This window comes from Stylophora pistillata, chromosome 7 (assembly GCF_964205215.1).
Source record: "Stylophora pistillata chromosome 7, jaStyPist1.2, whole genome shotgun sequence".
Lineage (NCBI taxonomy): Eukaryota > Metazoa > Cnidaria > Anthozoa > Scleractinia > Pocilloporidae > Stylophora > Stylophora pistillata.
Window position 1 is genome coordinate 13,678,510 of NC_142525.1, and position 71,141 is coordinate 13,749,650.

General features: G+C 38.5%; 5 protein-coding genes and 1 pseudogene across 18 annotated transcripts in view; all 6 read left to right on the forward strand.

Annotated features, from left to right (window-relative positions):
- LOC111341462 (tyrosine-protein kinase receptor Tie-1) overlaps positions 1-1,618 on the forward strand; it is a 16,949-nt gene extending 15,331 nt beyond the window's left edge. The window contains exons 15-18 of one of the 2 annotated variants that reach the window (XM_022948435.2): positions 185-225; positions 551-647; positions 838-937; positions 1,227-1,618. In XM_022948435.2, coding sequence (XP_022804170.2) covers positions 185-225; positions 551-647; positions 838-937; positions 1,227-1,292 — 304 coding nt within the window. In that variant the 3' untranslated portion in view covers positions 1,293-1,618. The remainder of the gene's footprint in view (positions 1-184; positions 226-550; positions 648-837; positions 938-1,226) is intronic. The other variant, XR_015989580.1, reaches the window with a different exon arrangement.
- Positions 1,619-8,382: 6,764 nt separating this feature from the next.
- LOC111341466 (fibroblast growth factor receptor 3) lies at positions 8,383-24,888 on the forward strand. Of its 3 annotated transcripts, none has more exons than XM_088727659.1 (18): positions 8,383-8,526; positions 9,717-10,073; positions 16,223-16,477; positions 17,789-18,055; positions 18,668-18,961; positions 19,088-19,417; positions 19,979-20,092; positions 20,190-20,208; positions 20,602-20,629; positions 20,790-21,093; positions 21,419-21,529; positions 21,726-21,916; positions 22,099-22,221; positions 22,600-22,670; positions 23,334-23,374; positions 23,636-23,732; positions 23,974-24,073; positions 24,487-24,888. In XM_088727659.1, the coding sequence occupies exons 1-18, from the start codon at positions 8,457-8,459 to the stop codon at positions 24,550-24,552; spliced, it is 2,838 nt and encodes a 945-aa protein (XP_088583785.1). In that variant the 5' UTR covers positions 8,383-8,456; the 3' UTR covers positions 24,553-24,888. The 3 variants fall into 3 exon arrangements, with proteins under 3 accessions (XP_088583785.1, XP_088583788.1, XP_088583786.1); XM_088727660.1 differs by lacking the exons at positions 8,383-8,526; positions 9,717-10,073 and adding exons at positions 11,075-12,148; positions 14,451-14,783; XM_088727662.1 differs by lacking the exon at positions 19,979-20,092.
- A 1,798-nt stretch (positions 24,889-26,686) lies between these two features.
- Positions 26,687-29,795, forward strand: LOC111344783 (tyrosine-protein kinase receptor Tie-1-like). Its single transcript, XM_022952040.2, has 7 exons — positions 26,687-26,923; positions 27,187-27,309; positions 27,503-27,573; positions 27,814-27,854; positions 28,108-28,204; positions 28,385-28,484; positions 29,074-29,795. Exons 1-7 carry the CDS (start codon positions 26,870-26,872, stop codon positions 29,137-29,139), a joined length of 552 nt encoding a protein of 183 aa, XP_022807775.1. The 5' UTR covers positions 26,687-26,869; the 3' UTR covers positions 29,140-29,795.
- Positions 29,796-32,762: 2,967 nt separating this feature from the next.
- On the forward strand, positions 32,763-34,174 carry LOC148726720 (uncharacterized; annotated as a pseudogene).
- Positions 34,175-42,661: 8,487 nt separating this feature from the next.
- LOC111344781 (tyrosine kinase receptor Cad96Ca-like) lies at positions 42,662-63,356 on the forward strand. 11 transcript variants are annotated; one of them, XM_022952037.2, is made up of 16 exons: positions 43,129-43,282; positions 45,430-45,807; positions 57,380-57,673; positions 57,778-58,107; positions 58,683-58,796; positions 58,901-58,919; positions 59,325-59,352; positions 59,513-59,816; positions 60,149-60,259; positions 60,455-60,645; positions 60,834-60,956; positions 61,347-61,417; positions 61,809-61,849; positions 62,109-62,205; positions 62,446-62,545; positions 62,961-63,356. In XM_022952037.2, the coding sequence occupies exons 1-16, from the start codon at positions 43,219-43,221 to the stop codon at positions 63,024-63,026; spliced, it is 2,331 nt and encodes a 776-aa protein (XP_022807772.2). In that variant the 5' UTR covers positions 43,129-43,218; the 3' UTR covers positions 63,027-63,356. The 11 variants fall into 11 exon arrangements, 10 of the variants coding, with proteins under 10 accessions (XP_088583889.1, XP_022807772.2, XP_088583883.1 ...); XM_088727757.1 differs by lacking the exon at positions 43,129-43,282 and adding an exon at positions 43,330-44,098; XM_088727759.1 differs by lacking the exon at positions 43,129-43,282 and adding an exon at positions 43,331-45,083.
- A 5,757-nt stretch (positions 63,357-69,113) lies between these two features.
- Positions 69,114-71,141, forward strand: part of LOC111344780 (tyrosine kinase receptor Cad96Ca) — a 19,273-nt gene continuing 17,245 nt past the window's right edge. The window contains exon 1 of the mRNA XM_022952036.2: positions 69,114-69,248. Within this exon, the coding sequence (XP_022807771.1) occupies positions 69,185-69,248 (64 nt within the window). The 5' untranslated portion in view covers positions 69,114-69,184. The remainder of the gene's footprint in view (positions 69,249-71,141) is intronic.

The following is a 71,141-nucleotide window of genomic DNA, read 5'->3' on the forward strand; positions in this document are numbered from 1 at the left end:
CAAGTCTGCACACGTACGCGTACCATCCACACGTTTCCCATAGCATCAAGCTCAATACTGGAATAATGCTCCCATCTTTGGATAAATTCAAGTCTGTCGCAAATTGACTTTCCAGCGTCTGTCACATTTCCTGTTTTTAAGAGCGCTCCTTATGTTAATGTAATTTTATCCCATTACCTTCTAGATGGAGCTATGGAATTCTCCTTTATGAGATTTTCACAATAGGTAACGATTTAATTCATACATTATATATAATGAAAAACAAAGACGCTTATCAACCACTGGTTGATTGTTACTTAATTTGAGGATCAGCGTTAAATCCTAAGACAAAACTGATTAAAGCAAAGTAATCAAGATAAAACAACGAAGGTGCATTAGCTGTCTGTCCCATACGGCCCTATGCGTGCATCTGCATAAAAAAAATAAAAATAAAAGAAATAATTGTTTTAAATTTTGTGGTCAACAATCTTACGCAACCAAACAGGATTCATATGTACTCTGCTTTCCTTTCCGCCAATAAGAAACAAAAGAATATTTAAATCATTTCCAGGTGGTTCCCCGTATCCACGGATGGATGGCAAGAAAATTGCGAAACTACTTCAGCAGGACTACAGAATGCCTAAACCACAACATGTGGATGATGAGTTGTGAGTTGTCCATACTGTTTCTTACCTTTTAAATTTACTTTGGTTTGTCGTTAGTCCCATTCAAAGAATTATTTCGCCCGATGACTGTAAGTTAAAGCCATTTTTAACTGGTATCCAAGTTAAATGAGTCTTGAAAACAAAAATACACTTTTCTTCGTTTGTTGAATGTATTCTTCGTGACAAATATCAGGTACCAGATCATGATGAGATGCTGGCAAAACGACCCGGATGTTCGACCAAAATTCACTGAGTTAAGAAACCAGTTTAAGGATATGGAAACCAAACACAAGGTACCCATAAATACTATTAAGGGAAACGCTTGAAATGCCAGTTTTTAAAACTCTTCGTGGTGGCCAATTGACACGATCAACTCAGTTCAGGATAAAAAGAAATTAAACTATGTTGTGACCGTAATAGAGACCGCGGTCTTAATGTCAACTGTTCATAAACGATAGGGTCAGTGGCTGACACTTAATCTACCCCTGGTGAAAATAAGATCATTTTGTCGTGTTTATCACAAATCTTACACACTCAACTTTGATAATCTCGTGAAATTGTTTGTTTTTTTTTTCTCCACAGAGGCTGATCAACATGAAAATGTACGACAAGCAGTTGTACGCAAACGTTGAGGACTTAAACGTATAGTCATCAATCTCTCCTATTTGTCTGATGCTGGATTTGCAATAAACGCGTAGATTTTTACTTGTAGTTAGCTAGAAATATAACTTGTTTGAAAGAAGCTGAAATTCGAAAGAGTCACATGAAGGGATTCATTACGGTAAAACTAAAGTGTGACATGTACCAGTCTATTCTCAATCCTTTTAACTCCTTTTATTCTCATGATAACAATGCCCTATAGAAACAGTTTTTAAATTGTGTATGTGTAATTTTTGTTTTTTGTTTTTGGAAAAATGAGTGCAGAGAAAGATACGTTTTTGAAAAATAAAGTAACAAAAGCACTATAATGCTGACTAATTTGTCGGAACTTTGTGTCACTGTCCCTAAAAGTCCACCAGTTTCCCATCTCCTCATTAAAATTAATAAATAAATTAAGAAAAGAAGTGAGGCTCAGTGTAAAAATAGGACATAGAGCAGCCTGTTCAGTATCCTTTATTTAACTTTTTTTTTTCTCCATTCAGCAGATATTCCGAAAGCTTCTAGTGCCAATCTTCATGGTAAACGATCATGAAAAAATCAGGAAACGTTTAAGTCTACAGATCGTAACTTTTAAAATTCGGAAAAAAAAATCTCCCTTTGGAGATAGTGTTGTGGAACGAGATACGACTTAGCCGGTAAATTTCTCTTGATAAATAAAGTATAATATTTTTTTTTTAAAGGAAGTTTCTATGCTGACTTTGTATTGGATTACGTTTCATCCTCCTGATAGACTGAAAGATCTCATTATTTTCCTACAAATCGTTAACTGAATCCCGGGTCACTGACACGATCCAATAACTGGAAACGAACAATCATTTCAAACTAACTCCAACTGATCAGGGAAAGTCTCCAAATATAAAGCTCATCCATCCTTTGTTAATGTTTGTTGTTGTTTTTTTCCCCCCTTTTTTTTGAGAGAATGTAGTTGTAGTATAAACAATATATCTCATTTGGTCCACTTTATCAACGGCCTCACTAAAATCTGATAAAGTCATTTAGTTGTTGACATCCACTCCACTTTATGTTCAGACTGATCCTTTCGCAAGAAATCCCTGTGTTTGTTTTTGTTGTTTTTATTATTGTTTATATTCAACTTTCCTTATCTATTCATCCGTTATTATATTTGGTCATATTTGTCTTTCCTCCTGATGATTTTTAATGGCATAAGATTACTTTCCTTCTCAGTCAGGAAGAAAGTGATTATGTTGGTATGTATCATAGCTTCGTATTTTTTTTCTTTCCTTTTTTTTTGCAAGGTACAGTTTCAAAATGCAAAACAATGCATCAGTCTATTAATAAAACGAGATAAAAAGTTGTATATCAGAGAAAGTGAAACACCACTTTTGATAGATACCAGTTCCTATTTGGACGACAGAAATCAATAGCCGAGCCGATGAGGACTCCCCTTTTCATACCGAAGTACTCCTCATGTGTTCAAGAAAACGCGTCAAATGACGAGACCAAACAACGGCTGCGAAGGAGACTAAAAATAAATGTGCTTCGTACAAAGTGACTTGTAACTCTTGCTTGACTCTTGCAAATCCTCGTTACCAGCGATCAGGTCAGCAGTGACACTACAATTATATAAAAAGTTCATTATTTTTTATTATGTAGGTGTACGTGTGTGTTTGAAATCATCTTGAATTTATGGGATACGTTTTTACTCAGCGGTTAGTCACAATGTGTGACTGCGTTATACTATTATCACCTTTTAAGCGGGGGTCACATTGCTAGCCCATGAACGCTTATCAACAAAACGTTCCCTTTTTTTCAAGATTAAGAGTCCTCGCATACAAAACACCCCGTCATGTGCACCCTTCTATTTGGATTAAAATATGTAGTGATTGCTGCTGCGATAACCCATCTAGCAGGTAAGTAAGTGTTCGTTTTAGCTTGTTGAAGAATGACTCAAGATCGATGGTGTTTGATTCGCCAAGCTTACCTGCTGCCAATGACGGAAATAAAAGAGACATAATTTATGTGATAAAGCAAACGAGTTGTTATCTATACGCCAGAAGGCATTGTTTGACTATCTCATCTCACCGTAGTCATATCCCGATTTATCCATGGATCGACGTCCATGTATCGTTTGGGAGCCGCTGAAGATTACGAATTCAATGCCAAACGTCTGTACGCCTACTCACGCTTAAGAAAACAGAAGTAACCAGACGTAGACCTGCGTGAACTCGGGCTTTCAATATCGCACATCTGGAGTTATCTTTAGGGGACTGCCATCGTTAATGTCGTCACGCAGTTTCATCATTGCCTGTCACGAATAAGTCTACTTGTGTTTATTTTTGTCTGCTGGAGTGTAATGAATGTTGTTATGGTACTAGACAACAATCAAAATAATATATTACCATATAGGAGTAAGTTCCTGTAGATGCCAAAGGTTGAAATTCAAGGACTTTTCAATGACTTTAAAGGCCAAGTTTTAGAAAATTGAAGGACCACTTTTGGAAAGGTTTGCCTAAGCAGTTTTAAAATAATTTAATATCAATTCTCAGCTTTTCCATGAAAGTACTCTAATTTTCAACTTGTAACTGCTAAAGAAAAAGTATTGCAACAATCAAGCCTTAGTCCTCAAATTTAAGTACTTTCAAGGCCTTGAGTTTTTAATTTTTAAATTCAAGCATCTTCAAGGACTTTCAAGGCTTTTATACCTCAGGCGTTTCCTTCGGAAAGCCCGAGTAATGAATTTTTCTCGGTCGCGCCTGCTTAGCGTTAGGTATAAACTTAAATTTGCCTTTTAAAGATGGTGTACTTCTGTCATAGGAAGATATAACAAAGCGCGAATGCTAAATGCAATTCCTCTGTCGCTTCGGGTACATCAGTTACTCTGTACAGATACATCGTGTGTGTTAATGTTTCATGAAATGCTCCTTTTTTTTTTTTTTTTTTTCGTATTAATCTCATCGTAAACAAAGATTCGGCGGAGCTTTCTACAATATTGAAGACCTTTTTCTTTTAGTAGTAACGTGATTACATTGTTACTGCTCTTTGTCAGCAACTGTGCTTACCGATAAGATTTTGCAAAAAATATCGAGTTGAATAATGCAGAGTTACAAGCAACACTAAATGCGTGGAAAATGATTAAATTAGCTTCTACAAGGGTCATACAAGTCATGCTAACCTTAAGGTTACCTTTTTTCCTAGTTTATCCTTACATAAATGGTATACGTTTTTTACCTTTTTCATAAAAATTGTCATGAGACGATGATGATGATAATGATGATGATGATGATGATGATGATGATGATGATGATGATGATGATGATGATGATGATGATGATGAAGAGGACAATAATTAACTTCAATAACGATAACGTCTATTTGACTCGGGACACCTTCTTCCATCTACCAAAATAAAATGTTAAAGCGTAAATGATCACTGTGACTTAAATAGAAAAGTGCACGGCAGTCAGAAATATTCACTGAAATGCCGCTGAAAGGTTCTTTCAAACTTCTGAGGAGTATCAGATGTTTCTCTAGAAATGTCAAGCGATTCCAGATATTAATTTGTATTCCAAGTCGACTAATTATCCGAGCTTGTGCATTTTATAATACCGCTCGGTTGTCGACACTAACCCTAACCCCGATCTGCGTTTAGAGGAGCTCTAAGTGAAGCCCCGTGATTTTCGGAAAACGTTTCACATGCATCATGACCTTATCGGACCTTATCTAAATATCGCCCGTCGTTATGTATTAAGTGTAACAACATTGACTTCTTGTTTTTCTTGTCTGAGCGTTACTTCGTAAACAAGCGTGACTGCTGAAGTAAAGCTGGTGACCTTCCAACAGAGGGTCACATCGTCGTTTAGATAATCTTTTATTGCGCATCTAGCAAGCTGTCTTTTTGAGCAAAACTATACATCCTGTCATAACTGAAAAATCACAGTGATGCGTGGAGTGCAAGTAATTCATAATTACTTTGTGATTGCTGTCGCAATTACTCCTATGGCAGGTAAGTAAGGTTTTTTCTATACGTAAAAAGACCGGCTCCTTTGGAGGACACAAGAAATTGCTACCCAAAATATGTAGTTTGAGTTCTAGCACGTACCACACATCACAGTGTAGGAATGCCATCTTTTCTCGTCATACCGTTAAATTCGGTGATTATATTACCAGTTTCAATTTAACAGACGCTAGTGTGACCTGGATCGCTGAAAGTTCAGACAAAGCCATTACTAATGAAGGCTTCCAAGTTTTCTTGCATTTCTGTTTCTCAGTGTTTCAACTTAACGCAATGCAGATTTACACAAAACTGTTTCCTTCGCTCTTTGTTTCCTCTCAAGTCTGTGGGATTATAAAGGAAACAACTGATTGCTGATATGATTCAACTTGATTGACATAGTGAAGTCCCCGCGTTGAAATTTCTCCAAGTGACAATTACCTTAGCACTTTGGGACGTTCTACCGGAAAATAATGTCTGGTCATAATTTAAAGTGAACAGTGCGGTTTTTCATACGGTACCAATGCACTTGTTCGTGACCATAGCTAAACTATCTCTACTCTCTGAATTTATCCACCATTTGCATCTAACATAAGTTACTCGTGTAATAGTTATCAAATCTCTTTAAATAGACTTTTCAAGAAATCTTTTGAGTCTGTTAATTGAACTTTCAATAAATATTAATACGCGACCAAAAGACCAAATACTGGTGTTGATTTAAAGGCTTGATTGCCGGTTAAACCGTGATCAGTTGGTGCTGGCTGGGTTTTGTAAGTGTATCTCTGTAAGTACGTTTCACGTTAATTTCGACGATTAAAACCAATTAAATCGAAAGAATGAGCCTCGTATACGATATCACAGACCCGGGTTATTATAAAATCATAATCGAGTTTCCACTTGCAGATTTAGCAAGGCATAAAAATATGATAGAATGATGAAAATTTCCTCCGAAGTGTACAGATGTGGTTGCATGGCTAAGGGCAATTTCAAATGGGCAAGGCTGAACGCAGAATATGATTTGTATCAAGTGATAACAATATCATCCGACAGGATACTAAAGCGCATTGGTAATATATGGTTAGGAGTAATGAGGTCAGCTTCACCGAAGTAACTATGGGTACCATTAACTTTGATTTTAAGTCTGAAAAGTTCATTTATTGTTACAGTAACTATAATTCCGTTACTGAATTGGTAATAAAAAATCTCGAATCTATTCCCCCTGAATTTTAGGCATTTAGTGATTTGGCCTCTACAAGTTTCCAAATCATGACTATTTCACATGTGTCCATGCGTAATATTAAGCCGTTCGAATTCACACTTCTGGTTATGTTTTCACTCAGGTGGCCTTTCGTTCACTTTCCCTTATGGAGGACGTACTGTGACAGCATCTCGTGGTTCTTCATTTAACTTCACATGGACCTTCTTCGCAAATGACGGCCTTCTTAAAATTGTTTTTGGTTTCATGAATTCCCTTATCCAAACCAGGATTGACGGCAATGATCAACTCATAGGGATAACAAGTGATGGTGCCATGTCAATAAAGCAAGCATATGTAGGTCGCCTCAAAGGCAATTGGAACAACGAGACTAACCCAGGTCAAGTGACGTTTACTCTAAGCTCAATCAAAGCACAAGATAGCAGACTGTTTGGTTGTCTGATTCAACCCATGTTCCTCCATTTGAGTCCCATTATAGACCCGGTAAAATTGTTTGTTATTGGTAAGTACCGCTGTTGCCTTCTTTTGTCTTTAATATAAGATCAAGAGATAAATCGACGAGATAACATCATTTATTCCGATGGAAAGTGACAGTGGAGATAACAATAAAAATCTATGATGAGTGGTATTTTAGCGAAACTTAAAATGGTGATAATCCAAGTGATTGTTCGTCTGCACTAACTAAAGGGCCAAACGGTCGCAGCCATATACAGCTGTTTTCGCCCTGGGCAGGTGTGTCATGATTATTTAACCAACATGATGGCTTGGGGTTCCAAATTGGTCCAACACGGTACATTTCTTAGTTAGCATCGTATGAGTACATTCCAAATAACCAGACATGAAGCTCAAACATCGATCATGATAACGTCCACCAATCTCTAACTCTGCTAACTAAGCATTTTTTAAGTCCCGGACAACTTGGTTGGTCAATTTTTCTGTGTATGCTATATTTCTAAGAATGAAAAGGGTACCAACGCATCATCAGTGCTGAGGAGACTAACCAGTGTCGTTAACTAATAGTGTTATATATCACATAGTTCACCCCCCTCATCACCGGCCATGGTCATTTGTGCATTGAACTTATGCTATTTGTTTTAAAGAGTTCGGTCTTTGGCCAAAATATCTTAGTTTTCAATGTCTTATTCCAAATGACACTTCTTACAAATATCGCACTATGATCTGAAATTGTCAGCCAAGTTAAATATGGTGTTTACCAATACTTGGCTGTGTAGCCGTGCGATGCGGTTCCAGTCGAGGCCCACAAATTAACCCTTGCTCACCATAGAGTCTCCAATAGCTCAGTGGTTAGAGCATCCGACTAGATCACGGAGGGTCGTGGGTTCAAGTCCCATCTGGGGCTCGGATTTTTTCTATTACACTAAAAATTGTTTCCAGTTAAATATTCACTCATAAAAGCAATGATTGTAGCCATGCTGTGTCATTCTTTAACAGGGACTTGTCAATTTACTTTGACTCAGACTTTTATCTAGTTTCGTGATTGGAACATTAGTTCGAAGGACTCTGAGAGGAACTCCGTTTCAAACTCTTATCTGACGCCACATTAGATCGGTATGACGATAATCTGCCAGTCGTACAACAGAGAAGTCTAAAATTAGATGCAATTTAGCAATTTAATCAAGGAGCGTTTAACTCAAATAAACTTTGGATAATTTAAGCATCGAAAGTCATCATCTATTATCTGAAGAAACCATTTTCATCCAAGAATATTATTTGGCGTGTTAACTTTGTCTTTATTACAAACTTTTTTTTTTTATTAAATTCATCGAGACTTTAAAATTGACTGTTTTCTTTCCCAAGCGCTTCTTCTTAAAAAAGCGTGACCGATGAAATTTCAGCACTTGCCCCCTCAGCAGAGGGTCAAATCATTATTTAGAAAATCTTACTGCTCACCTTTATACGTGCATCTCTTAAGCTAAACCTTACATTTGGCACTGTGGTCGTACCAGAACACTACAATCAAGTCATGCCTAAGGTATATGTACAAGGAGTCCTTAGCTATATTGTGACCGCAGTTATGATCACTCATCTAGCAGGTAAGTGAGCATTTTTTTATGCGTAACATGATTCTACACCACCGGATCTCTTAAACCTGACATGATAGAGAAAGGCGGAAATTTCTTCACAGAGTGTACATTTTCTTCCCCTAACCAAGATTTAACCACCATAAGAGTATAACTACGAATGACTCAGGACAGTGTAAAAAGGTCTCTTACTCTTGTCCCAGTTTCTCATACGGTAAACCAATTTTTATTGCAATGCTAGAGACGGCAGTCTTAAAGATGACGGCATGAAATCGATGGATCATTTGCAATTTAAATGTCATAAGAGCGAATTAATTATTATCGGTTGTTCTAAGATTTTTCTTCCGCTCGGTTCTCTCATCGTCACGGTTGTGTTCATTTGTATTCAAATGTGTTTGTAAACCACTCGCCCCTGGCTCATGATTTAGAAACTTTTCTCGTGCTTTAAGAACCCGGTTAATCAACAGTAAGTATAGTGTATTGTTTAAATATGATCTTTCTCTCATGTCTTTTAATTCTCTCGATACGGTGCCTTTCGCTGTATCTCAGATGCTTACTTTACCATATTCGAACGGTATCTATTAAACGGCGGCATCCCGTTTTGCAACGAAACTCAAAGGGATTTTTAGGTCGCATCAAATGTGACCTGAAAGTTGTCTGGTTAAAGACAGTGAGCAATCTTTGTTGTCGTACGCAGCGGCAAGGAGCCTCTGAAACACACTTCACCTAGGGTAGGACCGCATTAGATTTAAAATCTTGCGTGGGATCCTTCCTCTATGATTGTTGTTCTTTTCGTCCTTGCCGATCTTTCTTATGAACGAGAAGTCGGAATTATGATGAAGGTCGAAAGATATCGATGACAGAGCGCCAAAACATACCTGTAACAACAAATAAAGGTGCTATGAATAGTTACACGTAAACCGACTTTCGCCCTCGCTCGCCATGAAGTCCCACGCTTCATCTTGCGATGATTGACTAAACTCTCATTTTTCCAACCAGCCACAATGGGCAACAACATCTCCTTGAGTTGATCATTTTTCAGTACCGGGATTCCCGGAGAATACATATAATCACCTTGCACGACTACTCTGAACTGGGTGTTACAGGTGCAATTTTCATTGTAGGTGCTGGTGATAACTTTTAGGGGTAAAATAAAGAAAAAAGAACATTTTGACTTGCGTTTTTTTTTTTATGCTAAACAGTATGTCAGGTGCAATTCACATCAAACTATAGAAGTAAACATGTGACTGGAGTTGCTGGTTCATCTGTTAACTTTACTTGGACCTTCCGGGGAAATCTTAATGAGGCACAACTATGGAAGGTTAAGAATGATGGCTCAAGCGAAATAATGATTTCTGTATTCTTTACCATGAAAGTCCAGATATCGCAGCCATACACTGGACGTATCAGTGCAGTATGGAATGGAACAAGTTCCGGCCAGATCACTTTCTTGCTAAATTTAACTCGTGTAAGAGACGAAGGGTATTACTCATGCAGACTTCTATCTGAAAATGATGGTGATCCCATTCCCGTCGACAATGTACTGCTAATCGTTCTGGGTAAGTAAGGCTACTGTAGTGTGAAAGATATTTTTTATTGTACCGTGTCTTTCTATGAAGACCAAAGTAATCGCAAAAGCTTGACAAAGTAGAGGAGAATGACCCAAGGGGCCAGTTAACGTGAAAACTGGCAAACTACCAAAAGTGCACTAAAGGTAGGTGATCAATTAGTGATTGGGTTTAGTTTCATATCCTATCGGCTGAGAAAGTGGTACGCGTTAAAAAGAGAAAAACAAACAAGGAAACAACCCCCCCCCCCCAAAGAAAAAAAATTGAAAAATATTCTGGTATGGAGCTCATGTGCTTACCTAAAATGTAACTGGTTCCGAATGCACCAAAGTCCTTTACTATGTTCATTTAATTTGAATATATCAACAAAGTTGAAATGGTAAATTGGCCACCGTTACCATTATAAGAGCTGACGTTTCGAGCGTTAGCCCTTCGTCGGAGCGAATAGAGGAATTGTGGGTTGTGTGTGCTCATCTTTCAAAAAGGCAGTCTAAATCCCACAGGTATCAACGAACGCTTTTCATTCCACTAATTTATTCGTGTTTTTCTCACTGCCATGTTCCCACCAATCATGTAGCTCCTTTTCCTGCCTTTAAAAGCACACACAACCCACAATTCCTCTATTCGCTCCGACGAAGAGCTAACGCTCGAAACGTCAGTTTTTATAATCGTAACGGTGGCCAATTTACCATTTCAACTTTGTTGATATATTCAAATTATTTCGTTACCCCCACCGACGCAGCCCCAAACAGTTTCTTTAGAAACTATCAGCCTATTTTCATTTCAGTTTGGTCAAGACACAAAATAATGTTAATGCCCAATCAGTGCAGAAGAGATAAATCATTAGTCACCTTGGTCTCTTTATCAATTTGAAATGGGACCTTGGTACAGAAGCTAGGTGGTATTTCATTCAGAATTATAATTAAGGTTATTTCGCACACACACACACACACACACACGCACACACACTTTTGGCAGGCGACCGCGTTTCATGTAAAGGTAGGTGCACCTACTTTTAGCCACAACTTTTGTGAAGTTTTAGCGGATAGCTACTGGTCTCATGTATGATACCTACTGCGCCTGACTAATGAAACAAAACATATACTTGTTGTCCTCTCTACGAAGGCTGCTGAACAGACGACTTCGCCTTAGTTTGTTGGTCACTAAACGTAAAAACGCTTTCCAAGGAGCTCAGTATTATACGTACTTATGATAAATTCCAGTGAGATCCTTATCATTGGTGTCATCTATGAATTCATCTGTCAGACATCGGTAGATCCAGCCTTTCCCTAGTGTCTGGCAAACTGAACGGCGGGGTAACTGAGACTTGAACATCTTGAAAATTTTTGTCCTTCACCCGAGAATACAGATATTGTTTTAATAGACTTGAGGTACCGTAATTCATATAAAAACTGCCACTCTTTAATTGTATACCTATTTACTCACTGATTTGTTCAATTTATTTTCTAGTCTTATTGACGAGAATTTCCTGCCTAATAATTCCTGGTCCTCTGCTCTGTTCTTGAATGTAACCGAAACGTTTGTCATTGAAACACATGCAGAGAGAGTCATGAGCCTTTCTCTAACATCGCACTCTGCCTTTGAAAATAGCTCTGTATATCTAGGCTTATTTCACAAGTCAAAAAAATGGCTAACGTCATACAGCTGTTGTTCAGAACAGTTATAATATTAGCTACAGCTTTCTAATTTTATCAAAGCTTGGTTATCCTGCTCAACCACTATTTGTGTTCAAAAAGTCTACACGTCTAGTTGAAGAAACTCTCAACATCAGAAGATGATGAAATGTAGTCATCACATACTTACAGTATGTTTGAAATTGATTGAGGCACCTCGTAAACAAGCGTGACTATTGAAATTGAGCTTGCGACCCGTTGGTAAGGGGTCACATCACATATTTGGGATTAGCTTAAAAGATCCGTGTTTTAATCAAGCTGCAAACTAGACATCAAGGTCGTATGAAAAACTATCCGAACTGTCAGTGATGCATAAGGTTCAGGTAATCCTCAATTGCTTTGTGACTGCTATCGTGATCGCTCCTCTAGCAGGTAAGTAAGGTTTGTTGTTTTGATTTAATAAATACGACAGAGGACGGGATCCTTTGAACCAGAAATGATAGCGAAAGGCGGAAATTATTGCTCGGAATGTGCATTTTGGGTTTTCAACCAAAACCATGTTTTGTCGGACAGTAAAACGTAAGAATGAGACTTACGGCGTTGTAAAACCTCCGTGTCATACCATACATTCATATTCAGTATATTTCCATAGCAACTTTAGAAGTGGCAGTGTGACAAGATAGCTGAGGTCGATTGTTTCACTTTCAATTCGAACAAAGTCAATGCGGAGGAATTTCCTGTCAGCTTTTCTTGTTTTCCTGATTTCCTCGTTCTGCCATGTTTAATTTTTCACCACAATCCAATTTGGTTTCGAACAGAAATGTCTTGTGAAGAATGCATGGCAGAATTATCCGTCGATTCCCTGGGATGAGAACGGATAAATCAGGTCAGAATAGACTTCATTTCAATACTTAACATAACGATGTAGCCAGCTAGCCTCGGAACATAGCGATGAAGCCAGCTAACTTCGAAAAATATTTATGGTACTCTAACATTAAAATCCGCAAAAAAATTGAACTGCAGGGGATAGAGTAAGTTCATTGTTATTTTTAACCAGTATTCAGTTGCGTCAAGTCATTTTTGAGAATTCCATTTTGCTGATTCAGTGCCAAATTTCAGACATGTTTGTTTTTGGACGAATATTTTAAGCTCTCTGCTAAATTTACAATTTCAACGTCAGGTGATATTCGGTCTTGGTCACTTTGCTCTACGCTAACAAATTTGTAAACTGAGTATAGAAATTTCTGCGGAGGAAGAAAAATCGTTATCTTTAAAATTGAAAGCACCCAGCTTGCGTTTTGTCGGTCATATTACAGATCTTCAATTAATACTCTCCAATCAGAGCTCCGTCAATTTAGATCGGCACCTCATTATTTATCTATTGATCACTTCTAGGGTCATCTGACGTAGAAATGGAAGAGTTCAGTTTTCTCTTTATGAACATAGCCGTTGCTGTAAATATTCGATAGATACATTTCCCTGACTCAGTGGGGCTGATTATTTGGAGTAGGTAGGGTTGCAGTCGCTAAACGGCTTACAGCGATAAAAGAGTTTTTAATTTAATCCATTTTCACTGCATTAATTTTTGCAGTGGGGAAGGACTAGAAGTGAACTTACGAACCATTCGTGCTAGTCCACCCTCCCACCCATCCCATCCATCACACAGTAGTCTCGTGTGTGGGAAACAAACGTCTCCTACCCCAACCATGCAGGAGACGGGACCTCCATTTGTTCGTTCCTATCCGAGAAGACTAGAATATCTAACCATTTTTTGATGTTATAGAAAGGTAGCAAATTCTTCTCAATTATTTTAAGACCCTGAGTGTTGGTCCGGCCGGGACTCGAACCCTCGACCTCCCGCACAACAGTCCGGCGCTCTATCCATTGAGCTATCCGGGAGGCGGTTAGCGTAAAAGACAATAGGATAAATACGACTGAGTGACTAAAGTTCATTGTCTTTGATAGGCACCGCCCTTGTCGCCGGTGTAAAAATAGCTTCAAACTATAATAATTCCAGCATTTTTCTATTTATCCTCTTCAAAACTACGGCTTATCAGCAAGACGGAGGAGAAAACTGATGATACTTATATGTCTATGCATACAATAACTTCTATCCGTTGCAAGCGCACTTCGACGAAAGGGAAGGGTCTCAGATTGCTATTGTAAAATGCTGGATCCCCTAAATTACATCGAATTTCAATTTTTTAAATCTTATTCAAATATCATTACCCATCATTACACAGTTTTCATCCTGAAGATTAAGGTGAAATTTACGATTTCGGTCCATCCTCTATTTAATCCCGATTTCAACTGCCTGTGTGAAAATTATCCAATTGACATCGTCCAACTGCATCTCGGTCGACACCACCTATGAAAATGAATCCCAAGATACAAGGTCCAGTTCGCCGAGAGGTTTACAACGCAATTGCCTCCAGCCGAAGCAAATATTCAGGGTTAGGTCTACAATTCAAAACTAGCATGCTATAGAATAGTTGGGTGAAAAACTGATGGTATAGTTGTAACAGGTGTTTTATCTTCCCTTTTCTTTTCAAAAAAGCCGGGTGTCGCCGCTTACTGATCGTTAACCAAATTTTCCGAAGTTTTCTGTAAAGTTTTCTTTGAAATAACGACGTAATTCTGTATTAAGTGACATACATTTTATAAGAATTCTACGAGTATCATAAGCTTTTGTTTTCCTTTTTGCGACCTTCGTGTCTTTCGTTTATTGATCTAGACGGCTATGTTCGCTTTATTGCGAAACCGGATGATCCAAGCTATGTTAAGAAAGGTCGCACTGCTAAACTAGTATGGGACTATAAACCTTACGATCAACCGACAACGATTGTTCTCAGTGTAGCTGTTCAGAATACATTTGTACCCTTGCTCGCCAAACAGAATGGAAGTGTGACCTATTCCCCTAATACACCGTCTGCTTATATGGGAAGAGTGAAGTTGGAAGGAAGAGCTACTATGGTCATCGATAATGTATCTTCTCAAGACAATTTTGCCTTTTTTCAATGTGAGCTTGTACCAAGTGATTCCAGTGCTATTCAACTGATTTTGATGGGTATGTATTCAAGCTTTGAGGTATTTGAGTTTACTGCAAAATTGACCATTTAGCTCAGCTAGACTGCGATCAATGACAGCAGTTTTGTCTTTTTTTCTCTCCACTTGTGCTCCATTTCTTATCTTCTTCTTCGTATCTTATCTCATCTTCTCTTTTGGGAACATCAATCCTGTATTTTTCTATACTAGACAATATTGTATTATTATTGGGGAACCCTAAATATCTGTTCAAGACCACGGTTGTGTTCATGAACAGACTGTTATTAATTGAACACATATTTAAAACTGTGTTTTTTGGCATGTCCACCTAAGAGCGGAAAAGCAATAACAAGAAAGAAATAGTTAGCACTGAGAGCTTTCAATTAATATTTGAAAAACAAGAAGGCAGGTTCACAAGAAACTAAAGATGCCCTTGAAAACGTACCAGGGCTGTGTTTTGAAGAAGCTCGAAAAGGGGATGGGACATGCTACTCAAAGAGCACAAAAAACAGTGGCTGAAACTCCATTCGCTGACAGAGAAGGCAAGGGACCAGGAACTTCCCCGGACCTGAAGCTGTACTTTTAAGAACCATTCACCAGAAATATCGAGTATTTGACCACAGTTGCAAAATTTCGTAATTCATTTTGTTTTTTCTAAAGGACTCTTTTAATTAACCTTTTTAAAAAATTATATCAAAAGGTTCTATCGCGCTTTTTTTCCCCAAAAATCGAAAAGTTCGAAACGCGCCTGTATGGCCGTTCTCCCTCCCCACCCTCCCCCACCCCTCGTAAAGCAATGGAAAATTATGCAACTTCGGCAACTTCGTACGCCATAGCGATGCAATCTAGCCTTCAGCTCTTTTGTGCTAGCAGATGGTCCTTTTATCTCTTGGCTCTTGGAAAATATGAATTTCTTGTTACGTTTAAGTCTGAATGGCGACCCGTTGAAATAAAGTACTTCGCGTCTTTTTCGCAGAGGTAAAATAGAGGTCAACATATATTATTTACATTTGTTTTACATTTTTTAGCCCGAAGTCTTTTCAAGCTGGACGCGTTGCTTATGGCGGGGCAAGAAAGAAACTTTAAGAAATTAAACTACAAGAATAAAGCTCAAAGATGATACATATTTTGATTTGTAAATATATTACACCGGATCATTTTAAAGGCCCTTAAATGGGTCTTGACAGCAGTTCAGCGGTTCGCATTGCATTTTTGACAAAATAGCCAAACTCTTTTAAACCTGGACGCGCCACTTATGGTGGACCAAGATAAAGAACTGGAGGAATCAAGATACAAGGATAAGATTTTTGATTTAAGATTTTTAAATAAAAGTTAAAATTTTGGGAAACTTACTTTAAACTGCAAAGACATCTATTATAATAAAGTCACGTTTAAAACAGTCCCAAAGGTCATATGCAAATCAGCCTCACTTTACTCGTTGGTTCTTGCTTATTCTTGCAGAGCCACCAAAGATAAGCCTGTCATCATTACAAGGAAGTTACCGCGAGGGATCCTTCGTTAATATCAGCTGCACAGCATCAGGGATTCCAGAGCCAGATGTTACATGGATCAAAGACGGAATAGTGATAGGTTCGAGAAAAAGAGCAGCATTTCTGATCTTCAAAAGCATAAGAAGAACAGATGATGGATGGTATTTATGTAGAGCAAATAACACGGTTGGCATCATAACCAATCATACAACACTCATTGTTTACCGTAAGTTATATGAATCCCATTTTTATCATGTATAACCGTTCATAATTATCATTACTGTTAACATTGTTATTACTACATATGTCATAATATAATCAACAGCTGCTCTGATGAAAAGGCGTTTCAAAGCCTTCGATTGCAATTCCATACGGAGCGTGAAGTTTGTTCCCTGCTTTTTGGAAATCTATGATAATGAAACCGAAGAAACTAGCCGAGTTGAATTTAACTAGCCGAGTTGTGCGAATTCCCACACAACTTGTCTTTTTAGTTCAGACACGCTCTCTTCTTGCGAAGGTTTACACTCTTGAAAAGTACATTCGACCGCAAGGACTTCGTATACCTCGTCAACGTTTAGGCTAGTATTACATTATTTACTTCGAGCTTTTCGTCGGCAACCTTGTCAACATTTATGATTGTACTATTTACCTCGAGTTCTTCGTTGGCAACTTGAGGCCCCGCTTTAGAGACTACATACCGGAGTTCTGGTGGTTTTCACCTCTTAGGAGAATCTTTCTTCCACGCAAAAATGGAAGGAACAGCGGTAGGATGAAGTGTTCTTCTGCCAGCGAGTGTGCTCTGAATATCTGAATCCTTGAAGTGTCTCGAGCAAACCCTCGTGTGCGAACATATCCTGAGGTGGTGACCCACTGTCAATGATTATAATTTTCATAATTACACGCACATAACATGTAACAAACGAAAATTACTGGCTAATTGTCTCAGAAGCGACTGTGATACGACTACAACTGAAAGCCATCGGGTAAATATGCTTTCGTATTTCTTTCTATTATCTTGAGATCGTAAATAGACAGTTGTATATTATCTTTCAGATTTCGAACTATCCGATACATATCGATTAATCATTGCTTCAATTACACGCTACGCTTCTGCCACCAAACGGAATAAAGTTGTTTCAAACCGATAGCCTATTGAATATTGGTATACACCGATACACCCACATCTCTTCGAACAGCTCGAATCCATGCAGCTAATAGGTCTTTATTTTTCTGAAATTTGAGGAAGGATATCTTTAAGTCTTCCTCCCGATAAACCTTTTTCGTGCAATTCGGAACACAGCAGTTTTGCGGCATTTTGTTCACAGGACAAACAAACTTGGCCCTTATGACCTCGTTTTGGTGCCACTCGCCCCAGCTTATACCGGTTGGCGGCCATTTTGGAATAAGGTCTATTGGATAATTCCAAATTCATTTTCTTCCTGAGATGAAACCTCCTGAGACTGTAGGCGTAAGTAATCTTTCTACTTAGTGGTGGTGCAGTTTGATTCAATTCAATTACTTCTTTTTTACTTCAAAGACCCGCCAACTATACGAAATATAACCACGTCATCTAGTAAGTCTGGTATTGGTCAGACAGTGACCATGAAGTGTTTTTCAAACGGTGTTCCAACACCCACACTTACCTGGTACAAACCTGATGGAAGTGAAATAAACAAAGAAAGAGCACGAGAAACCGAAGTACACTTAAAAGTGATGGGTGATCAAGATTTTGGTGATTACAAGTGCAATGCTGCCAATGGATTGAGACCCTCTGATGAGCGAGTTGTAAAGATAACACAGATAAGTAAGTTTCACTCGGAGATTCACCGTTAAGTGGCACCACGCAATCTCCAAAAGCATTTCTAAGAAAGAAAACTCGAAATTGCAAAAAAAAACATATTTCTATATGACTCTTTGAATGTTGTATTTGTTTGAACTAATATTGACATCCTCAGAAATGTAATTTCGCATCTCCTTAAATGCGAGACAAGGGCAAGAGGAAATTCCAACGTTCTTATTAGAAAAATTATAGTCTCTATACGAATTTAGTCTGACAGAAGTGCAGAAAAAGCCTAACTATTAAGAGGACGATATGATGGCAAAGAAACTTCCCAGTGACCGCTGACAGTAGAGATCAAGACAGAGGAGCCACGCGCACTCAGATATATTTCTTCGCTCACTTAACCTCTTCGGTAAAATGCGATTTCTTTGGCTGTACTTGAATAGGAAGGCCAAATGCAAGTAAAACTTGTCTGTTTCAAACAGAAGGTATTATCAAAAACCTCGTGTAACTTACACCGTGTACACTTTCTCAGCTCTGAGTTTTATCAAGTGAGCAGAATATTTTATCGCTGAATTTACCGCACGTTCTCTATTAATTTACTCGCCATTTTTTAATATGATTATGAAACAATAGATAGACCAGGCCCGCCAATCATGGGATTATCAGATGAAGGTATTCAGGCTAATTCACTAACAGTAAGGTGGACCGCACCAGCTAATGATGGAGGGAGTCCTATCACAGGATACCAAGTAGTCATGCTAAAAGGTGACACAGAAAAAAACAATATTAATATTACTGATCCTGGTACAACAAGATATACTTTCGGGGGTTTGGAAAGAGATACAAACTACGCGGTGAAAGTGTTTGCAAGAAATACTGTGTTTGAAGGAGAGCCTGTCGTAGCTACGCTTAAGACAAAGTTTGAAGGTAAGCAATCACAATAACGATATGTGTTCATTTCCTTACGCTACTCATAAGGAGATTCTAGTTTCAGATATTCGGTCAGCGTAACTTTGCAGACATTATATTCGGCTTTTTTCTTTATTGATCAAGGTCCCCCCGCAGAAGTGAAAATGTTTGACCTCCCCAGTGAAACAACAGATCACGCAATCACCTTGAAGTGGAAGGAGCCAGAAGACTATGGAAAAGTAATTATACAGTATACTGTGTACCAAAGAATAGTGACTAATGGGAAATTAGGAAAGTGGACAGTCGTAGGGAAAATCACGGACATCTTAATCAAAGAGGTGACAGTCAAGTTGAAAAGGGGCAAGGTATATGAATTTGTAATCACTGCCACAAATGAACTTGGTGAAAGTTTAAAAGAAGAAACGATGATCAAAAGAGTAAAAGTGATAGATCTACAAAACAACAACAAGAAAGGTAAGAACGACATAAGGTTAGAGATTTTGATTCTAACTTCACGTTTTGAACTCAGCATTATGATGTTGTAGGTTTCGCATCTGGCGCTGCCGCTAGGTTCCCCAGTGGAGTGGAGCATGAAGCATCAATCTAACCCACAGTTCTCTGGGTCTGCTTGATGTATAATCGTGAAAGCATGAGGCGTTTATACGATGAAGAATATATAGTACGTATGCACTGTGGACCCAAAAGCTTAAGAAAGACCGTGATCCAATTGGGGACAGGGACTTATGACTCCCCCCTCCCGCAACACTCCTTGAATTGTTCGCTTAGAAATTGCTGAGTCCATTCCTTAAAATAGTCCACTTTGAATAGCCAATGAGTAACGGTATTTAATGTTATTCAGACTTCAACAGTCTCTTTTTCCGTCCACGGTTCAGCGGAGAGAAAACTCGGGAAACATTTATTAATACAATCGTCATCACGTGTTTGAGCCCGTTATGTCGCAATTCCTACTTTCTATGAGTTGGGTAATGGGGCGTTCCCTTAAAAGGTATAACTTTAATTCCTACTTTTCTTTAGTTTTAGAAGAATGCAAGTGCTCATGCCACTGCGTCATGCTTGTAGCCATAATTGGAGTGCTTGTATTTATAATCCTTGTGTTATTCACTTATATTTTCTGGTTACATAAGAAAGGTAAATTTCGTTATTCTTCAGTTTTGCTTTTATTTTTCGGTCTGATAATACCTTCTAGTAACTAATCATAGTTCTCTCAACGTATTTTGTTTCTTAGCCGCGGGAGGAAAACCGAAGTAAGAACTCTTCTTTTAACTAGATTTAACTAAAAAAAGAAAAAAAAAAAAACAATCCTATCATTACTAGGAGGAATAGCTGTCCATTAGACCCAATGAAAATTTGTGAAGAAAAATTGTCTGAGCTTTGAGTGACAGAGGTGACTTTTGGAGGAGCATTACTGAAGACAAAACATGCAACTATACGTGTCACTGAGCAAATTTCGGGTTGCATCACAAGGAAAATATGTTAGAAAACAACGCAGCAATCAGTTGAAAAAGGATGGAGCCTGAAAAAAATTTAAGAAAGAACTTTTGACCTGGCTATCATTTACCTTGTAGATATGAAGGTTGAGAAGCAAAATGATTCAAAGTGAACCGTCTTCTTAACTTTTCCCTATAATTTTATTTAAGGGCGTATAAAGATGAAAGTGCCTACGGGGTGAGTGTTCTGACGCTGAAAGCAATTGAATAATATAAGCAGTGATAGGAAGAAATGACCTTAGCCAGGTTCTTTACACGGAGCCAAAGTTATCGTTGTCAGTAATGTCCACGTGCATGTAAGGATGAAATGTTAAAATGATATATCCTACATTTCTCAGGAAGATATGGAGTTAAAAGGCCTGCAATTAGGCTGTCCTGATCCAGGTGACTTTGCCCAGCTTCCTGTAGAGTATATGGATATAAAAGAAACAACCATAGATGAAAGTCAAACACAAACCGCTAGCCAAGCTGCTGATTACGCACCACTTCATCCATCGACACGCTCCTGGGAAGTATCACGAGATCACGTGAAAATAGAAAAAATCATTGGTAAAGGCGCTTTCGGTCAGGTTGCAAAAGGAACAGCTGCTGAACTTCGCGGAAGGCCTGGGATGACGACTATAGCCATTAAAATGCTCAAAAGTAAATATTTACCCTTACGTGAGGAAAAGTTCTGAAAAGCTGTAATCGTTGTTCAGTGTGATAAATGATAAGCAACTGACCACCATTTGTCGAAAAGTTAAAGTCGTATTTTCCCTTACTTTTATGTCAAATTTGAAAATAACATTTTGGACGGCAACAATTGACAAGGTTTAGAGGCTTTTCATTCTTTTCTAGACTTTACTCAACATTGCTACCTGGATAACGAAGAATGGCTGACGCATTTTTACGAGATTTTGATGAGCAAAGTGTCTTTAATTTTTGATTGACATAGTAAATGATATACCTGATGACTTTTTATCTTAAGAGGACGCCTCAGACTCAGACAAGAGAGACTTGGTAAGAGAACTTGAAACGATGAAGCAACTAAAACCACATCCACACGTCATAAAACTTCTGGGATGTGTAACAGAAACTGGTGAGTTGTTCTCGTTAACTGTCGATGATATTTATGGTTATTATACAACACAAATGAGTTAAACTGAATGATACTATGTATTGTTACCTCCTGTTCGGTAGATGGCAGATTTTTCTCCTTTTTTGAAAGATAATTACTTTTATTGAAGCATTTTATGAAACTACTTTCTCAGTAGAACCACTTGCTTCTTTTTCAGAGCCCCTACTGGTGTTGATCGAATACGTTTCTTTTGGAGATCTGCTGGGTTACCTGAGGAAGAGCCGTGGATTGAACGACACTTACTTCAAGGACCCGGATATCAGACCAGAAACAAACCTGACGTCACAGCAGCTGATAAAGTTTGCTTGGCAAATCGCCGATGGAATGAGCTACTTGTCCTCAAAATGTGTGAGTATTATTACAGAAACATCAGAGCATTTGGTCCAGTATTAGGGTATGCAGTGGGAAATTTCCTAGTTTGTTGTGGAATAGTTTGATCTTTGAAAGAGAAGAAACCCAGTATTTGTACGACTGGTTTCACTTGTGTTAATTATAATGTAGGAATCCTTATTAATATTCCCTGAGACTAGATCATCCATCGAGACCTCGCAGCCCGTAATGTGTTGGTCGGGGAAAACGAAACATGCAAAGCTACGGATTTTGGAATGGCCAGAGATGTGCAACAAGAAAATATCTATGAAAGAAAGACAAAGGTAATTTGAAACACTGCGGCCTACCTTAAATATTTCAAAGCTACAATTCGTAATGGTAGAGTTTTGCTACGACTCCAGCTGAAGTTGAAATTTTATTTTCATGGAATCTCTTTTTCTTCAAGGCATGTTGTTAGTATAAGAATGAAAATATTTCATGAGGTGATGGTATAATTTTGCAATGACTTCAGTTGAATTTCTTATTTTAACTTCTCTTGTTCATGTTGGCGTTTGAATGATAATAAGTAATGCGGTAACTATGTAATTTTGCCATGACTTCAGTTAACCTTGAAATTTTTCGCATTTCATTTTTTTTTTGATACGCTATGTTGTTGGTATGTTAAATAAAAATATTTTAGGAGGTAAATTTTAAATCCTTAGGGTCGCCTTCCAGTAAAGTGGACAGCTTATGAGGCGTTGATGTATGGCACGTATACTAATAAAAGTGACGTGTAAGTACAGGCCTTACTTATTTTGTGTGATACTGTCCCTCCCGCTTCCTGAACTTTCATTCCTAGCCGCGTTGCTATGTTACGAATGACGGGCCAGCTCGTTGTTAGGGGTCGCGTACGCGTGTGTGAGATGAGATAAGTTGAGTCTGTAAGAATGTGAGTGGTGAAAGCGGTGTTGTTGGTAGTGTAAACCCGCGAATAAAGTTGTCTAAAACGAACAAGCCGATTTCAATTGTCGTCCGGCAACGGCAGATATCGGCACGTATTCGACCTCAGGACCTTCATTAAATTAGTCTGACTAGTGGCCTGGACCAACTAATGTGAACAGTAGCATCCACACCTGTTTCCCAAAGTATCAGGCTTTTAAGAGTATTGCTGCCGTCACTGGATATTTGCAAGTCTGTCGTTGATTGACCTTTCAGCATTTTTCAGATTTCCCTTATGATTTGTTCGAATTGTTTGAACTTGTTTGCTGTCATTCACTCTGACAAAATGGCTGACCCTCGAGACGTTAACTTTGATAACCTTTGATAAAACCCAAACTACCTTCTTACTCCCACCGACGCTGCACCACAGTTTCTCTTGAAACTTACCCCCCTAATTGATTTGTTTCTGAGAGCACTGCTGACGTTTATATTCTAATTATCCCACATTATCTTTTAGATGGAGCTATGGAGTTCTTCTTTATGAGATTTTCACAATAGGTAACGAGTCATTCACAAAATATATATTGAGAAACAGAGAAACGTATCAATGATAAATTATGATCATTTACTTTGATGATTAATGTAAAAAAAAATACTCAAGCTAAAACAACATTCTTAAATTGCTGGCACTTCAAAGTTCAATTTTTTTCAAACTTTGTTGTTGTTATTCGACAATTTCACTCATCCAAACAGGACTCATTTCAAATCTACCTTTCTTTCTGTTAATTACAAAGAGTGGAGTATTTGCATCATTTTCAGGTGGTTCACCATATCCACAGATGGATGGCAGGAAAATTGCCAAGCTACTTCAGCAGAACTACAGAATGCCTAAACCACGGCACGTGGACGACATATTGTAAGCTTTTCATACTTTTTCTTACCTTCAAGTTTCTCCTGATTATATAATTAATAATATACAAAGGCAAGTGTCAGTTAACTTTGTTTTGTCGTTAGTCTCATTGGAAGAAATAATTAGCCCAGTGATTGTTAAGTACTCTCCCATAAATTGATATCAAAATTAAAATATTTTTGAGGGCAAAAAAATATATTTCTCTGTTTGTTTGTCTGTTGAACGTCTTCCACCTCATATCTTCCAGGTACCAGATCATGAAAAGATGCTGGCAAAATGATCCGGATGCTAGACCAACATTTACTCAGTTGAGAAACCAGCTAAAGGAGATGGAAACCCAACACAGGGTGAGACTTTAGACAATCGTAACCAAAATAGAGATTATTCCGTGGAAAGTGTGCAAGATCGATTTTTGTTCACGAGTTGCAATGAATCAAAAAACCGTCGAGAGTGCTGCAAACGATCGAGTTTCTTCTGTACATTATAATGAGTGAATAAAAATTGAGCAAGCTCTTCCATGGTATGGATTTATACATACTGAGCCGTGGAGCATGAAGTGAATGACATCATTCGTCCAATGAGACACAAAAGATAGTACTTCGTAGTTTAAATCTCAGATGAGACTTTCTCCATGTTAGGATGAAAGTGCATGTAGTTATATGTTTACATTCAGACCACTGTTAGAGGTGAGAATAGCCGCCGGCTTCGATATATCCCTCTAATTAATGAGAAATAATATTGTTTCCTTTTCTCTCTACAGAGGCTGATCAACATGAAAATGTACGACAAGCAGTTGTATGCAAACGTCGAGGACTTAAACGTGTAGACATTGACGAAGTCGTGAACTCCTCGCATCTTGACGAACGCAGTTTTTATAGCAATCATGAGTGGTATCATATTCGCAATTGGCTCGAAATATAAGCTGGTTAGAATGAGGCTGATTGAATTAAAGTCTCACCTGGATCCATCAGATGACATGGCAAAGAATCCCATTCTGATCGAATTCTTTCTAAACCTTCTTAATGATAACGGAGCCCTTCCCGAGCCAGCTTCCAATCTTTTCATTTATCTACTTTTTTTGGTTAGTTTGCTTTTTGTGAAAGTTCGTGCCAGAGGAGAGGACTTTAAAAGAAAAATAAAGACAGCAAAGCATATTCTTTAATGCTGATTATTGTTTATGACTTGACGCCACCGTCTTCACTTACCAATCCTCTCCCCTCTAAGGTTCTTGTACGGAACCATGATAATTGTATGTACTCCAGCCTTCTAACTTTCGCTGCATCCCGTATCTAATTTATTCAATGTATTTAAAATATATTCCGGTGAGAATCTGATATCCATTCTAACTGCATAGTACTCATAATGAAATGTTTATGACTTTGAACCTAAATGAGGACGGTAGTTAAAAAACAAAAAATCATTCGCCCGAGTCAGTGTTAAATCGTGGAATGAGTTACCATTAAGGGCCTCTTTACATGGAGGTGGGGGACCCTAAGCCTGCCTCCCTGTGGTCGAAAAATAACCCGCGTTTACATACAATCTTATCACCCCAGGATCTTGAGGTAGAATCTCTAGAGGTTGTTGTCGTGCGTGCAAATGAGGTATGGACAAGATGCCAGCCAAAAGGGATACCCCACCCTGAGTCGTTTACATGGCAAACTGGGACCCCGTACAGTCTGAGAAGATTACCCAACACGGCACACCGGGCACCCCACCTACGCTGGCTACCCCACCTATGACATAAACGTGTTCAAGATACTAAGACATTTTATGGACAGGCGGATCTACAATGTCCATGTAAACGGACCCAAAGTAAATGTCACCAGTCCTTTTTATTTTCTCTTCTAAAAAGTCTCTAGGCTATTGAATCAGTTTGGGTCGTTCTTCGAATGATAGTCGTGTTAGTTTCCTACAAAGCGTGCGCGAAGACCTGAGTCACCGACATAATACAGCTACAGGAAACAAACAATCAATATAAAAAAAATGCAACTGAAGCACGAGAATAGTTTCCATTAATAGCGTTGATCCAGCCTTGTTGCCGTCTTCTTTTGGCAAGAGAAGCCACTAACATCGTTAACTGTATCTTTCCTCTAAGGTGTCATCGGCTTCACTTAAATCTAGGAAGGGGCTAGTCGTTCGCATTAATTCCACATGGTCAGAAGTCCATTTTTTTAATTATTTCGTCGTACACATACACTTCACTAGGTATTCAGATCTCTCAGCAAGAAAATACTTTGTTTGTCCCTGTTGGTTTACTGCAGTTTCCCTTTAATTTCTTCATTATCTAACCTTTCAATAAAGTACTTTCTTTTTTTTCAACAAACACAAAATCAGATATCAATGTATCCTTTTATTTGTTTACAATAAGGCTGAAGAACAGGGTCTGAATCAAAATAATGCTTAGTTTAAAGGGTAAACTCGATTTTTTTAACAACTCAGCCCTGATATATCATATTATTCATTTCTTCCACCTTTTGAGGATTTTGCATTGGATGAGAAGTAGTTATATAGTTATGCATCATGGAAATTAAGGTGATTCCCTTGTTTTACACTGCGCAACCTTCTGCGCATAACATGTACGATTCTCAAAGCCTCAGAGAAGGAGCGGTTACCAAGAGAAAGTTTACACGGAAACGAGGCTACAAGGACCGATTCTTAAACTGCGAAACAATGGAGTGGTCAAACGATCAAGTAATTCTAAGTGAAAGCAATATTACTGGTGCTTCTCTTTTGAGAAGGAAGTCCGAAGAACTTAAGAAATGACGAGCTAAAGTTTTGGCTCAAATGTCGAGGTGCTGCTGCTAAAAGGCATGTCTGAAATGACATAAAAGGCATGTCTGAAAACATCTCGCACATCTTACTACCCTTCAATATCCGCGTCGCCCACAAACCCATCTCGTTCTGTTCGATTCCTTTACAAGTGGTGGCCAAAGCTGGATTATTCATTTATCATTTCTTCTTCGGTTAGTAATTTATTATTTAGCTCGACGTTTATTTTTTTTTCAGAGCCTCTGTTGGTTTTGATTGAATATGCGCCTTTCGGGAATCTGCAGGGTTACCTGAGAAAGAGCCGTGGATTAAAGGACACTTGCTACAAAGACACAGATGTAGAACCACAAACTAATCTAACGTCACAGCAGCTGATGAAGTTTGCTTGGCAAATCGCTGATGGAATGAGTTACTTGTCCTCAAAATCTGTGAGTTTTCATTAAAAAACGCTAAAGAACTAAGTCCAGTCCTAGTATGCGCAATCGCAAATTTCTTAGTCTACAAAGCGACAGCCAGAAGTTTCAACGAATTTCCTCTTTAGTGGGCTGCTGATAGTTGAAAGGGGGGCTTAAAGCCGTGTTACATGGCTAGAACCCTGCTTGATTAAAGCTACTGAATAGTTTGATTTTACGATTAAGAATGGAAGTCTCAAAGTAATCATCCTCCATTGATTATCATTCCATGTGGTTAGATCATCCACCGAGACCTCGCAGCCCGTAATGTGTTGGTCGGGATAAACGAAACATGCAAAGTAACAGATTTTGGAATGGCCAGAGACGTGCAACAGGAAAATGTTTATGAAAGAAGGACAAAGGTAATTTGAAAAATGCAGCTTAACTTCATGTCTTCAATTCAAAACCATACTCGAGATTTTGTTTTGACTCCATCTAAACCTGAAAGGCTTTTCCATTTTTAGATGGAATCTTTAGGCTCAATGTTTTTTTTTCAATTATTTTATATTAATATGTAAATGAAATGTGCTCAAGAGGTAACTTTTAAACCTTAAGGGTCGTCTTCCAGTAAAGTGGACAGCTTATGAGGCGCTGTTGTATGGCACATATACCACCAAAAGTGATGTGTAAGTACAGGGGTTCTTATATGTTATGACACTGTTGCGCATTTGATTTCAGTGTAAAAGGTAAATCCTATCGATTACTCTGCACCGTAGTGCCCACAGTTTTTCTCATAGCATCAAACTGGACCCAAGCCTATCGCTAGCTGACCTTCCACCATTATGCAGACTTCCTTTATGATTTGCTCGATTTGTCTCGAGGAGCATTCCTTGTGTTGATGATAAATTTATCCCATTACCTTCTAGATGGAGCTATGGAGTTCTCCTTTATGAGATTTTCACAATAGGTAACAATTTAATTAGTTTATAAAATGTAATGAAAAACAAAGAAGCATATTAACGATAGGTTTGCTATTATTTATCAATGTTAATCAAGGGAAATCGTGGAAGTTACGTTAGTTGTACGTCTCATAGGGCCCTCTGCCAACTTCTACTGAAAAACATAAAAGAAACTTTGGTTGTTATTCAATTATTTTACGTAACAAACTACGATTCATTTGTAAAAAATAATACGAAAAAATATGTTTACATCACTTCCAGGTGGTTCCCCGTATCCACGGATGGATGGGAAGAAAATTGCGAAACTACTTCAGCAGGACTACAGAATGCCTAAACCCCAATACGTGGATGGCAAATTGTAAGTTCTCCATATCGTTTCTCGCCTTTCTTATTTCGATTTGCCATAAGTCCCATTCAAAGAAGTATTCGCCCAATGACTGGCCACTTTTTACTGATATTCAAGTTAAGTGATTCTTGAAAAAGAAAAACCCGTTTTCTTTGTTTGTTTGTTGAACTTATTACTCTTTACAAATACCAGGTACCAGATCATGATGAGATGCTGGCAAAATGACCCGGATGTTCGACCAACATTCATCGAGTTAAGAAACCATCTTAAGAAAATGAAAACGAAACAGAAAGTGAGACTTGTGATGATGAGGACTTAATGATCTGATTTTCACCAGGGATGGATTAAGTCTTAGCCATTTACCATGTAGTTTATCAAAAGTTGACATTAAGACCCACCGTCTGTATTAATTTCAGAATATAGTCTCTTTTCATCAACTGGTTTTCAAAAGCTGAAGTTTCGAGCGTTAGCCATGAGAATACAGGCGCGTAAAATATAGCTCAATTGGTTAGCTATAGAGTGCTGGATTATGTTGAGCAGGAGGTCGAGGGTTCGAGCCCCGGCCGGACCAGTACTCATGATCTTAAAATAACTGAGGAGAATTTGCTACCTTTCTATAACAAGAAATGGATAGGTATTCTAGTCTTCTCGGATTAGGACGAATAAACCGTAGGCCCCGTCACCTGCAGGGTTAGGGGTAGGAGACGTTAATTTCCTACGCACGAGATCACTGTGTGGTGGATGTCCTCCCCTGGGGTAGGATGGGTAGTGTGTTGGCCCTGAAAAGCCCTTATGGGGAGTGGTCATATAACCTATGTAATACGTATGGGTACACACTCAATTTTGATGAGCTTAGGATTTTGTTTTTCTTTTCTCCACAGAGGCTGATGGACATGAAAATGTACGACAAACAGCTGTGTGCAAACACTGAGGACTTAAAAGTATAGTTATCAATCTCTCGTACGGTCTCACGCAGGATTTGTAGTAAACTTGTACTTCCTTTCATGTTATTGGCTTGAAACACAAATTTGTTAAAAAAAAAACTGAGATTCCAAAAGAGTCGCATCAAAATGTAAACAGTACAAGCCTATTCTTATTCCTTTGAAACCTCTCTGATGATCACACTATCCTTTTTTTTAATTTTTAACAGCTTTTAAATTTTTATATTTATAAAATTTTTTGTTTTTTTTTCGAGAAAATGATATTAGGGCAAATAATTTTTTCTAAAGATAGGTAAACATTCAATAGCTCTGACTAGCGTTGTACGACCTTGTGTCGTTGCTATTTAAGTCACCACTCTCCCATCTTCTCCTTAAAATCGTTAAATAAATAACGAAAAGATGTAAGGTCCTTGTACTGTGATAAAGGGATATACTGCAGTCTGATCAGCATCCTTTGTTTTCTTATTATGTTTTTTCGTTGAGCAAATATTCCAAAGTTTCCAAAGTTTTCAATACTATTGTATAAATCAAGAAACATTTATGTCTACAAACTTGAAAATTTAGGGACAAAAATCTTCGTTTCGAAGAAGTGCTAGAAGAAGGATGAGATACCACTTAATAAATTTTACCATGATAAATAAAGAATCATCTCATGTTTTAAAGACGTTTCAAGGGTGATTTTGGATTGGTTTGGATGGCTCATCATTCTTATAGACTTTAACCCTTTTCCATCAAACTCAGCATACATGGGGTCAAAGAAGACCCACTACTGTTGTTATTTGTTTCTTGTTGAAATTAAGAGACAACATTATGTAAGTGTGTACATTGCAAGGCTGTTTGATATGACACCTATTGCAGTGTAAAACACCTACAATGACTCCCGATTTCCATTGCAGTGAACCGTTCATATAACAACAAATCCCAAATATCCAGCATTCTGCTCCAAGAGCAACACTGAAAATGTGTCGATCTTTTGAGATCAAAAGTGGCTCAAGAAATCAAAATTTTACATTCAAAACACACCTCAGGACCATATCTTGCTGTTTGGCTGGAAGATGCCTTCTTACTTTATCCGCTAGCCCTTGTTCCTCCTTTTGACGAAAGGTAGTGTCGCAAACACAACCTTTGCCTCGTTAATGGCCGAAAAGAATTCTGGGAGATTCCACCACAACTCGAGAAGGCAACACCTCACATTTCCATTTTAACAACTTATTAGAATCGTGCCGGGTCACCCAGTCCTACCAGCAAAATATCACATCGATCGAGACTTTTGCCACTCAAAACTGGCCCAAAAAGCCTTGGTAGGTCCTGGTAGCTATCCACAGATGGGCCAGAGACACGACCTCACTTGTGAACTCGCCAAGCTTGCATAAAAGCATTTTGGCGGTCCAGTCTACATGAAGCCACCTCTCACCTTTGTTTCCTTTCAGAGGCTTGCCTCTACGCACATTCCAGCTTAATGAGGCTGTCCTGAGGGCTTCTGTAGAGGGAAAATGGCTCGAAAAACAATTATAAACGCGAGAAAAGGAATCGATTTAAACGCATCCAAACACGAGCGAGTGATCTAGGTCACGTGACCCCAAAGTCTGAACCCACGATGTCTCAAAACCACAAATATTGTAAGGGATACTTCATATACCGACAAACAAAGTAAACTTAAGTTTTGTATGGCCAAATTATAAGGTTTTTTTCCGGATGGTAAAGAGTTAAGACCTCGGTGTTTTCCTACAAAACGTTCACTTAATTCTGGGTCACTGATACAACTCAGTAAAGCAACAGTTTCAGTCATGTGTAAGGCCCAGTTCATCCTTCAATTTTTTCTAACCGCTTTTGTTATTATTCCTTTAGCAGGTAAGACTCGTTTACATGAGTTTGTGCGAAGTTTGCATTCAGGATGGGATCCATTATGACCATAAGAACGGAGAAATAGCAGAAACTGACGCTGGGAATAAGCTTTATACCTGAATAACGCTGAAGGGTTGCAATCAATCGCTTGAAAATGCGTTTTTTTCATCATTAAAATGCTCTTCGAGTCGAGAAAAGTCCATATTGTGTGAAAAATGATAGGGAGCACTGTGCGGAATTGGAGTAACATACTTTGGCGTTCGACTCCATTATTTAAAGAAAACCAGGTTGCTATTTCACGCTGTCTCAAACAAAGCTTTAAGAAATCAGGATGTACTCTGAGTCATAGATGAACAACTTTGAAATCAGCTGATCCTAATGCTTCCAAGGCAGTGTACAAGAAAAAATGGCATGATACAAGTGTGCGCATTAGAAGAAGTCGCGTATCAAAAGCTAAGGAATCAATAGTAGAAGCTCTGAATATGATTGCACCTGGAATTGGTGGTCCCCTATGGGAGGCGCTAAAGGAGTCTAAGTCTGTGGAGAAAGCCTTGTGTATAGCATGCGCAGATGAGTCTCGGTCAGATCGGAAATACTTGGACCCCTTGCATTGGCTGAAACGTACAAAAACGCATCAAGCTGGGAGACACGCTTGACACACCATAGCGAAATTACAAGCCTACATACCCAGCGTCACTGAATTCAGATTTGCCATAGCCAGGAGGCACAAACTAGAGTACAGCCGAGGTGTTCCACTACCCATGCGAAAAACCCAAAGAGTGTGTGTGGACTCCGACCAATTGAAACATTTAATATCATTCATTACAAGCCCCCACATCATTCAAGACCTTTCTTTTGGACAGCAATACTTACATCTTTTGTCTGGTAAAGTTTTGGAGACATCCAATGTGATACGTAATATGATACCACAGCGTATTTTTAAGGAATACATGCCGTACTGCTACGAAACAGATTTCAAACCATTTGGTCCATCGACCATGCTTCGCATTTTGTCTTGCTGTAGCGCAAAGGTAAGGAAATCCTCACAAGGACTCGATTATATTGCGGTAGAGGAAGAGAAAGGATTTGATGATTTGCACCGTATTTTGGACCGCTTAGGAGAGTTCGTTCCTAGAAGATACCTTGTGAGCCATTATCGAAAATATCTTAAGGAAGCTAAGCATTACTTGAAGGCTGAATATAAGGTACATCAGCTGTAATCAAAGTATGCAATTTCAGGAAAAGGTTTGCCATGTGAAAGCGCGCGAGCACTGGCGACAGTCAGCATTTCTTTGAAGTGGCTTATAACAAGATCAAACAAGGAAGTTATATTAATGTACTCGCTTCTGCTTTTACACTTTCTTATGACAATCTTTTTTTAATCAATTACTTATGAAGTTATAGTGCATTGTCTCAAAACATTTTTGCCATGATTGCAGGCTCATGTTGCTGAATCTACAGCTATTGCAGATCACTGCAGTTCGTATGCTTTGCGTGACAGTAAGGAGGATCAATTCAAAAGCACGTGCCATCATTGACTTGACAAACAATGCATGCGCTGTGAGATCCTGAAGGACGTTCTTAAAAAATTTGAAAATTTTTTTGTGGACTGCGAAGTGAGTACAGAGGACTTAGACGAGTTGACGTATTCTTGCCGACAAGCTGTAGTCAGCATCAAAAGGTGCAAAGCACATCAGGTACGAAGTTGAAAACAGGACGAGGCAAGAACATCCATACTGAATACCCTCGATGAAAAGTCTGTTCACATAACTCAGGATTGAGCCATGAAATTCCTCCCACAAAAATACCGAGAGTCGCAATGTGATTGGTTTGCTGAGCGGGAAATTTCGTTGCACATACGTGTGGTAATGCGCAAGATCAAGCAACATTTCCAACACCAGGCATTTGTGTATGTCTTGGAGAACTGCAAGCAGGACAGCTACTCCGTTGTGCGAATAATTGAACACTCCTTACGCATCCTGAAACTAGAGCATCCCGAAATGACAACTGCTTTTCTCCGGCAAGACAACGCCGGTTGCTACCATTCAGTCGAAAGCTGTGCTCAAATGGAGTCTAAAACTGGTATCGTAATACGAAGGGTTGACTTAAGTGATCCACAAGGAGGGAAGGGTCTTTGCGACAGAAAGGCGGCTACTATCAAAGCCAACGTAAGGTGATACATCAAGGAAGGTCATGATATGTTGAACGCTAATGACTTCATGAATGCCATGCTTTTAAATGGTGGAATACAGGTTAGAGTGGTTACTGTTGATGCCTATAGTGCCCAAAGGGATGCTCAACTTTCACAAAAGTGACGATTGATAGTTTCTAAAGAAACTGTTTGGGACTGCGTCGGTGGGAATAACGCTCGGACGAAGGGCTAACGCTCGAAACGTCAGCTTTTGTAATGGTTACGGTGGCCAATTTACCATTTCAACTTTGTCGATATGTCCAAATTATTTCACTCAAGAGGTCTGGCATGAACTCTTTGAACAACGTTCTGTATTCTGAGAAAACCATCTGTTTGGAAAGCGTACAATGTTGGCGAGGGAAAGAAGGTACCAGGTATCTGAAGTATATGATGAAAGTTTTACTATTATTGAACATATCTAACCTTAAATGTTAAGTACAAGGTCCTACACTGCCGTCATGCAGTGCTGACGGCATGAAACCTTTTTCAAAGGAAAAGAAAAACAGTGGACAATAAAAACACACTGGGGTAAGAAGCTCTTCTTCTCTTATTGAAGTTGTACTCATGCTTTACAGTCTAGATTACCAACTATTACTCATCCTTCGCGCGAAATAACCCTAAACAACAAAACAAAACCAAAAAAAGAAAAAAAAAATAACTATCCATTTACGGAGCCGAAACTTTTGTCACTTTATTATATTTTCATTTGGTTTTTCAGTTCCAGATTATTCACAGCCGCCCAGCTTTCAGTGCCAGTTTTCCTCAGTGTACTTCTCAGAAGTATCTCAGGCATTAGATAAGCCAAAACCCACTTTACAAGAGACCGGTGAACAACATCCAGATAAGGAGGAAGAGGACCGAGACCTTAGCGCTCTGTTTTCTTGTCCGCACGAGGTTTGTGTTAAGATGTATCAGCGTCACTATGCTTTGGTAAATAACTTATTGTATGGGCAATGTGAGTTTCAGAGAAAGTCTTATGAACAAGGCCAAAATATTATACCATGACAAACTACTCTGTGAGGTGAACAACCTGCCATCCGTGAAGGCTGAGTCAAGTCAATGTCCGGTAACAACTGAGGTTCTTCCACAAGGGTGGGCTTTAAGATCCACTAGAAAGGCAACGAGGTTTAGCGACTCCCAGGGACAGTACTTACACGCAAAATTTAAAGTCGGGAAAGCAACATGCAGGAATGAAACTTGATCCAGTGGATGTTGCACGTGACATGCGTTACGCGCGAAAGCAGGAAGGGCAAAAACTGCTCACGGTAAGACGAGCTTCTAAATTCCGACATATTCATTCGGACGATCCAGAGTCTGATCAAGACCAAGATATTATGGCCGCTGAAAAGGAAATCGCGCACAGAAATGTTCGCGCAGTTGTGTTAAAAGTACCCAATTGTTTTCGACATTTTCAACTTATGTGACATACACAAGGCAGGTAAACTGCGACAGCTAAGTGTTTCCATGTTGCGTTCCATTTGCGAACATTTCGACATTGAGGTGATGAACATCAAAGGACGACGCAAAGCTCCTTACTTGTCCTTACTTAGAGAACGTCTGGTAGCACGCAGTCGTAGTAATAGTTAGGATCTATACCGATTAATTAAATGAACATTCCATCATTAACATTCTTTGATTTTACGTTTGAAAGCAAAAAACTTCTATTTGGCTTGGAAATACGGCCTCATGAGGGAAATCAGGCCTTCGACTTTAATCAACTTTGTATATTCTTACTTAAGTATAGAACATTATGCCTGATGCCAAAATTGTACCTGTCAGGATCCCATGCGGGCAAAATCCTTCAGATCCTAATCTGTCTGGTTTTTAACTGTGAAAATTGTTTTTCATTACATCACGGAGGCATAAGGCTTTTTTCCCGGGTAATAAGCACCTAATGGGAGGGGGGGCTTGAGATTTGGTGTGTTGGAAGGATTCTCATTATTTTGTTTTTTTTGTTTTGTTTTTTTTTTGTTTTAATTCCGAACAGGAGATCGGCTGTCCCAGGATTGATATTTTGTTTTGTTTATTTTAACGCCTACACAGCCCTTTCTTTTTGGTGAGTATTGGATTTATGAGGGAGTGTCCTTGTCTGCTTCGGACCCAGGCCCAAGCCCAACCCACCCCACCACCTTACCTGGGTCTAGTAAAAGAAGATGTCACGCAATCTACTTTAGCTGAGGGATTTTGTATTCTTTTTCAACAGTATATGTATATGAGGTGGGTAAATGTTTCCTCTATTCTTCTATCATTGCTTTTAGGATTTCTTTCATGCGAAATGCGAACATTTTGATGAATACCTTTCATATTTAGATAACTGATACAAGCCATGCTTCAAAGTAAACAAATGCGCAGGTACGGGAAATGTTATCAAGAGGTTTACAGCTCAATTCCGCACAATAAAAATGCTTTTCCTCTCAGATAATTGCCACTGTGAAGAAACAATCGTTTGTTTAGATTTTGAACTGATGGAAAAGGATGGAATTCACTTAGTATTTAAACTGCTGTCCAAGGTCGCTCTTGTGCTGCTTGTATTCGTTATTGCAACCGCAAGTTCAAAAGTTGTAAACTTCACGCAAGTACCATTGATGATTTCAGTTCTCAAGACTTGCGGTTTAAATTGCCCCAAAATTTTATCTTATAAATTGAAAGAAGAAGGATTGCTCTTTCGCTGGAATAGCAATTGCAAAACGAAAACCATGTACCAAGAGGGGTTACCTGCCGTTGAAAAATGGCAAAATTGATAGTCGCAATGAAATTGTTTTAGAGGTTGATTTTGAAAAAAGAAATTATATTACAATCTTTTAAAATTACAACAACGTTCTCATACAAAGGAAGGGTCATAAAATAATCTTATATTTCAATAGTCATGGTGTTTGATGCCGCTTTTATTCACCACTCGAGGATGCGAGGAACATTTCTCGGTGGTTTAAGGGCCTCCAGGAGGTGAAAATTAAAAAATTTCATATTATTTTGGAAAATATCAATCACAAGAAACTAAATCTTGTATTTTCTAAAATAGTTTCATGAGGGCTTTAATGTGACAAAGTTTGGGAAATTTCGATTTTTCCGTGGTATACAGAAATTCGCTCTTAAGTTCTCCGTGTTTTCCTACAAATTGAAGTGTTGACTGAATGCTGGGTCATCGACACAAACCAGTCACATGTCAAGAAAATTAAGGCATGGCGCACAACCCTGAATCTGCCTTTTTTTCATAATTCGACCATAAATATTCCAAAGTTTAACGAATTTCAATGAAATTTCAGCAGCTGAATCCTTCAACGAATAGGAACAAAATGATGTTATTTTCACGTGATCATGTCACGCGAGCAAGCGATAAGAATGTCTGAAATAAGTTACAATGCCTCACATTTACGTGGTGAAATGGCGCCACTTTTTCGTGTGCCTACCCCTAACACTAACGCAGAAATTAAATATCAAAGGTTTGAACTCAAATGTTGTGTTTGGACAGAATAAAACGTTTGAAAGAAATTTTTTAGACTTGACTTTCGAGTACAGTTTATACGAGCATACACTAGATCTTTTTGTATATTAGACCAATAATTTCAACAAAGTCCGTGCATAGCTGTGTAGGGCAGGTTTGTCTTCACCCATCAAGAGTAAACAGTTTGTGTAGACCACGCAAAAAAGTGGTGCCAAAACGAAAATTTGTTGCTCATCCGCCATTTTTGGCTGCCAGTTTTGAACGCCATCTTGACCGAGAAAGTTCTGAATTTTCATCGCTGGGAACAACTTCTTCATTGCCACGGTAATGAAACGACCAATCCGAGACTACAAAGCAGTCGTAGCTGGCTTGATTGCTCATGACTAAAATGGCGGACGAGGAGAGCTTCTTTGAGGTTTCTTCACTGAAAGCGAACTGTTCCAGACTGTTTAACGGATTTTACTACTCTGAAAGCCGAAATAAGGTGCAGCGGATCTTAAACAATCCTAAAGGCTGATCAAAATATAATCATTTTGGTACTTAAAGTGATTATCCATGATACAAGTAAGAATGTACACATGTCCAGAGAAAAAAACAAAATAAATTGTTGTTCTTTACCCAAACTAAAACCGATTTTTCCAAGGCTTTCAAGCTCATATTAACACAAATCCAGCCATGCGCAGTAATTTTGCGGTACTTTCGGGTAAGCGCGTTGCATACATAATTTTTTGACGCGATCTACAAATATTTATGGATGCAGCTTCTGTGTTTGATGTAGTTTCCACTCTGTTTTCTCGGAAAATTTGTATATTTCGAAGATCTCTACGTTTCACTCTCGAGGAAATCGGCGTTTTACTTCTCTGAATTACTCATTTGGAGTCTACAACCCATAAATGGCGGAATATTTTGGATGTGGATTTGCGCGCATTGCTGTGAGGCAGAGCTTTTTCAAACCGAATGGCAAGATCGAATATGATCAAGAACTACGTTGGAAAAGGTATTTAAGTAAGTTCCAAGGTCCTCACAGTCATCGATTTGCTGTAGCAGAAAATAAATACTATCACAAGCGCTCAAAGGTCCTTTCCCTCCACTTTAACAGGTGGAAAACAAAGGATAAAAGCCAGCAGATTGAGCACTTTGGCCAACGAAACTGGGAAAATCTTCCTGAGCTCGAGAAAGAACAGCATGAACGAATTAACTGCCAAGGTTGTGCTTTACACCACTATTCTTTTCAGTCTTTATTTCCATCATGGGGAAAAAATAATTCTCTTGAATTACAGCAAGCCATAAATAAAAGGCAGAATCGTGTTTTGAGGCCCTCAAATGCTGCAAATGTGAAGCCCACATTAACGGCTATTAAACAAGCAGCAACCAAAATCTATGAAGACATCAATGGTCCATTTCAAGAGCTTTACGGCATGTCCTTTGCAAAAGCACAGGCAAAGACTCCTGAGTTTTGTTTACATGAACAAAAAAATCTCAAGCTGAACTACGGAAACAACGAAGGGGAAAATTGAGGAATGAGAAGAAGTAAATAGAGGACACTGGTCAAACCGGGACTGTGACACCATGCTGGCCACACAGCAGACGTACATGCAGCGAAAGGAACAGCGTCTTGCTCTATTCTTTGGAACACCAGAGGACGCAGAGAGTAACTATGCCAAACGGAAAGGCTTAGAAGACCGAGGCCTTCTTAAAAGATAGCGTCACTCGCCAAAGCCAGAAGATCTGCAGTTTGACAAGGATGGGCCTCTGCAAGAAGTTAAAAAAAATGAAGGATGGAGGCAGGCTAGCATTATATTTTAACTGGTATTTAGTATAAGTTTAATTTGCTAGTATGGATTCAAGTTATGTATTCGCAGAGATCAACCAGACAAGCAATAGTAAATTAACTAATTTAATTATTGATCTAGTAAGTAATAACATAAAGTTCAGGGCTCTTAAGAGCCTCAACATTCTATATGACTATATCAGTTATATAGATATAATAAAAAAAAAAACTGACTAAGCATTCAAATCAGTGTACCAATTTAATGCAGTATATGTTGCTACAAGAAGTTTATTTTTCTCCATAAATTGTCCTAATCCCTAGATTTGTTTTTTCCTGTAAAGATAAATTACTCTAAACTTGCCCGCCAATATGGAGTGATGCAGCAAACAAAGTTAATGAACATGGTTGTGAAAGAGTTCTTAGAAACTAACAACTGTCCAGATTAAAAAAGGTTCGGGAGAAAACTCCTGCTGCCAGACGGAGGTTAGGCCGAATGCAGGGTGGAGAGATATCAGTTCCTCTACCACGCACAAATGATCAAATAAGGGAAAGATTAATTACTCTGAACTTGCCCGCCAATATGGAGTGATGCAGCAAACAAAGTTGGGGAACATGGTTGTGAAAGAGTTCTTAGAAACTAACAACTGTCCAGATTAAAAAAGTTTCGGGAAAAAACTCCTGCTGCCAGACGGAGGCTAAGCCGAATGCAGGGTGGAGAGATATCAGTTCCACTACCACGCACAAATGATCAAATAAGGGAAAGATAAATTAATGTAGAGAGAGGTACGTTTTCAAAAACATTAAGTAAAAAAAAACACTACAATGCTGACTAGTTTGGCGGAACTTTGTGTCACTGTCCCTACAAATCCACCAGTCTCCCATCTCCTCATTAAAATCAATAAATAAATTAAGAAAAGAAGTGAGGTTCAATGTAAAAATAGGCCATACAACAGTCTGTTCGGTATTCTTTACTTAACTATTTTTTTTTCCATTCAGCAGATATTCCGAAAGCTTCTAGTGCCGATCTTCATGGCAAACGATCATAAATAAATAAGGAATCGTTTATGTCCACAGATCGTAACTTTTGAAATTCGGAAAAAAAATCTTTCTTTGGAGTTAGTGTTGTGGAACAAACGAGATAAGACTCAGCCTGTAAATTTCTCTTGATAAATAAAATATAATCTTTTGTTTTAAAGGAAGTTTCTAGGCTGATTTTGTATTGGATTGGGTTTTCATCCTTCTGATAGACTGAAAGATCTCGGTATTTTCCTACAAAGCGTTAACTGAATCCTAGGTCATTGACACGATCCGATAACTGGAAAAGAACAATCAATTCAAACTAACTCCACTTGATCAGGGAAATAGGTTCTAAATATAAAGCTCATTCATCCTTTGTTTATGTTTGTCGTTGGTTTTTTTCCCCTTTTTTGTCAGAGAATGTAGTTGTAGTGTAAACAATATAATTTGGATATATGAACAAACAATGTCTTAGCCCGACGAAGGGCTAATGCTGGAGACGTCAGCTTTTGTAATCGTTATTATATTATTAATCCTCTTCGTGTCACTAAGAGACACATAAGGCCTCGACCAGAGTTCGCCATTGATGTCTGGCGGGTGCTTGCCGCTTCAGGTGACCCCAAGTCCAGTTGTTGTCCTTCATTTCCCTTTCCACCGTCCTCCTCCAGGTTTCTTTTGGTCTTCCTCTCTTCCTACGTCCATCAGGGGTCCATCTGAGAGCAACTCGTGGTAGTGCTGCTGGTGGAATGCGCACCACATGCCCAATCCATTTCCATCTCCTCTTCTGGACTTGCTTTGTGATTGGTACTGTTCGTGTTCTCCCACGCAACTCGTAGTTTGAGATTGTCTGGGGCCAGTATATACAAAGAATCCTTCGCAAGCACCTGTTCTGGAAGACTATTAGCTTGTGACTGATGGTTTTGGTCATCTTCTAGGATTCTGCGCCGTACAGTAGAGTGCTTAAGACATTGCTCTTAAAGAGTCGGATCTTATTATTCTGGCTGATGTTCTTGGATCTCCAAGTGCCCCGAAGCGCAGCAAAAGCCTGACTTGCCTTCGAAATCCGGACTTGGATCTCTTCTTCACCATCTCCCCTGATAGATACCTTGGACCCTAGGTAAGTAAAGTGATCAACCTGGTCTACTACATCCCCATTCACCATGATGGATTCATTGGTTCTACTATTCATCCTAATGTTCCTTGTTTTCTTGATATTGATTTCAAGGCCCAAGCTCCCTACTGTAGTTTCCAAGGCGTTGGTCTTTGCCTGCATGTCCTGGTGTCGGTGGGCAAGAAGCACAATATCATCAGCATAGTCTAGATCTTCCAAGAAACTTATCAAAGTCCATCTGATTCCTCTTCTTCCATCACTAGTGACTTGGTTTTTTTCCCCCTTTTTTGTCAGAGAATGTAGTTGTAGCGTAAATAATATCATTTGGATATATCAACAAACAATTTATTAGCCCGACGAAGGGCTAATGATCGAAACATCAGCTTTTGTAATTGTTACGGTGGCCAATTTACCATTTAAACTTTGTTGATATATCCAAATTATTTCGTTACTCCCACCGACGCAGCCCGAAACAGTTTCTTTCGAAACTATCAGCCTTTATTCATTTGTAAACAATATAGTTTGGTCCAATTTATCAACGGCCTCACTAAAATCTGATAAAGTCAATTAGTTGTTGACATCCACTCCACTTTATGTTCAGATCTTTTTGCAACAAATCCCTGCGTTTGTTTTTGTTGTTTTTATTCCTGTTTATATTCAACTTTCATTATCTATCCATCCGTTATTATATTTGGTCATATTAGTCTTTCCTCTTGATGACTTTTAATGAGATAAGATCAGTTTCTCTTTCAGTCAGGAAGAAAGTGGTTATGTTGGTATGTATCATAGCTTTCTATTTTTTATTTTTTATTTTTGCAAGGTACAGTCTCAAAATGCAAAACAATTCATCAGTCTACTCATAAAACGAGATTAAAAGTTGTATATCATAGAAAGTGAAACACCACTTTTGATAGATATCCGTTCCTATTTGGACGAGAGAATTCAATAGCCGAGCCGATGAGGACTCCCCTTTTTCATACCGAAGCATTCCTCTTGTGTTCAAGAAAACGCGTCGAATGACGAGACCAAACAACGGCTGCGAAGGAGACTAAAAATAGATGTGCTTCGTACAAAGTGACTTGTAACTCTTGCTTAACTCTTGCAAATCCTCGTTACCAGCGATCAAGTCAGCAGTGGGTGGCAGAGGAGTTGGTGGTACGCGATTACATCATGCATGCCGTTCTTGATAATCTCGATATGAATCAGCATGCCGCGGTACAAAGGTCTTCCACCACCTTCGCTTTACTGGACATGCTTCATGTTTGGTCTGAGCGCACCGACGGGAATGGTGCTGCTATAAGAACTACTTTGTTCGATTACCGTAAGGCCTTTGATTTAATTGACCATAGCATCCTTATAAAAACTTATGTAAGTTAAACGTGCCAAATAGCGTAATTAATTGGGTTACCAACTTCTTGTCAGATAGATCTCAAAGAATCAAACTTAGTGAGGGATGTTTATCTGAGTGGGGATCAGTACCATCGGGCGTCCCTCAGGGAACCAAACTAGGGCCTTGGCTTTTCTTAATTATGATCAACGATCTAGTAGTCGAAAATGCTCGCTTATGGAAAAACGTAGATGACATCACCATCTCCGAGACGGTTGCAAAAAGGGAGCTTAGTAACGCACAGCGTCATACAGATAGAGTAATACAGTGGTCCCTGGAAAATAGAGTCCAATTAAACAATGAAAAGTGTAAAGAGATGCGAATATCATTTTCAAAGTTCCAGCAAGAATTTGAGCCCATTCACATCAATGGCGATGCTTTAGAAGTGGTAGAAAATGTAAAGCTTTTGGGTCTTAATATCTCCAGTATTTTGACCTGGAATACCCATATTAATAAAATTGTTAAAAAATCCTCTAAGAGATTATATTTCTTGATTCAACTTAAGAGAGCCAAGGTTGCTCGTACTGATATAGGGCTCTTTTATTCTAGTTGTATTAGATCAATCATGGACTATGAAGTACCGGTTTTTCACTATAGTTTGCCTAAATATTTAATGCGAGAATTAGAACACGTACAGAAGAGAGCAATGTCCATCATCTGTCCTGGTCATAGCTATCATGAAGCCCTGGATATTATGAAATTTAAATAATTAGCCATCCATCACGACGAAATATGTGAGTCACTTTTCGAAAAAATTGTAAATGACAACAATCACCGTCTTCAAAAGTTAATACCAGCAGCACATGAAACTACCTACTTGTTAAGACGCGCGCGACCTTTTAATGTACAACGCTTCAAAACCAGTCGTTTTAAGAATAGTTTTATTATTTCCACGTGTCCGAGTAAAGCGAACTCATCTTAGCTTTCCCTTTTTTTTAGTCGATTGAACGCTTTTTAATAACTAAGTAGTTAATATTTAAATTAGTTTAATTTCACTATCTGTATTATGCGAGTAAATACACAATTCAGTTTTTTAACTGCTATGTATTTATGAATAAATAAACTTCAACTTCAACTTTAGCAGTAACACTATCATTATATAAAAAGTTAATCATATTTTTATCATGTAGGTGTACGTGGGTGTGAAATAATCTTTAATTTACGGGATACGTTTTAACTCAGCGGTTGGTCACAATGTGTGACTGCGTTATACTATTGTCACCTTTTAAACGAGGGTCACATTGCCAGCCCATAAGCGGTTATCAACAAAACGTTCCCTTTTTTTCAAGATTAAGAGTCCTCGCATACCAAACTCTCCGTCATGTGCGCCCTTCTATTTGGATTAAAATATGTAGTGATTGCTGCTGCGATAACTCATCTAGCAGGTAAGTAAGTGTTCGTTTTAGCTTGTTGAAGAATGTCTCAAGATCGATCGTGTTTAAGTCGCCAAGCTTACAAGCTGCCAATGACGGAAAATAAAGAGATTATAATTTATGTGATAAAGCAAACGAGAAGTTGTTATCTATACGCCAGAAGGCGTTGTTTGACCATCTCATCTCACCGTAGTCATATCCCGATTTATCTATGGATCGACGTCTATGTATTGTTTGGGAGCTGCTGAAGATCACGAATTTAATGACAAACGTCTGTACGCCTACTTACGGTTAAGAAAACAGAGGTAATGAATTTGTCTCGGTTGCGCCTGTTTAGCGTTAAGTATAAAATTCAATTTGCCTTTTAAAGCTGGTGTACTTCTGTCTTAGGAAGGTACAACAAAGCGCGAATGCTAAATGCAATTCCTCTGTCGCTTCGGGTACATCAGTTCATTTACTCTCTACTGATATATATTGTATGTGTTAATGTTTCATGAAATGCTCCTATTTTTTTCGTATTAATTTCACCTTCTTATCGGACCTTATCTAAATATCGCCCGTCGTTATGTATTAAGTGTAGCAACATTGACTTTTGTTCTTCTTTTCTGAGCGTTACTTCGTAAACAAGCGTGACTGCTGAAGTAAAGCTGGTGACCTTCCAACAGAGGGTCACATCGTCGTTTAGCTAATCTTTTATCACGCCTCTAGCAAACTGTCTTTTTGAGCAAAACCATACATCCTGTCATGACTGAAAAATCACAGTAATGCGTGGAGTGCAAGTAATTCATAATTACTTTGTGTTTGCTGTCGCAATTACTCCTATGGCAGGTAAGTAAGGTTTGTTCTATACGTAAAAAGATCGGCTCCTTTGGAGGACACAGGAAACTGCTACCCAAAATATGTAGTTTGAGTTCTAGCACATACCACACATCACAGTGTAGGAACGCCTTCCTTTCTCGTCATACCGTTAAATTCGGTGATTATATTACCAGTTTCAATTTAACAGACGCTAGTGTGACCTGGATCGCTTAAAATTCAGACAAAGCCATTACTAATGAATGGCTTCCAGGTTTTCTTGCATTTCTGTTTCTCAGTGTTTCAACTTGACGCAATGCAGATTTACACAAAACTGTTTCCTTCGCTCTTTTGTTTCCTCTCAAGTCTGTGGGATTATAAAGGAAACAACTCATTGCTGATACGATTCAACTTGATTGACATAGTGAAGTCCCTGTGTTGAAATTTCGCCAAGTGACAATTACCTTAGCACTTTGGGACTTTCTACCGGAAAATAATGTCTGATCAGAACTTAAAGTGAACAATGCGGTTTTTCATACGATATCAATGCACTTGTTCGTGACCATAGCTAAACCATCTCTACTCTCTGAACTTATCCACCATTTGCATGTAACATAAGTTACTCGTGTAATAGTTATCAAATCTCTTTAAATAGACTTTTCAAATAATATTTTGAGTCTGTTAATTCAACTTTCAATAAATATTTATACGCGATCAAAAGACCAAATACCGGTGTTGATTTAAAGGCTTGATTGACGGTTAAACGGTGATCAGTTGGTGCTGGCTGGGTTTTATAAGTGTGTCTCTGTAAGTGCGTTTCACGTTAATTTCGACGATTAAAACCGATTAAATCGAAAGAATGAGCCTCGTATACGATATCACAGACCCGGGTTATTATAAAATCATAATCGAGTTTCCACTTGCAGATTTAGCAAGGCATAAAAATATGATAGAATGATGAAAATTTCATCCGAAGTGTACAGCATGTGGTTGTATGGCAAAGAATAATTCCAAATGGGTAAGGCTAAACGCAGAATATGATTTGTATCAAGTGATAACAATGTCATCCGACACGATGCTAAAGCGCATTGGTAATATATGGTTAGGAGTAATGAAGTCAGCTTCACCGAAGTAACTCTGGGTACCATTAACTTTGATTTTAAGTCTGAAAAGTTCATTTATTGTTACAGTAACTATAATTCTGTTACTGAATTGGTAATAAAAAATCTCGAATCTATTCACCCTGAATTTTAGGCATTTAGAGATTTGACTTCTACAAGTTTCCAGATCATGACTTTTTCACTTGTGACCATGCGTAATATTAAGCCGTTCGAATTCACATTTCTGGTTATGTTTTCACTCAGGTGGCCTTTCGTTCACTTCCCCTTATGGAGGACGTACTGTGACAGCATCTCGTGGTTCTTCATTTAACTTCACATGGACCTTCTTCGCAAATGACGGCTTTTATAACATTGTTTTTGGTTTAATGAATTCCCTTATCCAAAACAGGATTGACGGCAATGATCAACTCATACGGATAACAAGTGGTGGTGTCATGTCAATAAAGCAAGCATATGTAGGTCGCCTCAAAGGCAGTTGGAACAACGAGACAAACCCAGGTCAAGTGACGCTTACTCTAAGCTCAATCAAAGCACAAGATAGCAGACTGTTTGGTTGTCTGATTCAACCGTGGTTCTTCCATTTGAGTCCCATTGTAGACCCTGTAAAATTATTTGTTGTTGGTAAGTACCGCTGTTGCCTTCTTTTGTCTTTAATATAAGATCACGATATAAATGGACGAGATAACATCACTGATTCCGATGGAAAGTGACAGTGGAGATAACAATAAAAAAACTATGATGAGTGGTATATTAGCGCAACATAAAATAGTGATAATCCGAGTGATTGTTCGTCTGCACTACCTAAAGGGCCAAACGGTAGCAGCCATATACAGCTGTTTTCGCCCTTGGCAGGTGTGTCATGATTCTTTAACCAATATGATGGCTTGGGGTTCCAAATTGATCCAACATGGTACATTTCTTAGTTAGTAACATATGAGTACATTCCAAACAACCCGACATGAAGCTCAAACATCGATCATGATCATGTCCACCAATCTCTAACTCTGCTAATTAAGCATTTTTTAAGTCCCAGACAACTTGCTTGGTCAATTTTTCTGTGTATACTATATTTCTAAAAATCGAAAGGGTACCAACGCATTATCAGTGCTGAGGAGACTAACCGGTTTGGTTAGTTAATAGTGTTATATATCACATAGTTCACCCCCCCCCCCCCCCTCCCTCTCATTACCGGCCATGGTCATTTGGTGTATTGAACTTATGCTATTTGTTTTAAAGAGTTCAGTCTTTGGCCAAAATATCCTAATTAACAAATGGTAAACACCACAGCGTACACTATTGAGTTATGGATGCACGCGGGAGGTTGCTAAGCACGAAAGAAGCGTAAGCCGGAGTCGCTCGAGGCGATAGCCGAAAGCGACACTAGCTTCTTGAGTGCTTAGCAAACCTCCCAAGTGCATCCATAACTTAATAGTGTACGCAGTGGTGTTTACCATTTGTTTTATAACATAACATTGATACATTGTATCTAAAGAGTTCCCTTTTATTTCACAAATCTTACGTGACCAGAAAAAACAAGCGCGCGCGGAAAAATAGTCTTTGCATTTGCTCACGTCAGCAGCGTACACCCATGGGCAAATGGGGGACGCTGAATTGACCAATCAGAGCGCGCGCTTTACTGTGGTTATGTTATAATTTTTAATGTCTTATTCCAAATGCCAATTTTTACAAATATCGCACTATAATCTGAAATTGTTGCTAAGTTAAATATGCACTATATAAAAACAATGATTACAGCCATGTTGTGCCATTCTTTAACAAGGACTTGTCAATTTGCTATGACTTAGACCCTTATTTAGTTTCGTGATTGGAACATTAGTTCGTCTGGGTTTGGAAGGACCGTGAGAGGAACTCCGTTTCAAACTTTTATCTGACGCCACATCACATTCTGATCGATAAGACGACAATCAGACAGTCGCACAACAGAGGAAGTCTAAAAATTAGCTGCAATTTAGCACTTTAATCAAGGAGTGTTTAACTAAAATAAACCTTGATTAATTCAAGCATTGAATATTTTTAAAGCTCGATAAACTTCATCTATTATTTGAAGAAACCGTATCCACCAAAGAATATTATTCGACGTGTAAACGTTGTGTCCTTATTACATACTGTTTTTTTTACTAAGTTTAGCGAGACTTCAAAATTGATTGTTTTGCTTCTTAAGCTCTTCTTCGTGAACAAGCGTGACCGATGAAATTTCAGCACTTGCCCCCCTCGGCAGATAGCCAAATCATGATAATTATCTAGAGAATCTTACAGCTCACCTTTAAACGTGCCTCTCTTAAGCTAAACCTTACATTTGGTACTGTGTTCGTACCAGAACACTACAATCAAGTCATGCCTAAGGTATACTTACGAAGTGCACTTATCTATTCTGTGACCGCAGTTATGATCACTCATCTAGCAGGTAAGTGAGCTTTTTTATGCGTAAAATGATTCTCTTAAACCTGAAATAATAGACAAAGGCGGAAATGACTTCTCAGAGTGCACATTTTTTGCCCTAAACAAGATTTAACCACTCTGAGAGTATAACTACGAATGACTCACGACAGTGTAAAAGGTCTCCTAATCTTGCCACAGTTTCTCATACGGTAAATCAAATTAGATATAGCAATGCTAGGGGCAGCAGTGTGACAAGATAACGGCACGCAATCGATGGATCATTTGCAATTCAAATATCATAAGTGCGAATTAATTCTTAAAGGATGTTCATGTATTTCTCTTCCTCTCCGGTTCTCCCATCGTTGTCTTTACTTATCTTTAAATGTGTTTGTAAACCCCTCGCCACTGGCTCATGATCTAGAAACTTTTCTCGTGGTTTACTAGCCCGGTTAATCAATATTAAGTATGGTGTATTGTTTAAATATGATATACAACTCTCATGTTCTTTAATTCTCTCGATCGTCGCTTTAGCTGTAACTCAGATGCTTACTTTGTCAAATTCGAACGGAATCTTTTACACGTCTGCATCCTGTTTTGCAATTAAACTCAAAGAGATCTTTAGGTCGCATCAAATGTGACCTGAAAGTTGTATATGATTTAAAGACAGAGAACAATCTTTGTTGTCGTACGCAGCGGCAAAGAACCTTTGATACACATTTCACGTATGATAGGACCGCATTAGATTTAAAATCTTGCGTGGGATCCTTCTTCCATGAGTGTTGTTCTTTTCGTCCTTGTGATCTTTCCTATAAACGAGTAACCGGTATGATGATGGGGGGGGGGGGGGGGGGGGATGAAAGGCAACTATGACAGAGCGCCAAAACATACCTATAACAACAAATAAAGGTGCTAAAAATAGTTACAGTGTCCCCAATTAGCTGCTCTAGCTAAATACCTTGACACTTTAATAAAATGTATGTATGTAGGTATGTAGTTACACGTAAACCGGCTCTCGCCCTTGCTCGCCGTAAAGTCCCACGCCTCATCGTGCGATAAATTACTAAAATGTAATTTTACTATGTAGCCACGATGTGCAACAACATTTTGAGTTGATCATTTTTCGCCGCTGGGATTCCGAGGAAGACTTACATAATTACGTCGTACGACTACTCTGAAATAGGTGTTACAAATGTAATTTCATAGTAGGCATTGTTGGTAATAATTTTAGGGGTAAAATAGAAAAAAAAAAACATTTCTATTTTCTTTTTTTGGCATGTAAACAGTAAGTCAGGTGCAATTCACATCAAACTATAGAAGTAAACATGTGACTGGAGTTGCTGGTTTGTCAGTTAACTTCACTTGGACCTTCAGGGGCAATCTTAGTGAAGCACAACTATGGAAGGTTAAGAGTGATGGCTCAAGCGAAATAATGATTTCTGTATTCAATACCATGAAAGTCAAGATATCGCGACCATACGTTGGACGAATCAGTGCAGTATGGAATGGATCAAGTCCTGGCCAGATCACTTTCATGCTAAATTTAACTCGTGTAAGAGATAAAGGGTATTACTCATGCAAGCTTCTACCCGAGGATATTTTGGATCCCACTTCCTATGAAAATGTGCTACTGGTCGTTCTCGGTAAGTGGGTTTACTGTAGTATGAGAGATATTTTTTATTGGGCCGTTCCTCTATTTATGAAAACTAAAGTAAGCACAAAAGCTCAACAAAGTGGAGGAAAATGACCAAGAAGTCAATGAAAAGTTAAACTGAAAACGGGCAAACTACAAAAAGCGCACGAAAGGCAAGTGATCAATCGGTGATTGGGTTTAGATTCGTTTTCATTTGCGTTTGCTCATCAGTGCAGGGTCCTTTATCAATTTGAATTTGGTAGAGAAGTTCGAGAATTAGAAATAAGTTTATTTCGCCCACACATTATTGACAGGCGACCACGTTTCACTTAAAGGTAGGTGCACTTACTTTTAGCCGCAACTTTAGTGAAGTGTTGGAGAATAGCGATTGGTCTCCTGTGTCTACTCGTGACTGACGAAACAAAGCATATGTTTATTGTCCTCTCTACGAAGGCTGCTAAGCAGACAACTTCGCCTCGGTTCTCTGGCCACATAAAGTAAAAGCACTTTCCAAGGAGCTGGGTATTATATGGACTTAGGGTGACTTCCATGGATATCCCTATCATTGGTGTCATCTCTGAACTCACCAGTCCAACATCAGTAGATCCAGCTTTTCCCTAGTCCGGCAAACTGAACGGTGAGGTAACTGAGACTTAAGCATCGTGGAAATTGTAATCCTTCTCTAGAGAACACGGATATTGTCTTAATAGACACTTGGTACTTCATCCAAAAGCTGCCACTGTTTATTTTTATGTCTATTAATTCGCTTATTTATTTAAGCTATATCATACAGTTTCTGGTCCTCTGCTATATTCGAATGTATCCGAAACGTCTTTTGTTGTCATTAGCCTTAACATCTTTTTCTGAAAGCTTTTGGTTCTAACATCGCACTCTACTTTTAAAAATAGCTCTATATCTAAGCTTATTTCAAAACTCATCAAAATGGTGCACGTCATACAGCTACTGTCTAGAGCACATGTAAAACTGGCTACAAATTTTCTAATTTTATCAAAGCTTGGTTATCCCGCTCAATCATTATTCAATTTGGGTTAAAAAAATTTTCACGTTTTAGTTGAAGAAACTCCTCATCAGAAGATGAAGAAGAAATTTAGTAATCGTATACTTACAGTATGTTATAAAATTGATTGAAGCACCTCGTAAACGAGCGTGACTACTGAAATTGAGCTTGCGACCCGTTGATAGGGGGTCACATCGCATGTTTCAGAACAGCTTAAAAGATCCACGTTTTAATCAAGCAGCAAGCTAGACATCGAGGTCGTAGAAAAAACTATCCGAAGTTATAGTGATGCATAAGGTCCACGTAATCCTCAATTACTTTGTGACTGCTATCGTAATCGCTCCTCCAGCAGGTAAGTGAGGTTTGTAATTTTGCGATATTAGATGCGACACAGGACGGGATCCTTTGAACCAGACGAGATAGCGAAAGACGGAAATTATTGCTCGGAATGTGCACTCTAGGTTTTGAACCAAAACCATATTCAGTCAGACAGTATAACATAAAAATGAGACTTGCGGTGTAATAAAATATCTGTATCATACCATACGTTCATATTCAGTATATTTCCATGGCAGCTTTGAAAGTGGAAGTGTGACAAGATAGCTACAGTGGATCGTTTCACTTGCCATTCAGACAAAGTCAATGCGGAAGAATTTCTTGTCAGCTTTTCTTCTGGTCATGATTTGTAATTTTTCACTTTTACCCAATTTGGTTTAAAACAAAAATTTTTTTTGAAGAATGCATGGCAGAATCAATCCGTCGATTCTCTGGGATCAGAACGGCAGTAAATTAGGTCAGAATAGACTTCACTTCAATAATTAACATAGCTATGTAGCCAGCTAACCTCGGAAAATATTTATGGGACTCCATCAGCATTTTAATTGGCAGAAAAATTGAACTGCAGTGGATAGTGTTTGTTAATTGCTATTTTTAATTAGCATTCAGTTCCGTTGAGTAATTTTTTTTAAATTTCACTTTGGCGATTCAATGTCAGTTTTCAGATATGCTTGTTTTTGAACGTATATTTCAGAAATTTAATAAATTTCTGCGAAGGAAGAGAAGGCGTTACCATTAAGTCTGAAAGCCACCCAGCTTAAGCTCATATTGCAGATCTATGATTAATACTCTCTGATCAGAAGCATGTCAACTTAGATCGACACCTCACTATTTGTATTATCTATTAATCACTTCAAGGTTAATCTCAAATTGAGACAGACGATTTGAATTTCGTCTTCATAAACATACCCTTTGCTATAAATTTTCGATAGACACATTCCTTTGACTCGGTGGGGCTGATTATTTGGAGTAGGCAGGGTTGTAGTCGCTGAGCCGTTTACAGTGATAACAGAGTAACAAGCAACAGGATAAATACGTCTGAGTGACTTAAGTTTATTATCGGCTTTGATAAGTGCCGCCTTCGTCGCCGGCGTAATTAGGAAATAGTTTCAGACTACGATAATTGCAGTAGTTTTACTTTTATCCTCTTCAAAACTACGATTTATTAGAAAAACGAAGGAAAATTTCGAAAAGACCTGACAAAATTTATATACATATGCACGTATTAACTTCTATCCGTTGCAAGCGCGCTTCGACTAAAGCAAAGAGTTTCAGATTGCTATTGTACAATGCTGTTTCCCCTAAAGTAAATCGACTTCCAATTTTTTTTTAATGTCATTCAAATTTCATTTCCCATTATTACATAGTTTCCATTCTGAAGATCAGAGTGAAATTTAAGATTTCGATCCATGCTCTATTCAATCCCCATTTTAACAGCCTGTGTGAAAAACGACCTTCGTGTCTTTCATTTCTTGATATAGACGCCTATGTTCGCTTTACTGTGAAACCTGATGACCCAAGCTATGTTAGTAAAGGTCACAATGTTAAACTGATGTGGGACTACAATCCCAACGATCAACCGACAGCGATTATCTTCGGCGTGGCTGTTCAGCGGAGTACGCTTGTACCCTTGCTCGTAAAACAGAATGGCAGTGTAAGATTTTCCCGATACATACCATCTGCCTACAAGGGAAGAGTAAAGTTGGAAGGAAGAGCTACTTTGGTCATTAAGAACATAACTTCTCGAGACAATTTTGTCTTTTTTCAATGTGCGCTTGTACCAGGTGGTCCAAGTATTATTCAACTCGTTTTGATGGGTATGTATTCAAGCTTTAAGGTATTTAAAAACGATCTCAAAAATTGACGCTCATTTAAGAACGATAAAAGTCAGTTCAGCTAGACTGCTAACAATGAGAGCATTTTTGTCACTCCGCTTGTGGTCTATTCCTTATCGTCAACGAACGAAAACGTCTCTTTCTACGACAATCCAACAGGCATAACAACGTAGACATGGTAAGCATGCAAGAGTTACTTTTTTGCATAGGTGAGTTGCAAATGAACGCTTAGTAACTGATGTTTACAGTTTTGTTGAAAAAAAAAAAGCATCTACTTTCAAAAGATGTCATTGGAAAGAAAGTTCAGACACTTATTTTAGGGTCTATTGCCACTGGTGTCTGAATAATTGTTACAGAAATAAACTGCACTGGTGCCGCGCTTCCTGGAAACTCCTGCTTGCAGGCTGAGACTATGCTTGCTGCAGTTCAATCGTTGGAGACATAATCAAAACCATACTCTTTGAGCTACTTCTTCAAAAATATTCTCCCACATAATTTTGCGGTGAGAAGCAAATCGAAACTCTATTTTATCTCCAATAGTTTGTAACCAAATACATTTTTGGGTTTCCATTCTTTTACTAAGTGATAATGTGTTGACTGACCGTACCATCATGTTCCTTGTAAAAATTTTGTCAGCGAGGCAGAACATCAGAAAAATTTGTGTTGTTCACTGGAAAATGGCATTTCATCTGAGAACGTCTAGTCCATAGTGGCGATTAAAATGGAAACAAGTAATTGTGGGGGGAAAGTACCGTTTAAACACAGTATATTTTCCACGGGAAACTTCTAGAAGCAAAGAAACGGATATTTAACATGCCAGTCGACACAGACAGTAAATATATCTTGGCGGTCTTTTCAACCTTTGCAAAAATAGCTGTCACAAAGCAAAAGCAAGATTATTATAATCAATGAAATATGCTTTATTCAAATATTTTGCGCAAGTTTTACCCGAGTCTGCAAAACTAGCAATTCCAAAACAAAAACCTCTAATAACCTCTAGTACAATCCGATAGTTAAGACAAATCACATCGTTTGTTTTACATAGCTAGGACAAAACATTTTGTACATGTGCAGTTTTCTTTGCCTTAAAGTTTCGAATAAAATGCAGCTCTACTGACACTGTACTTGCCGACCCCAGGGGAGGACATGCAATAACTTTTTTTTAGAAGTATGAGAAAGCTGTATAGAAAATTTCGCAACTAGAAGCACATAGTTCGAAGAGTATCTATATATTTCGTTTTGTCGAAAACACCGTATAAAATCATACTAGTTGCTAATGTTAGTTGCTGTTTCGTTTTATTTGCCCACCACTTTTGAGAAGTCTTCCAAAAGGTTACAACAGAAGAGCAACCTATGAACATATGATCTAGGGAATGTGTATCAGCTTAGCATGAATACATACATCATTCTCAGAAATTTGGGCTCTAAAAGGAGACTTTTTAGTAGCGAGAGTGTTGTATAATCTTGTCTTGAAACATTGTTAATTTAATGCCATACTTGATATGAAAGGGTAATTCGTACAAGATTTTAGTTTCAGCAGTAGGTGATTCAAAGAATTTCCTCAAGAACAAGTTGTACACATATTTAGTGGAAATGGTTCCTTCTTTTTCCTCGCTTTTTGGGCGTAAATTACGATACTCTGGCGCTCCGATCGGTGCAAGCATACCCCAATGCTGTGATCTCATTTGTGCGAGATACACACCCTAATGCAGCAATTTGATTGATACGTGATACATATCCTAATGGAACAATCTGATGGGTGCGTGGTACATACCCAAATGCCACCATTTGATTGGTGCGAGCGACATACCACTCTTTACGCTAAAACAGAGGGTTTTTTTTTAATAACTCAATAAAAGTGCTTACAAAATAGAAGGGACACTGGAATACGCCTCTGTACAACTTCACAGCTTTTCACTGATGAACAATTTATTATGATAAAAGGGAAAAAAGGCACAACAAAAATCAGTTAATAACTAAGTTCACCAACACTCCAGAGAGCAAACTCATCAGGGCAGGATTCTCGTTACTGTGTAGCTTGTGCAAGATGACTTTACCATGGTAACGAAAATTTTGGAGTAGAAATGCTCATAAAATAAGCCTTATAATTCAGCTTTTCCTTTAAATACCGGTTATGAAACTAGTAGTAATTTGTAAACACTAAATACAGACGCACTCTGTCAGTCGCAGTACAATGGTGAGTAACCTCGCTTTCATTCAATTTCTTCTTGAATTGGAAGGATTTTCTGGCGTCTTTTGAAGAAATTCAAATGGGAAGTTATGCGCGATTCGAGAATACTGAAACGAAAATATATTGAGCACCAGATATCGAAACAAAAGTAATAACACTGGCTGTATCTGCAAGACGTAACAATTATGCACTCCCAAAAAATAGTTTACAAAAAGTCCTTTGGAAATAATGACGCCGAGGTTGCCAGGGATTTAAGCGAATTCTCGAGACGCCGGCAAATGAATGAAACTAAATCTCACATAACTATCTTTTGTTTCATGCCCTCCAAGACAGTTCTCATTAAGTCCCGCGAATCACATTGACATTTAAAGGGTATATAACTCAATGCCAAGTGATAATAGTTTGATGGTTTCCAATTCAATGAGTCTAAATGTAAAGAACTGAGAATATCATTCTCCAGATCAGGTAGTCTGTTTGATCATATTACTATCAATGACAAGCAAATCGAAGTTGTTTCATCTGCAAGGTTGTTAGGAGTGATAGTCTCGGACAACCTCAGGTGGAACGCACATGTAGAATCTATATGCAAAAAGACTGCGAAGCGTCTGTACTTCCCAAAACAGCTAAAGCGCGCTAAAGTTCCATCTGAGGATATGCTACTTTTCTATACGACATGTATACGCCCTGTATTAGAATATGCGTGCCCAGTTTTTCATCGTTCTTTGCCGCAATATCTGTCCAATGAAATGGAAAGGTTGCAAAAACGCGCGTTGCGGATGATTCAACCAGACTTATCCTACGCTGAGGCTCTAGTAGCTCTTGACGTTGCGTCACTGTACGAGAGGAGGGAGATCTTGTGTGATGCTCAATTTGATCAGATTGTAAGGGACGAAAACCACAAGCTCCATGATCTACTGCCTCCACGCAACGAGTCCACCTATCGCACCCGCAGCCAGAGATACTTCAAGCTACCGATTTGTAAGACAAATAGGTTCAAAAACACATTTATCATGGCGAACAGTTTTAATTATTAGTAGCTACCTTAATTATTTGTATTTTAGTTTTTAACACTTCTCTTATTGTATTTTATTGTAGATTACACTTTGTAGCTTTTATTGTAGTTATCTTAGAGTAAGTGATAATTTTTTATTCCATTGTAAAGTAAGTCGTATTTCAGCCGGCCCGGGGGCTGCAATGATTTTACTCCCTAATAAAGCTATCCATCTATCTAATACCCCTGGGATTAACTTAAAGGTGGTCATGGTCGTCCGGCTATATAGCCGTAAGTGACATCCATAATGAATGCATCTCTTGAGATAACACACGGTTAGTATGAAATTTCATTTCACATCTAAAAGCTAAAAAAGAAAACTCATTTCAATTGTTTTGTCTAAAATTTGATGTTCGGTTTCTCTAAAAAGAATAGAAAAATTATCCCCAAAAAAACTCTTGAAGTCAGTAGTTCACAAGCTACTTGTCTCAAAGATAACAGGCCATGTGCATACATTCTGCTTTGTCCGATCCATGGCTTTTGACTTGATAACATATTACCTATAAACCCGGATAAAACCAAGTTAATTATCAATAGAAGCCGACCTATGCTATCGAAACTTTACAACTTTCATCCTACCCTCCTGGATGAGGACTCTGTTAAAGACCATGGTGTGGTATTCCAGAGCAGACGGTCATTAAATGAACAGAGATTTAAAACTTTTTCTTACCAGAAGTTACCAGAAGGAAGCTGACTGACACTTGTGGTCAACCGCAGCAGCAGGCTCTTTTGAAAATTGACCTTGGAGCCACAGTAGATGCAATGGAACCTTTTGTCAAGGCAACATACGATCTGGAAGGAGATGAACCCCTGGCACTACGAGCATATCAACACCTAAGAACTATGGAGTCCAGTATAGTTAATGCCTATTACCCAAATGTCATTGCCGTGTCCCGCTTACTCTCACAAGGAAACGTTCCTTTGCAACAGCAGTGGATTAACTATGCTACACAGTGTATACGGCCAGCATATCAATATTATCAAGACAAATTTAATCATGGTCCTCTTCAGCCACTGGTAACGATTTTCAAATCATGTCGCCTCTTTGACCCAGTCAAAGTGAAAGAGATGCTGCTGATGCTGCTGCTGTCGACACACTACGCCGTGTTCCCTTTTTTCAGGAAGAGAATGTCATTCAACCTCTTCAGGGTGAGCTTGCAGCTTATCAAGCTCTGATAGAGATAAAGCAGCAGAGATAAATGTGCTGTAATGGTGGAGTCAGCATAGCAAAGAAATACCGAGTTGGGCAAGTGCATGTAAGCAGATCCTGTTATTGCAGCCATCGTCAGCTGCTTCTGAAAGGATTTTTCCACTTCTGCAGAATTCCTTCAACAATCGACAAGAACGAGCCTTAGAAGATTACATCGAAACGTTACTAATTTTGTAGTATAACAACAAATAACTTCATAGGGTCCCTAGAATGATTTCGAGGATCATGTACTCAGGTTTTTTTGGCGTTATTCATAAACCTGTATTGATTTTTTTTCAGGTCTGATTTTCGCTATTGCTTAAATAACGCTATCTACTGCGAGGATCGTGCATCATACGTAAAACTTGTCTGTTTAAAACAGAAGGCACTATCAAAAACTTTGTTTAACTTACACCTTGTACACCTTCTCAGCTTCGGTCAGTATAAAGTTTTTGCAAGTGAGCAGAATATTTTATCGCTGAATTTACCGCACGATGTCTTTTAATAATCTTGCCATATTTTAATATGTTTATGAAACAATAGATAAACCAGGCCCGCCAATCATGAGATCGTCAGATGAAGGTATTCATGGTAATTCACTAACAGTTAGGTGGACTGCACCAGCTGATGATGGAGGGAGTCCTATCACAGGATACCATGTAGTCATGCTAAAAGGTGACACTGAGATAAACAATATAAATATTACTGATCCTGGAACAACAAGATATACCTTTGGGGGTTTGGAAAGAGATACAAACTACGCGGTGAAAGTTTTTGCAAGGAATGCTGTGTTTGAAGGAGATCCTGTCGTAGCCAAGGTGAAGACAAAGTTTGAAGGTAAGTAATCACAATAACGATATGTGTCTATTTCCTTACGGTACTCATGAGGCTAGGAAACTCTAATTTCAGACATTATGTTCTGCTTTTTTTGATCGATCAAGGTCCCCCGGCAGAAGTGGAACTGTATGACCTCCCAAGTGAAACAACAGATCACACAATCACCTTGAAATGGAAGGAGCCAAAAGACTATGGAAAAGTAATTATACAGTATACTGTGTACCAAAGAATAGTGACTGATGAAAAGTTGGGAACGTGGACAGTCGTAGGGAAAATTACGGACGTCTCAATTAAAGAGATGATAGTAAAGTTAGAAAGGGGTAAGGTGTATGAATTTGTAATAACTGCCACAAATGAACTTGGTGAAAGTTTAAAAGAAGAAACGAAGATCAAAAGAGTAAAAGTGGTAGATCTACAAAACAACGACAAGAAAGGTAAGCACAAGTTTAGAAATTTTGATTGCAACCTCACGTTTTGAACTCGGAAATATGATTATGTAAATGTCACATCTGGCGCTGCCGTTACCTTGTCCAACGGAGAGGACCATGAAGCATTGGAGAAATACATCAATTTGACCCACAATTCTCTGGGTCTAATTGATGTATAATCGTGTGAGCATGAGGCGTTCATACCGTGAAGAATATCCTCTACGTATGCAGCGGGGACCTACAAGCTTTAGAAAGGCCGTGATCTAATCAGTGTTGAGCACCGGGACTTATGACTACCGTCCCCCCTACACTCCTTAAATTGTTCGCTTATACATCGCTGAATCCATTCCTCGAAATAGTCCACTTTCAATAGCCAATGAAAAACAATATATATTGTAAACAGACTTAAACAGTCTCTTTTTTCCGTCCACTGCTTCAGGGGAGTGACAACTCGGGAAACATTTAGTAATACAATCACCATTACGTGTTTGAGCCCGTTATGTCGCATTTCCTGCTTTCAATGAGTTGGGTAATGGGGCGTTCTTTTAAATGGTCTAACTTAAATTTCTATTTTTCTCTAGTTTTAGAAGAATGCAACTGCTCGTGCCATTACGTCATGCTTATAGCCATAATTGGAGTGCTGGTATTCATAATCCTTGTGTTATTCATTTACATTGTCTGGTTGCACAAAAAAGGTGAATATCGTTATTCTTCACTTTTGTTTTTACTGTTCGGTCTGCTATCAAAATACCTTCTGGTAACTAATCATTTATCTCTTAATGTTTTTTTTGTTTCTTAGGCGCTAGAAGAAAATTGAGGTAAAAACTCTTCTTTTTTTTCCATTTTTTTAAAACGGGCGTAGATTAAACTAAAAACAAAAGCAATAAGATCATTACTATTAGGCATAGCTGTCCATTAGACCCAGTAAAAATTTGTGGAAAAAAATTTGTCTGAGGTTTGAGTGACAGAGGTGACTTTTGGAAGAGCATTACTGAAGACAAAAAATGCAACTACACGTGTCACTGAACAATCTTCGGGTTGTATCACAAAGAAAATGTGTTAGAAAATAAATCAGAAATCAGCCGGGAAAGGACGGAGTTTGAAAAAAAAATTTCAAAAGAACTTTTGACTTGGCTATCAGTTGACTTGTAGATATGAGGGTTGAGAAACAACGTGATTCAAATTGAACCATCCTCTTAAATTTTCCCTTTATCTTATTTAAGGGAGTATAAAGATGAAAGTGCCTACGAGGTGAGAGTTCTGACGCTGAAAGCAATTGAATAATATAAGCAGTGATAGGAGGAAATCACCTTAACCAGGTTTTTTACATGGAGCCAAACTTATCGTTTTCAGTAATGTCCACGTGCATGTAAGGATGAAATGTTAAAATGATATATCCTACATTTTTCAGGGAGATGTGGAGTTAAAAGACCTGGAATTAGGCCATCCTGATTCAAGTGACTTTGCCCAGCCTTCTGCAGAGTACATGGATATAAAAGAAACAACCACAGATGAAAGTCAAACACAAACCGTTGGCCAAGCTGCAGACTACGCACCACTTCATCCATCGACACGCTCCTGGGAAGTATCAAGAGATCACGTGACAATAGAAAAAATCATTGGTAAAGGCGCTTTCGGTCAGGTTGCAAAAGGAACAGCTGTAGAACTTCGTGGAAAGCCTGGAATGACGACTATAGCCATTAAAATGCTCAAAGGTAAATATTTTCCGTTATGCGAGGAAGAGTTCTGAAAATTTGTAATCGTTGTTCAGTGTGATGAATGATAACCCGCTTACCGTCATTTGACGAAAAGTTAAAGACGCATTTTCCCTTACCTCCATGTCAAATTTGAAAATAAGGTTTAGAGGCCCCAATTTCCTTTTCCTCCTTTACTGGATTTTACTCAGCAATTCTACCTGGATAACCGAGAATGACTCGCGCATTTTTACAAGATTTTGACAAGCAAAGTGTCTTTAATTTCTGATACTTTCAATTTGTCGGTGACGATTGACATAGTTAATGATATACCTGATGACTTTTTATCTAAGATGACGCCTCAGACTCAGACAAGCGAGACTTGGTGAGAGAACTTGAAACAATGAAGCGACTAAAACCACATCCACACGTCATAAAACTTCTTGGATGTGTAACAGAAACTGGTGAGTTGTTCTCGTTAACTGTCCGTGACATTTATGGTTATTATAGAACACAAATTAGTGAAACTGAATGGCACTATGCATTGTTACCTCAAGTTTGGTAGATGGTAGATTTTCTCCTTTTTGAAAGAGAAAAACTTTTATTTCAAGTATTTTATGAAAATCCTTTCTCAGTAGAACCACTTGCTTCTTTTTTAGAGCCACTCCTGGTGTTGATCGAGTATATTTCATTTGGAGATCTGCTGGGTTACCTGAGGAAGAGCCGTGGATTGAATGACACTTACTTTAAAGACCCGGATATCAAACCACAAACAAACCTGACGTCACAGCAGCTGATAAAGTTTGCTTGGCAAATCGCCGATGGAATGAGTTACTTGTCCTCAAAATCTGTGAGTTTTAAAAACAGAAACATCAGAGTATTTGGTCCAGTATTAGTGTATGCAGTGGGAAATTTCCTAGTTTGTTATGCAATAGTTTAATTTTTGAAATAGAAGAAACTTTAATTAGTATTTGTACGACTGGTTTCACTTGTGTTCCTTATGTTGTAAGAATCTTTATTAATATTCCCTATGGCTAGATCATCCATCGAGACCTCGCAGCCCGTAATGTGTTGGTCGGGAAAAACGAAACATGTAAAGTAACGGACTTTGGAATGGCCAGAGATGTGCAACAAGAAAGTATCTATGAAAGAAAGACAAAGGTGATTTGAAACACTGCGGCTTGCCTTAAATATCTCAAAGCTACAATTTATAATGGTAGAGTTTCGCTACGACTCCAGTTGAGGTTGAAATTTTATTTTCATGGAATCTCTTTTTCCTTAAGGTATGTTGTTAGTATGTGAATGAAAATATTTCATGAGCTGATGGTATAATTTTTGCCATAACATCAGTTGAACTTCTTTTTCAAGGAATCTCTTCTCTTTTTTAAACTTGTTGTTGGTGTTTGAATGAAAATAAGTCATGTGGTAACTATGTAATTTTGCCATGACTAGTTAACCTTGAAATTTCTCGCATTGAATTTTTTTTTCGATAAGCTATGTTGTTGGTATGTTAATTAAAAATATTTTATGTGGTAAATTCTAAATCCTAAGGGTCGTCTTCCAGTAAAATGGACAGCCTATGAGGCGTTGATGTATGGCACATATACCACCAAAAGTGACGTGTAAGTACAGATATCGCTACGTATTCGACCTCAGGACCTTCAGAAAACAATGTGAACAGTAGCATCCTCACCTGTTTCCCAAAGTATCAGGCTTTTAAGAGTATTCCTACCATCACTGGATATTTGCAATTCTGCCGCTGATTGACCTTTCACCACTTTTCAGATTTCCCTAATGATTTGCTCGACTTGTTTCAACCTGTTTGCTATCATTCGCTCTGACGAAAGAGCTGACGCTCAAAACGTTAATATAAAATCCTTTGATAACACCAAAATTACCTTGTTACCCCCACGAACGCAGCACCACAGTTTCTTTAGAAACTAACCCCCCTAATTAATCTGTTTCTGAGACCACTGCTGATGTTGATATTCTAATTATTCCATTATCTTTTAGATGGAGCTATGGAGTTCTCCTTTATGAGATTTTCACAATAGGTAATCAGTCATTCACAATATATATTGACAAACAAAAAAACGTGTCAATGATAAATTATGATCATTTACTTTGAAGATCAATGTAAAAACAAATTATTCAAGCTAAAACAACATTTTTAAATTGCTGGCACTTGGAAGTTCCCTTTTTTCAAACCTCCTTGTTGTCATTCAACAATTTCACTGATTCAAACAGGACTCATGTGAAATCTACCTTACTTTCTGTTAATTACAAACGGTGGAATATTTGCATCATTTCTAGGGGGTTCACCATATCCACGGATGGATGGCAGGAAAATTGCGAAACTACTTCAGCAGGACTACAGAATGCCTAAGCCGCAGCATTTGGACGACATATTGTAAGCTTTCCATACTGTTTGTTACCTTCAAGTTTCTCTTGATGATATAATATAATATGCAAAGGCAAGTGTCAATTAACTTTGGTTTGTCGTTAGTCTCATTGAAAGAAATATTTCGCCCAGTGCTTGTTTAGTACATTCCCATTAAATTGATATCAAAATTAAAATTTTTTTCAGGGCAAAAAAGTTTATTTCTCTGTATGTTTGTCTGTTGAACGTCTTTCACCTCATATCTTTCAGGTACCAGATCATGATAAGATGCTGGCAAAATGATCCGGAAACTAGACCAACATTTACTGAATTGAGAAACCAGCTTAAGGAGATGGAAACCCAACACAAGGTAAGACTTTAGACCATCATAACCCAAATAGAGATTATTCCGAACAAAAGTGTGCGACATCGATTTCTGTTGACGAGTTGCAATGAATCAAAAAAAACCAACGAGAGAGTGCACGAAGCGATTGAGTTTTTTTGAACATTGCAACGAGTGAATAAAAATTGTCCAAGCACTTCCATGGTATGGTTTCATACACACTGAGCCGTGGAGCACGAAGCGAGTGACATCATTCGTCCAATTTGAGACACGAAAGAAAGTAATTCATAGCTGAAATCTCAGGTGAGATTCTCTCTCGATATTAAGGTGAAAGCTTAGGCAGTTATGTTTACATTCAGACCACTGTTTGAGGTGAGAACAACCGCCGGCTTCGATATCTCCCTTTAGTGAATAATTATATTGTTTCCTTTTCTCTCTGCAGAGGCTGATCAACATGAAAATGTACGACAAGCAGTTGTATGCAAACGTCGAGGACTTAAACGTGTAGACATGTACGAAGTCGTGAATTCCTCATATCTTGACTAACGCAGTTTTTATATCAATCATGAGTGGTATCATATTCGCAATTGGCTCGAAATATAAACTTGTTAGAATGAGCCTGAATTAATTAGAGTCACACCTATGGATCCATTAGATAATATTGCAAAGAATCCCATTTTGATCGAAATCTTTCCAACCCTTCTTAATGATAACGGAGCCCTTATTGAGCTAGTTTCCAATCTTTTTAATTATTTTTTTTTGGTTTGTTTATGTGAGAGTTCGTGTCAAAGGAGAGGACTTTAAAAGAAAAATAAAGAGAGCAAAGCATATTCTTTAATGCTGACTATTGTTTATGACTTGCAGCCACCGTCGTCCAAAAGTCACCAATCCTCTCCCCCGTAAGGTTCTTGTAGGGAATCATGATAATTGTATATACTGCTGCCTTATAACTTGCGCTGCATCCCTTATCTAATTTGTTCAATTTATTTTAAAAAATATTCTGGTATCTGGCCCCAGATGTTCAAAGGATGGCTAAAATGGCTATCCACTGGATATCCAGCGGATAAGAAGTTGTTGCAGAAAGCACGGATAGCGAGACGTATAACTATCCCATGGATAACTTGCTATCCAGGCAGTTGCCATGTTTGCAGCCCAGGCGTTGCGTGATCTGTTCGCTCGCGCCTGCTAGTGGCGAGACAACATGGCAGAAAATGTTGCTCCTTCCCCGGCAAAGCGCGCTAGAAAATCCAACTTTACACCCGCCAAATGCGCAGTTATTTTGGAAGAGGCTGAAGAAAATATAAACATTATCAAATGTAAATTTTCCTTTTTTTTTTTTTTTTTTTTTTGGAACGAAAAGTGTCGCCTAATGTGAATAAATCGTTTCGATAAGAACCAATCCGATTTCAAGGATCACCTGTGATTTCAAGGTGAAAGTTATTAATAAAAAATTTTAACATAAACCTGAAACTAGCTATTGGTGAATATTTAACAATTCACGTAATGCCTAAGTAAATATTTACTGCTCGTTACCGACACTAAGGTTAATATCATTTGCTAAGCAAAGCGCGCCCTTAACGCTACCCACGGTTTTACTATCTACTAAAACGCAGCATCCCCTCTCTTTTCCACTAAGTTTGGGTCTGTCCTGATTAGAGTCGTATTGTCTTCGATTCTGTTGGTATATTTGGGGAATGGGTAAAAGGTTGAAATATTCTCATGTCCCCCTCCCTTCATCGGTCGTTTATTGACGGTCACATTTCTTTAGTCCCCCTTCATACTCTGTTGGCGACAACTGTTTCCCCCCGTTCCCCTTGAAAACCAGTCCATCCCCCTTCAATCTTCCCCTCCCCCCCCCCCGAGAGAAAGATGGCTCCATAACTGGGGTAAGCAATACGTTGTGTTATTAGTACCATACCATATTGTGTCGAAGGAAAGTTTCTTTCTGAGAAAACTGCATAAAAATTGTGTAACAACTTTTTGTAGCCGTGATTTCAAATCAAAAGCGTGACGGGAACCGCAAATTAAAATATTTTTGGTACAAGCATATCTTATGTCTCTGAGGACCACATGCCATCTAATTTTTTAAATCCAAGTGTAAGCAATTTGTCATTTTTCTACTTGAGTGCCTCAGATTAGGAAGTTCATTGCGAATACGTTATATTATCGTAACTCGCAGGTCTACCGTTGATATTATTTCAAGAAACTTCCGTTTGTTCAAGGATCGTGTCTTATTTCTCATTATTGCAGTTTTAATCGGCTGTCAGCGGCGTAACAATATTTTAGTTTCTGTTCAATAATCGCATTATCATTATTTAAAAATCAATTAATTGTACATATTTAAGCTATAAGTTAATTGCTCCTTTAATCATTTCCACCTGGCATCCTTGAGATATATCTACATCAGCCGACGTCTCCGACGCCCAATGCAAGATTATGGGAACAATCACTCTAATTTTGACGTAAATATTGTCAACTGAAAGAGCTTTGTTCATTTTTATGATTTGATTTCTTTCCCCAACTCTGCAAGATAACAGCAGTAGCTTCTTGATTTTAAGTGGCTGCTTTCATAGTACGATCATTTTACCCTCACTTCTCAGTGGTTTATTTCAGCGAGCCAAAATATACCTCAGCCTACCAAATTTTCCATTTATGCGCCACAACTACCGACAAAAAGTGACTCTAACCCTTTACATCCTTACCCTACCCCGCTCGCAACTTACCACCCCATTTAGAAAAGGACCCTCTCGCAATAGACTTTCCAATCGTCACAAGTGAGTCATGGCAAATCTTTGCAACTAATATCTTCTATAGAGTTCAAGGGTTTTTATTATTATTATTATTATTATTATTATTATTATTTTCAATATCATTCTTAATGCATTGAAACTGCTGGGTCGACCTAAATCTTCCAGGTTTTATGGTTTTAAAACATTTGGAATTGTTGTAATATATGGAAAAAAATTAGTCAAATACGTACAATTATTTTTTACTCAGTTCGTGAGCGGGCGGTATCCTACAAATCCTGCAATCTTAGTGGTTCCGAAAGCGGGCAGTATTCTCCCCATCGAGCCCGCTTACAGCGGGCGGTGTCCGTTTCGCTTGAGTAATTTTGCAGAACATATCAAGCTTCGTTGCAATTTTTTGCAAAATTAATAGATCTCATTTTCCCGGCTGGGCAGAATTTTTCAGCAAAGACTTTGGTCTCGACCTTTTGGTCCCTTTGGTCTACTTCTGATTTCGTCGTTAATGTAATGCATTAAAGAAAGACAAGGGTGGAAGCGTTGTTTTGAAAAGGTTCAAGCGCCCAAGCGATTTTCCCCCCGAAAATCGCATCGCTTCGCTTTCAAACTTCGTAGCATTAAGGTCAAAAGATGCACAATTCTCGTCGTACCTTCCAATCGAAAATCCATCCAAACGGATCGGAACTAGCACTCGAAGAAAATCAAAATCCCACAGTATTTTAGCGTCTGGGATGCGTAGCAAGATTCTCATGTGCCAGCCAGAAACCGTCACGTTGATTGCCCTTTTCTGATTGGACGACGTTAAACGACGACCAATTTAAAATATCTAACGAGGGTGGGGAACCATTGGCGTTTAGTGACCCTTCAACTGTTTACCCACCAGACTCGGGTCGTGTGTCTTAACGCTCACCGGATGCAACTTACATTTTCGCCCATTGTTCGCATCTCCTTCATCAACTGCGTCAAAAGTAAACAGGTCACCCGGCAACATAAACAGCACCTGTGAATTAAAACATTGTACTGGTAAGCGCCGGAAAAAGATATGAGTCGCCGTTTCTTCCATTTAATCTGAAAGAGGCCAAGCCAAGGCTTTGATGAAAGCATAGGAAATATCGCTGCACTTTCCCATGCACACTTCTCGCAGACAGGCGACGAATAGCTAGGCCTTGTCACGGTTTTCGGTGCCATCTTTATGGGTCAAAGCGGTCTGAAATTACGGTGTTTGTATGGGAATCCCATGGCAAATAATAACTTTTCCCAAAATCGAATGTTATGCAATTTATGAATCGCAACGTTAAAACATTGAGCAGAAGATTGTATTCACCAAGTTTGAAGAACGTAGGTTGGATAGAAGACGCTCAATTAATTTTTCTAATTTTCCATACATTTGTCTGTAAATTTTTCTGCGCCGCCCCTTCAGTCGTCGCCTGTCTACGAGAAGTGCGCATGGGAAAGTGGATGTAAAATGCGAAACAATCGAGTTTGCATGTGAATTTGTACGTTTTCGAATAACTGACGGCATCGTCAAGTCAGCTCATTTCATCCAACGTTAAAATTTGATTAAATCGCACTGAATCATTTTCCCAAAAAATCCTTTGGACATCGAAAAGAAGCACACTTCGCCTTCCAAAAGCCAGATTATCAGTCGATTATTTTAATAGCACATAGTTAAATAACGGATTACTTTTGACCTATTTTCAATCTTGTTAAAAGAGGTTGGAATTAAATTAGATTGTGTAAATAAACGATCAAGAATTGCTCAAATTGCTGTCAACATATGTATTGATGTTGTTTTTCAAGATTTGGTAGTTTTTATTGGTTCAAGTGTTTTAAATGCGTGGCGTGACGCTCCGAGATTCGTCTGAAATTTTGAGCTTCAAAAGCGGCATTTGGTCGAACTTCAGTTATCATCGATTTTCTCGAAAATACATCAGTATTCAACCAAACGAATTATGCAGTGCTTTGTTTCACCATAAGGCCTACCTAACTTGAGAATATGAGCCGAATCGATTTTTTGGCTGTTGCCACCAAATGTTTGACCGTTGGTAACATTAACTCTTAAAAGCATTCATTGTTTCCTCAGAACTGTGCAGAAACTAACGAGTCACAACAAAATTCTCCAAGCTGAAAGCTGGCTCTAATAAAGTCTGCGCCATTTTAATTCTCCCAGCAACCTTTGCGCCGCAAACTAGTTTCCATGCTTCGAAGTTAGGAGCGGGACAACACTGTAGGATTTCTCTTGCCAAGTACGTCCATTTCATTGAAGCGGTCGCCCAGTTAAACTGTCAGAGTGAATCTTTTTAAAGCTTTGTGATATTTTTTTTTTTTTTACACAGCTAAATTAACTATTTCTCTGTACACTTTACAGCAAGCTCGCGTGCGTGTTGTTCTCACGTGCACTTTTGTCGCGCGACAACTTAAGTCACGTGATCAAATATTTCTGGCGCCCATGTTTGCCGTAAAAGGCTTTTCTTGGCTTAAAAGTGGTTAATGTATGTTTATCATCAAACTGACGAATATGTGAAATGGGACCTTGGTATAGAAATTCTGTGGTGTTTGATTCAAAATTAGAGGTAAGGTTATTTAGCACATGGTTTTGGCAGGCGACTACGTTTCCCGTAAGGGTAGCTGCACTTACTTTTAGCCGCAACTTTCGTGAAGTTCTAGCGGATAGGTACTGGTCTCATGTATAATAACTACTACGCCTGACTAATGAAACAAAGCATATGTTTATTGTCCTCTCTACGAAGGCTGCTAAGCAGACGACTTCGCCTCGGTTCTCTGGCCACCTAAAGTAAAAACACTTTCCAAGAAGCTCAGTATAATATGAACTTAAGATGAATTCCAGGGAGATCCTTATCATTGTTGTCATCTCTGAACTGATCAGTCTGACATCAGTGGATCCAGCTTTTCCTTAGAGTCCGACAAACTGAACGGCGAGGTAACTGAGACTATAATATCGAGGACTTGTAATCCTTCTCTCGAGTATTGCCTTAATAGATACTTAGTAATTCATCTAAAAAACTGCCACTGTTTATTTGTATTTAACAATTATTCGCCGAAGGCGAGGTGAATATCGCCGAATAATCCTCGAGACGAAGTCGAGGGGATTATTCGACAATATTCACCGAACATGAGGCGAATAATTGTTTTAGTATAATTTCAGAGCTGAACAACAGAGAAATTTCTAAAATCATAACATTTTAGTAACATTTATTAACATTTTAGTTTAACACTTTATATAAAGCGCGCGGAGCGGTTTATATAGCGTCATATAAGCGTCGACCAATCAGATTACTGGAAACTCTTTGTTCAGCTCTGAAATTATACTAAATCTATTTATTCAGTTATTTATTTAAGCTATATTATATAGTTTCTGGTCCTTTGCTATATTCGAATGTTTCCGAGACTTTTGTTGAAACTCATATAGAATGAGTCATTAGCCTTGACATTTTGATGTTTAAAAATGTCTTTTTCTTAAAGCTCTTGTTGCTACCATTGCACTTTACCTTTGAAACTAATTGTACATCTAGGCCTATTTCACAAGTCATCAAAATGGCTAACTTCATACAGCTGCTGTTCACAGCAGCACTAATACTGGCTACAAAATTCTTATTTTGTCAAAGCTTGGTTATCCTGCTCAATCATTATTCCATTTGGGTTAAAAAAAATTGATAGTATTAGTTGAAAACTCTCCTCATCAGAAGGTGAAGAAAAAAATGCAGTAATCGCACACTCACAGTATTTTTTCAAAATTGATTGAAGCACTTCGTAAACAAGCGTGACTACTGAAATTGAGCTTGCGACCCGTTGATAGGGGGTCACATCGCATATTTCGGAATAGCTTAAGAAATCCATGTTTTAATCAAGCTGCAAGCTAGATAGCGAGGTCGTATTAAAAAAACTATCCGATGCATTAGTGATGCATAAGGTCCAGGTAATCCTCAATTACTTTGTGACTGCTATCGTAATTGCTCCTCCAGCAGGTAAGTGAGGTTTGTAATTTTGCGATATCAAATGCGACACAGGACGGGATCCTTTGAATCAGACATGATAGCGAAAGGCGGAAATTATTGCTCGGAATGTGCATTTTGGGTTTTCAACCAAAACCATATTCATTCGGACAGTATAACGTAAGAATGAGACTTGCGGTGTAGCAAAACCTCCGTATCATACAATAAGTGCATATTCAACATATTTACATTGCAGCTTTGGAAGTAGCAGTGTGACAAGATATCTGCAGTCGATTGCTTCACTTTCAATTCAAACGAAGTCAATGCGGGAGAATTTCTTGTTGGCTTTTCTTAAGTTTATGATATCCCAGTTCTACCATGCTTATCTTTTCACTGAATAAAGGCTGATAGTTTCGAAAGAAACTGTTTGGGGCTGCGTCGGTGGGAGTACCGAAATAATTTGGATATATCAACAAAGTTGAAATGGTAAATTAGCCACCGTAATGATTACAAAAGCTGACGTTTCGAGCGTTAGCCCTTCGTCGGAGCGCCATTCGCTCCGACGAAGGGCTAACGCTCGAAACGTCAGCTTTTGTAATCATTACGGTGGCTAATTTACCATTTCAACTTTGTTGATATATCCAAATTATCTTTTCACTGTTACCCAATTTAGTTTCAAAAAAAAATGTTTTCCAAAGAATGCATGGAGTATTAATCCGTCGATTCCCTGTGATCAGAACAAAGTAAACCAGGTTAGAATAGACTCCACTTCAACAATTAACATAGCGATGTAGCCGGCTAACCTCGGAAAATAATTATGGGACTCTATCAGCATTTGAATCAGCAGAAAAATTTAACCGCAGTGGATAGTGTTTGTTCATTGTTGATTTTAATTGACATTCAGTTCCGTTGAGTCACTTTCGAGAATTCCATTTTGCGGAGTCAGTGTCACTTTTCAGAAATGCTTGTTTTTGAACGCATATTTCAGGCTCTCTACTGAATTTAGAATTACAACGTCAGGATATATTCGGCCTTGGTCGCTTTGCTCTACGCTTGCATGAATATAGGCTGAGGAGAAACTTCTACGGAGGAAGAGAATGCGTTATGTCTAAAACTGAAAGCCACGCAGTTTACGCTTTCTATAATTAACACTCTCCAGTCAGAAACATGTCAGTTTAGATCGACACCTCAATAGTTATCATATCTATTAATAACTTCTAGGGTCATCTGAAATTGTAACGGACGACTTGAGTTTTCTCTTCATGAATATACGTGTGGGACTGATTATTTGAAATAGGTAGAGTTGCAGTCGCTGAGGCATTTACAACGATCACCGAGTGACAGGCAATAGCACATATAAGTCTGAGTGACTGAAGTTTACCATCGGCTTTGATTAGCACCGCCTCCGTTGCCGGTGTAAAAATAGCTTCGGAATATGAATTCCACCATCTTCATATTTATCCTATTGAAAACTACGTTATTAGAAAAACGGAGGAAAAAACTGAAAAGACTTAGATGTTTATGCACAAAACAACTTCTATCCGTTGCAAGCGCACTTCGACAAAATGGTTTCAAAATGCTATTGTAAAACGCTTATTCCTCTTAAGTACATCGACTTCCAATTTTTTATAAGGTTATTCAATTTTCATTACCCATAATTACTCAGTTGTCATTCTGAAGATCAGAGTAAAATTCACGATTTTGATCCATGCTCCATTCAATCATGATGTTAACAGCCTGTGTGAAGAGCATCAGATCGATATAATCCAACTGCATCTCGGTCGACACGAACTTTAAATATGAACCCCAAGACACAATGTCGAATTCGCCGAGAGGTTTTCAACGTGATTGAAAAGAGTTGGGTGAAAAAAAAGGCCGCGTATCACCGCTTACTGATCGTTAGCCAATTATTTCATAGATTTTTGT

What these genes read in the sequence shown, in the direction of transcription:
- LOC111341466 (XM_088727659.1), top strand. Translation starts at nt 8,457, where the DNA reads ATGCCTAAGGTATATGTACAAGGAGTCCTTAGCTATATTGTGACCGCA. An exon ending in GGGATGTGTAACAGAAACTG is followed by an intron (nt 21,530 to 21,725) that starts GTGAGTTGTTCT and finishes CTTCTTTTTCAG; the next exon opens with AGCCCCTACTGGTGTTGATC. An exon ending in CGGCACGTGGACGACATATT is followed by an intron (nt 23,733 to 23,973) that starts GTAAGCTTTTCA and finishes CATATCTTCCAG; the next exon opens with GTACCAGATCATGAAAAGAT.
- LOC111344781 (XM_022952037.2), top strand. Translation starts at nt 43,219, where the DNA reads ATGTGCGCCCTTCTATTTGGATTAAAATATGTAGTGATTGCTGCTGCG. An exon ending in CAGCATTTGGACGACATATT is followed by an intron (nt 62,206 to 62,445) that starts GTAAGCTTTCCA and finishes CATATCTTTCAG; the next exon opens with GTACCAGATCATGATAAGAT. An exon ending in AGATGGAAACCCAACACAAG is followed by an intron (nt 62,546 to 62,960) that starts GTAAGACTTTAG and finishes TTCTCTCTGCAG; the next exon opens with AGGCTGATCAACATGAAAAT.
- LOC111344783 (XM_022952040.2), top strand. Translation starts at nt 26,870, where the DNA reads ATGAAGTTTGCTTGGCAAATCGCTGATGGAATGAGTTACTTGTCCTCA. An exon ending in TATACCACCAAAAGTGATGT is followed by an intron (nt 27,574 to 27,813) that starts GTAAGTACAGGG and finishes ATTACCTTCTAG; the next exon opens with ATGGAGCTATGGAGTTCTCC. An exon ending in AAATGAAAACGAAACAGAAA is followed by an intron (nt 28,485 to 29,073) that starts GTGAGACTTGTG and finishes TTTTCTCCACAG; the next exon opens with AGGCTGATGGACATGAAAAT.